Here is a 72,089-nt window from a genome sequence, read left to right as displayed (position 1 = left end):
TTAATCATAAAGGGATACTGAATTTTGTCTAATGCTTTTTCTGCATCTATTGAGATGATCATGTGATTTTTGTTTTTAATTCTGTTTATGCTGTGTATCACATTTATTGACTTCTGTATGTTAAACCATTCCTGTATCCCTGGTATGAAACCCACTTTATCATGGTGGATTATCTTTTTGGTATGTTGTTGGATTCAGTTAGCTAGTATTTTGCTAAGGATTTTAGCATCTATGTTCATCAAGGATATCAGTCTGTAGTTTTCTTTTTTGGTCTGTAGTTTCTTTCCTGGTTTTGGTATTAGGGTGATGCTGGATTCATAGGATGAATTAGGGAGGGTTCCTTCTTTCTCTATCTTGTGGAATAGTGTCAGAAGGTTTGGTACAAATTCTTCTTTGAATGTCTGGTACAATTATATTGTGAATCTGTCTCGTCCTGGACTTCCTTTTGATGGTAATTTTAAATTACCATTTCAATCTTACTGCTTGTTATTGGTCTCTTCAGGGTATTTTATTCTTCCTGATTTAAGCTAGGAGGGTTGTATTGTTTCAGGAGTTTATCCATCTCTTCAAGGTTTTCTAGTTTACGTGCATAAAGGTGTTCATAGTAGCCTTGAATAATCTTTTGTATTTCAGTGGTGTCAGTTGTAATATCTCCTGTTTCATTTCTTAGTGAGGTTATTTGGATTTTTTCTCTTCTTTTCTTGGTTAACCTTGCCAATGGTCCATCGATTTTATCTTTTCAAATAATCAGCTTTTCATTTTGTTTCTCTTTTGTATGTTTTTGGTTTCCATTTCATTTAGTTCTGCTCTGATCTTGGTTATTTCTTTTCCCTCTGCTGGGTTTGGGCTTGATTTTTTTCTTGTTTCTCTAGGTCCTTGAGGTGTGACCTTAGAGGGTCAGTTTGTGCTCTTTCAGTCTTTTTGATGTAGGCATTTAGGGCTATGAACTTTCCTCTTAGCACTGCCTTTGCTGTATCCCAGAAGTTTTGATAGGTTGTGTCATTCAGTTTGAAAAATGTTTAAATTCTCATCCTGATTGTGTTTTTGACCCAATTCTCATTCAGGAGTAGGTTATTTAATTTCCATTTATTTGCATCATTTTGAAGGTTCCTTTTAAGTTGATTTCCAGTTTTATTCCACTGTGATCTGAGAGAATGCTTGATATAATTTCAATTTTCCTAAATTTATTGAGGCTCAGTTTATGGCCTATCATATGGTCTATCTTGGAGAAAGTTCCAGGTGTTGTTGAATAGAATGTGTATTCTGCAGTTGTTGGATGAAATGTTCTGTATATACCTGTTAAGTCCATTTGTTCCCAGGTATAGTCTAATTCCACTGTTTCTTTGTTGACTTTCTGTCTTGATGACCTGTCTAGTACTGTCAGTGGAGTATTGAAGTTGCCCACTATTATTGTGCTGCTATCTATCTTATTGCTTGGTCTGTTAGTAATCATTTTATAAATTTGGGAGCTCCAGTGTTAGGTGCATATATGTTTAAGATTGTGATATTTTCCTGTTGAACAAGGCCTTTTACCATTACATAATGTCCCTCTTTATCTCTTTTAACAGCTATTGCTTTAAAGTTTGTTTTGTCTGATGTAAGAACAGCTACCCCTGTTCACTTTTGGGGTTCATTTGCATGAAATGCCTTTTTTCCACCCCTTTACTTTAAGTTTATGTGAGTCCTTATATGTTAGGTGAGTCTCCTGAAGGCAGCAGATGGTTGGTTGGTGAGTTCTTATCCATTCTGCAGTTCCGTATCTTTTAAGTGGAGCATTTAGGCCATTTGCACTTAATGTTAGTATTTAAATGTGAGGTATTGCCACATTCATCATGCTTTTTGTTGCCTGTGTACTTTGGTTTTTTGTTCTTTGTTTTTGCTTTTTAACTTGTATTTTTGTTTTATAGGTCCTGTGTGATTTATGCTTTAAAGAGGTTCTGTTTTGATGTGTTTCCAGGATTTGTTTCAAGATTTAGAGCTCCATTTAGCAGTTTCTTGTAGTGATGGCTTGGTAATGGAGAATTCTGTCAGCATTTGTTTGTCTGAAAATGACTATCTTTTCTTCATATAAGATGCTTAGTTTCACTGGATACAAAATTCTTGGCTGATGATTGTTTTGTTTGAGGAGACTGAAGATAGGGCCCCAATCCCTTTTAACGTGCAGGGTTTCTGTTGAGAAATCTGCTGTTAATCTGAGAGGTTTTCCTTTATAGGTTACCAGGTGCTTCTGTCTCACAGCTCTTAAGATTCTTTGCTTCCTCTTAACTTTGGGTAACCTGATGACAATGTGGCCAGGCAAAGCTCTTTTTGCAAGATGTTCTTTGTGCTTCTTGTATTTGGATGTCTAGGTCTCTAGCAAGGCCAGGGAAGTTTTCTTTGATTATTCCACCAAATATGTTTTCCAAGCTTTTAGAATTCTCTTCTTCAGGAACACCGATTTTTTTTTTTTTTTCTTTTTGAGATGGAGCTTCCCTCTTGTCACCCAGGCTGAAGTGCAATGGCACAATCTCAGCTCACTGCAACCTCCACCTCCCAGGTTCAAGTGATTCTCCTGCCTCAGTCTCTCTAGTAGCTGGAATTACAGGCATGTGCCACCACATCCAGCTAATTTTGTATTTTTAGTAGAGATGGAGTTTCTCCATGTTGGTCAGGCTGGTCTCAAACTCCTGACCTCGGGTGATTCACCTGCCTTGGCCTCCCAAAGTGCTGGGATTACAGGTGCGACCCACCACGCCTGACTGGAACACCAATTATTCTTAAGTTTGGTTATTTAACGTAATCCCAGACTTCTTGGAGGCTTTATTCATATTTTCTCATTCTTTTTTCTTTGTCTTTGTTGGATTGAATTTGAAGACCTTGTCATCAAGCTCGAATTTCTTTCTTCTATTGTTCAATTCTATTGCTGAGACTTTCCAGAGCATTTCACGTTTCTAAAAGTGTGTCTAATGTTTCCTGAATTTTTTATTACTTTTTCTTTAAGCTATCTATTTCCTTGAATATTTCTCCCTTCACTTCTTGTATCATTTTTTGAGGTTTCCTTGCATTAGACTTGCCTTTCTCTGGTCCCTCTTTGATGAGCTTAAAAACTAACCTCCTGAGTTCTTTTTCAGGTAAATCAGGGATTTCTTCTTGGTCTGGATCCATTGCTGATGAGCTAATGTGATTTTTCTGGGGGTGTTGAAGAACTTTGTTTTGTCGTATTACCAGAGTTGCTTTTGTGGTTTCTTTTCATTTGGGTAGACTCTGTCAGAGGGAAGGTCTAGGGCTGAAGGCTGTTGTTCAGATTATTTTGTCCTAGGTGTCGTTCCTTTGATAAAGTATTCTCCCACTTTTCCTACGGATGTGGCTGCCTGTGAGTCTGAATGCAGTGATTGTTGTCTCTTCTGGGTCTAGCCACCTGGTGAGTCTACCCAGTTCTGGGCTGATACTGGGGTTGTCTGCACAGAGTCCTGTAATGTGAACCATCTATGGGACTCTCAGCCATGGAGACCAGTGCCTGTTCTAGTGGAGGTGTTGGTGGGGGTGGGGTGCAATGGACTCCGTGAGAGAGCTCTTAGCTTTTGCGGTTTAATGCTCTACTTTTGTGCTGGTTGGTCTCCGGCCAGGAGGTGGCACTTTCCGGAGAGCATCAGCTGTGGTAGTATAGAGGGGTCAGTGGTGGGCGGGGCCCTAAAACTCCCAAGATTATATGCCCTTTGTTTTAGACTACCAGGGTGGTAGGGAAGGACCCTTAGGTGGGGGTGGGGCTGGGCATATCTGAGCTCAAACTCTCCTTGCGCAGGTCTTGCTGCGGCTATTGTGGGGGATGGGGATGAGATTCCCAGGTCACTGGAGTTGTGTACTTAGGAGGATTACCGCGGCTTCTGCTGAGTCATTCAGGTTGTCAGAGAAGTGGGGGAAAGCAGCGAGCAGTCAAAGGCCTCACGCAGCTCCCACGCAAACCGAAGGGCCGGTCTCACTCCCACAGTACCACCCCTATAGCCCTGAGTCTGCGGAGAGCAATATGCGTTTGAAAACCTGCCCCAGGGTACCCGCCTCCCAGCTGTGAAAGAAAAGGGCTTGGTTCTTTCCCTGCTGGTGGAGTCTGCACACTGGATTTGCGCCCTCCCCTGAGTTCTGGCCAGGAGGCTTCTTGCCAGGTTCAAACTGTTATAAAGCTCAGCTAGAGATTTCCTTCTCCTTGGGTAGTTTCAACCCCTGCTCCTCTTCCATTGAATCCCTGTGGTGTCAGGCAGGGATGGGCTGCCTGGGGACCCAGCGAGCTCCCAGAGCTTTTCTGCTGCTCCCTCTAACCCTGCATTTCCCTCAGCTCTCCAAATTCACTCAGCTCCAGGTAAAGTCAAAAACTTCTCCCGCAAACAGACCTTCAGCTTCTCCAGTGGGCGTGTGTGTTTGGGAGAGGACGGCCTCCCTTCCCCACTTCCGTGGTTGGGGCACTCACAGTTTTGAGGGGTCTCCCAGGTCCTGCAGGAGCAGTCTGCTTCCGTTAGAGGGTCTATGGGTCCTCTCGGAATTACTGATTTGATCTTGCAGTCAATCTGGAGCTAAAATTTACAATGCAAGCCACCACATGCTGCTCTGTGTAGAGCTGCAATCTAGTCCTGCCTCCCATCCGCCATGATGATCTCAAAGTGACTTTTAACGTAAGACAGAAGGGCAGAGGTAGGGTGCGGTTCATCCTGGAGGGACTTGTGTTGCCAGGACTGGAAATGGTGTGTATTAATTCTATCCCATCTCTTTGACCAGACCGAGTCTTATAGCCCAATTCGCTTTAAAGAAGGCAGAGAAATACAGGAAAGCATGGGTAGTTGGTTAAAATTGACAATCTTTGACACGCTATGATCTCAATTTTTAGAAAATCAATCTGCATATCTATTTAGAAATTTATTTATGACCAATCCAAAAATCTACCTATTCATCCATCTATGTCTCCACTCATCTATTAATTTATCAAGCTGTATTTAAAGAGAATGAAAAACCACATCACTATGCTCACAGTCCTGTTCCGACTTTTCTAAATTTATTACATTGTAGGTGCACTTATATAATAAGAAAAGAAAGATGTTCCATTTAATTTTAAAACGAGCAAGCCAACACACTTCAGTAATCTCCTTGATTGAGGGGGTGGCTAATTTGAATTAGCAACATCCTGAGTTATGGACTGTTTGCAAAGAGATGCAGCTTTATTACTTTTAACTACCATCTTGGACCTGCTTTAATGAATAGGTAGGAAGGATTTATAATTAGCCTCGTAATTGTTTGTATCTAATTGAATACTTCTAATGTGGCTTGAAACTTTCTTATGTGCTTCCTAATGTCAACTCAATTTTTCTTTTAGTATCACAAATTCTTGAATGAGTAGAATTCAAATTCATGAGCCTTCATTGTGAACAAATCAAGTAAATGCACAAACTAATAGCAAAATGAAACTCTAGGTGACTGAGGGAAAGGTGTGAACCAACAGCAGGTATGTTTTAATGTCTAATAAGCATGAGATCCTGAGATAAGCATAAGAATAACATGACTTTAGCCACGTAGGAATTCACAGACATATTGTTTCTTCTAACCCATGTAAAACAAAGGGTTTTCAGACCCTAACACCTGTCCCAAAGCAGAGACTCAAGGACTCCTCTTATTTTCATTGTATCAATCCAGGAGAGCTTCCTGGAGAAAGCTCTGAATGTGTTTGACTATCTCTTCTGCCTCATCTTAGAGCACACCCTCTCTCAATTCTGCACTGCAGCCACAATGGCCTTCCTTGAGCTTTTTCTAATAAATATACTGCCTGCCACCCCAGGGCCTTTGCACATGCTTTTCACTGTGCCATCACTGGGCTTCTTTCGCCTTTTCCTCTACTTAACTCTTGCTTATATTTCAGATTTCAATTCAATTTCCCTGGCAGAACACCCTGTTTAGACCAAATTCCCATAGCATACCCTATATATCTCTCTTTCAAGTACCCATCACAGGAATAACTCTATAAATTTGTTATGATGTGTTTTGATTGATACCTATTTCCCATGATTAAAATGTAAGCTTCATGAAAACGGAGTAACTTAGCATTTTGTTCACCTTTCTTTCTCCAAGGATAAACACTGGGATTGGTGCAGTTCAGGCTCTTAATGAATATGTGGTGAACTCATGTTGACTGAGGATAAACAAAGGATTCAGTGAGAAAATTATAGCACAGAGAGGTTAAGTACCTTGCCTAAGGTTTTGCAGCTCATGACTCCAACCTCCCTGCCTTCTCAGTTTTAGCTCATATGCTAACTTGTTTCAAGCAAAGATAACTGAGATGCCTTATAGGGAATGATAGATCAGGGGAAGATGGGGAAACTGTGAGAGTTTAGAGGATGAAGAGACAAGTCTCAGAAGGAGGAATCAGGGAATGTTGGGTGGATAATTTGACATCTGAGTTGGTCTGTTTGTGGACATTTGTGGAGATAAGTGGTGATGGGCATTGCAAGCACAGGGAGCAACTTGAGCAATAGCAGGGCATAGGGCTGGGGCTGCAAGTATGGCGGGCACGCATGTGTAAGTGCAAATATGAGTGGCTTCTTCTACACTGGGACTGAACAGACTTGGAGGGGGTCAATGACTGCTCAGAAAGTGGAGCAATCCGTCAAATTAGAGGCAAGATTCTCAGACAGGTGTCCAAGAGAATCAATCTAGTAGACTAATGTTCCACTTTTTATATTTTCCCTGGACACCAACAGTGGATGACTTTCGCATGAGCAAAAACACATTCTGTCTATTCTGTTAGAGGGGAGCTCTCGCTGTTGTGCAGGCCACTACATAGATAAGGTGGGTTGCAGGTTCTGTGCAGCACCTGCTGAGATAACCTGATGCCTCTCTCTGCACCTCTCACAATGCACCTCTCTGCCACTTGGCAGCATGAGGGTCAACCATCATTCTAAGGTAAGTCTTGTTTCAAGGCTGGAGATTGGGCACTGAAACTATTTCTTTCTTGGGAGATCCAGGCAAAGCTACAGTCCTAGAAATTCAACAGAGGTAAATCCATGTAGTATTATTAAGGACATGGACTTTGTAATCTGAGAGACCTAGATTCAAATCCTGAGCCCACTGCCTAATGGTTATGTGAATTTTGGGAACTGTCTTAACTTCTGTGAACCTAAAACCCCTCATCTGTAATGTGGTTATAATGTCTAACTTACAGGATTCTGTAGGATCACTAAGATGTATGAAATTCTTAGTACAGTGCCTGGAGTGAATGCTGGTTTGCTGCTACTTGAACTGGCATGCTACATATGTCTCCTGGACATACTTTCAGATCCAGGTAAGAAGGCAAAGAGTAATATATTCAAACTAGGGTACCAAAGGGAGCTTCGGTTTGGCAATATCTCCTGGAATTAAAGGTGTATGTTCCTAGATTACCAAGGAATTCCATTTTTATTGTTAGATCTTGAGAAACACACAAGAAAGCATAGAAAGGGATATTCGTTGCAGCATTGTTCATAACTTTAAAAAAATGGAACAATTGCTGGGTATGGTAGCTCATGCCTGTAATCCCAGCACTTTGGGAGACCAAAGTGGGAGGATCGTTTGAGGCCAGTAGTTTGAGACCAGCCTGGGCAACATAGAAGAACCAATTTCTACTAAAAATAAAAAAAATTAACCAGGAATGGTGGTGCATACCTGTCATCCTAGCTACTTGGGAGACAGGTGGGAGGATTGCTTGAGCCCAGGAGTTCAAGGCTAAAGTGAGCTATGATCACACCACCACACTCCAGCATGAGTGACAGGAGAGATCTTGTCTCAAAAAAATAAAATAAATAATTTATATGTTCATTAATGAGAAATCAGATAAATAAACTGTGATGTTACACTATGAAAAATAAGCTAAGGTTTAAGGAAATGAAGTAGATCTATAATATGTAATTACATGAAAATATATTGATGGTTTGTTGTTGCATAAAAATAAGCAAATTATAGAAATAATATATGCAGTATGATACCATTTATATAAAACACACACGTAGTAATTCCACACTATAATCATGAGGGGTAAGGGAGAGAAAGAGAAAGAGATTGAAGAAATGGTAATGTAGTTATCACCGGGGGAAGGAGATAGGCTGAGATTAAATTAAAAGAGTAGAGATAATTCTAAAGTTTCTTGGTCAAAAGGAACTTTAAAATTATCTCTACTCTTACAAGGAGAAGATATTCATGTAGAATTTGTGCAATGAGATTTTAATTTTAGAAAACATATAGACCAGATGTGTTTCAAGAACCTGTTTGGAAGCCAGAAGCTCTACTCTATAGACTGAGGCTTGTGTTCAGAGCAATCAGATCCCTGGGTGGGGCTGAATCTACAGTGTAGCAGTCCATTGACTATGGGGAGGGGACGGCATAGGCATAGATGAGTCAGCCAGACTTTGGTGGTGAGGGAAGAATGTACAACGTGTGAAAAGGTGCTAAGGAAGAAAAAGAAGGCCATTTGTGAATGCAAGGTAGATGCTCTGGACAAGTCTAACAAAATGCTTTCTGGTTATACCCCCCGTGGTGTTACGATGACTATTAGTTTCCTCCACGCTTCCTGGATCGTAACCCCCATGGCCCTCATTAACAGTCATCTGTTATAATGTTGGATGTGTCAAGCCTTAGAGACAGGACTCTGACTTTCTCCTGACTTCTCTTCATCTGCCGCAAGGCAGGACGCCATGCTTCCCCCACCCCTTTCTCATTGCGGGTCTTACAACCCTCTCCAGAGAGGGTCCCACCCTATACCCAGGGAGAAGGATCATGAAGCCTCCTTAAAAAAACTAAGATAACTGGGTTCAAAGAGCTCCTGGATAGCCCAACATGTGGAAGCTCCTGGAGGGTGATGTGCTGAGCAAGAGAATGGAAGTTCTGCATCCCTTCCCCTGTACGCCATCCTACGTACATCATCATCTGTGTTTTTTGCAGTGTCTTTTATAACAAGCCAGTAAATATAAGTGTTTCCCTGAGTTCTGGGAGCTGCTCCAGAAAATTAATTCAACCCAAAGAGGAGGGCATCGGAGCCCCAACTTAAAGCCAGCGTGTAAGAAGTTCCGGAGGCCTGAACTTGTCACTGGTGTTAAGGGAGGGCAGTCGCGGGCACTGAGCACTCAACCTGTGGGATTTAACACAATCTCTGGGTAGATAGTGTTGGCACCGAATTAGACGACACCCAGCTGGTGTCTGCTACTTGGTGCCTAGTGGAAAAAAAACCCACAGAAGTCACAGAAGTCCTCTGTGTCGATGATTATTGTGGTGTGAGAGCATGACTCCATTATGGCAACTCTCATAATTTCTGTCATCTCACTCTCTTTTCTTTCTCTCTTTTTTTTTTTTTTTTTTTTTTTTATGGAGTCTGGCTCTGCCATCCAGGCTGGAGTGCAGAGGTGCCATCTTGACTCACTGCAACCTCCACCTCTTGGGTTCAAGCAATTCTTCTGCTTCAGCCTCCCGTGTAGCTGAGACTACAGATGCGCACCACCACGAGTGGCTCATTTTTGTCTTTTTGGTAGAGTCAGGATTTCACCATGTGGGCCAGTATGGTCTCTAATTCCTGAGCTCAGGCGATCTGCCCACTTCGGCCTCCCAAAGTGCTGGGATTACAGGTGTGAACTATTGTGCCTGGCCTACAGACTTTTTTTTGAAAAACTTCTTGTATGGACCTCTTGGCCTCTTAGCAGGTGACCCAATCCTCAGGGTAGCTGACTGGAACAGAGATAACCACCTGACCTCCTAATCTGTTCCACAGAGATGAAAATGCCATCTATTTTCCATGCCAGCAGTCTACAAAGTGGCCCAGAATTTTCTGAACCAAAAATACGTTCATTCTTAGGGACATTAAAATGTAAGTTAGAGTGAGTGGGTGGTTTACAGAAGCCACCACCTGAAAAGAAGCAAAGCAATGAGGTAAACAGAGGGTGGAAAGGAAAATCCATGAGTAGAGTGAGGAAGGAGATGCTCTTGGGAGACAGGTGCCAAGGGAAGGCAGGTCCCATGACTAAGCAGAACCACAATATAAAGATGGAAGCGGAGGACAAGCTGGAAACAAAGTCTCTCCTTTACCAAAATGACAGGCCACTGATGTAGATAGCAATGGAGGCCAGTATTCAGAACTGTGCTCACAGCAACCAAGGTTTTACTGCTGGGAGGTTGACTCTATGTTCTGGATCTTTTTACTACTGCGAGGTTGACTAGATGTCCTGGAGCTTACAGCAGTGCTGTGTCTCAATTGCTTCTGGTTGCTGCCCAGTCATTTCTGGGTTTCTTACTTTTCCATGTCTTTTTACAGAGAAAAATAGAATTGCTAAAATTATAGGCTTTGAAACCATATATCTGATGTTTTTAACCATGACTCTACCAATATATCAATTCAATTGTTTATATTATGGGTCAATAATTTAAAACACTACACATTTTAGAGCCTTAAAACAATACAATTGTATTTTTGATGTTTTTAATACACCCATTAGTGGGGAGTTCCATGCTGTCACCCTCACCAGGCTGATGACATCACCATCAGCTGGAGTATCTGCAGAGGGAGACATCTGAGCATAATGAATGGAGCACTGGCCTTTAGAGCTTTCACCGCGTGGTGACATATGCCACCTCTACTCACACTTCTTTGGCCAAAGCACATCATACAGTGCATTGGCTTTCAAAAAAAAAAAAAAAAAAAAAGAGAGAGAGAGAGAGAAGTGCAATATTTATTGTGTCTAGAAAGTGGAAACCCAGGCATATTTGATTGTGAACTGCATAGATGACTAGTATAACCACCATTTGCTATGTGATCTTGAGCTGGTTTCTCAACTTCTCCATGCCTCAATTTTCTCATCTTCAGGACAAAGGTAACTGTCAATACTTCCTAAGTTGTTGTGAGAAATACTTGCAAACCTGTAGAAGTGCTTAGCATCACTCATGACACATTTTGGCTTTATTATAGTTAGAAATTATTGTTATTATTGGCTTTATTATACTTAGAAATTAACCAAACCCTATTAACTGAACTGACTTGGCTCAAGTTGCCTCCCAGCTTAAACCCATACCATGGGACATCCCTCCTGAGTATTTGCATAAGTTAGGTTTTCTCTGATTATATGCCACCTCTACTCACCTCTACTCCATCTTTAGGGTGTCAATAAGTTATCTCCAGGGATCTATGGCATTGTAAAAAGTTTCAAGTGAGTGAATCCAGAAACGCAGTGAGGAATTTTTGATGGGTCATCTGTTGAGCCAAAGAGACAGATGTGTGTCATTTGGAGAGCTGAAAATTAGACAGAGGGCAAGCACAGCAGGAGAAATGGTTCTGAGAAATGTATCTCTAAAGCTTACCCAGAGCCAGAGATAGAAACCAGAGAAGCTCACGACATGGAAACAGAAGAATGAGCAGGAGGCCGATGAGCAGATGGGAGTTATTTTTAAAAAGAGGCAGCAAAAAGTCGTGGGAGGAGAATGCTACAGACAAGAGAACTCTGGAGCTACAGGTTGGAATATGATTTGGGAGCCCTAAAGAGGAAAAGTGTCTATCAGGGTTGAGAAGCTGGACTATTAGACTGGGACAATGCCTTGAGATTTGAGAACCTGGAGTATTAGACCAGGAAGATGCCTTCAGATTACAAGAAAGATGGTTCCAGAAAATAATGCCAAAAAATAATTTTATTTTCTTTTCTCTTCTTCTTCTTCTTTTTTTTTTTTTTTTTTTTTTTTTGAAACAGGGTCTAGCTCTGTTGGCCAGGCTGGAGTGCAGTGGTACAATCACAGCTCACTGCAGCCTTGACCTCTCTGGGCTCAGGTGATCTTCCACCTCAGCCTCCCGAGTAGCTGGGACCACAGGGGCATGCCACCACACCTGGCTAATTTGTTTGTATTTTTTGTGGAGATGGGGTTTCAGCATGTTGGCCAGGCTGTTATTGAACTCCTGGGCTCAAGCAATCTACCAGGCTCAGCCTTCCAAAGTGCTAGGATGACAGGTGTGAGCCACCATGACCAGCCAGAAAATAATTTTCATGGACATAAAACTAACTTTGAGCTGGTTTAAACAAAAAGGGAGCTTTATTGGCTGGCACAATAGGGAAGTCCAAGATTAGATACAGTTTCAGGCAGAGCAGCATCTGGGTGCTGGAACAGTATCATCAGTCTTATTTATTTTTCTAAGTTTTGTTGTCTTGATGTCAGTTTTGTATTTTTAACATTGAACTCACAGGCAGATCCTTACTTACTGGCACCATGATGGCTGCTAGCGCTGTCAGGTTTGCATTCTGTCTTCCTGTCCTTGTCACTAGAAGAGAGTGCCCCTCTCCCAGTCACTCCAAAAAGAGCTCTGGATTTTCTTTCATTGGGATACAAGCACAATCCAGAACTGATCACCATGGCAAGCAGGATATGACTTCCGACTGGCCAGACTGAAGTCACATGAAAAACCCCAGACCATACATGGCTCAGCTGCACATGAACTACAGGAACTGAATGAAAAAAGGAGCATAAGTCCCTAAGGAAAAGTTGCAGTGATAAAGATAGGGAGAAATACAGGGAGCTAGGCAAATAAGAAATTTTGTGAACATTTTTTTGAATAATTGTTGTGTACCCTAGGGATGGCTGCAGTCTTCAGCAGCAATCCCCACTTCCCCTCCCTCCTCAATTTCACTAGCACCACGCTCAGCAGGCAGAGATGACTTTCAGCATGTTAGTTCATCTCCAGCCTGATGGGAGCTTCAACAGTCCTGCTGTCTTGGAGTCACAATCCCCCACAGTCCTACCAATGTGGCTTTTCCCCAAGCTTAGCTCTTTGATTTCCCAGAGGAGTCCAAAACTTTCCTTGAATAGCAGAACAACGGCTGAGAATTGAGAGCATGTTTATTCCTTGTTTGCTCTGTGTGCTCAGATCTGTACACCTTTCCCCAAGATATCGGCTCGAGCTTTGCTCTATATTAGAGAAATGACCCAGGATCAGGACAGTAAATCCAGTGGTGACTGCCGCCACTTTAGAGTGGAACTTAAGAGGCAAAATTTGATCTTATTTGGAAATGAGATTTAGACGTGTCCCTTAGAGAGTAGGGACTTTTCTATTCTGGGTGGATCCAACGTGACACAGACTAAGCTGCGCAGAATGTGGAGTGAAATAATAATCATCTCATTTGTAACTATTTTTTCTCCATTTGGCAAACCTATACTAGTTTTTCCAGGCTTATTTCAAATATCCCTTGTTCTTGGGACCATTGCAACTTCCCTAGAAATAATTTACTTCCCTTCACTTGCTCACATAATTCATGGAGTATATCCATTCTAGCACTTGAGTTTCTTGAAGTCAGTGTTATTCATTTTGGTATCATCAGTTCCTGGGTGGTAGGTAGGTAGGTACTTAATACAAGTGCGATGGACAAATGGATGAATTATTTATACAGATTAAGCTGGAAGAAACATTAAGAATTCATAAAATCCAAACTATTGGTTATAGAGATGAAGAAACTGTTAGCCAGTGAAGGCAAATAACTCACACAAAAACACACAGAACATTTGTGGTTACATGAAAATTGAGGTGTTTCAATCCTCAATCTAGAAGTCCTGTCCTTGCGTTACAGTCCCACAAGGGGCACTCAGTTTTAGCATTTCACATACATCATTTCTTTCACTCACCCTGCTCAGCCTGGTAACAATGAGGAAGCAAAGAGTCAGAAAAATGATTGCTGAAGTGTTTTCCCAGCTCTACAAGTGCTTCCAGACCCAATTGCCCAACTCTGGCTCTGACACTCTTCCTACTTGGTAAGGAAACTCTGGAAAGCATTGCAACCCAACCCGCCTAGTAGAACGTGCATTCCTTTCGGTCTCACTCCTTGCCCTGGGAAGCAGGCCCAGTAACCGGAAATAGAAATGCTTAAAGACAAACCAGTATGATGATGCCCATACCCTTGGAGCCTGCTTCCAGTTGCCAGAAACAATAGGAAAGCTTTGGACATTCACACAGCTGATTCTGTCATGGTGGTAGGGAGGAGACAGTTGCCTATGGCAACCAGACCCTAACATCAGCTTCTGCAACTCCCAACCTAGGCCTATTAGAGAGAGGGAAAAATGAAGGGGATCTACTCCAGAAAATAGATGGCTTTATGCTGAAATTTTCTAACAAGTGTCTTTATTGTCTTCACTAGAAACCTCATAACAAGGACAGGATATATTCATTCTTGATCATATTAACAACATCTTACGTATTACCTGCCATATGTGCTTTATATATATATAATCTCACTTGATCCTGACAACAATCTTACAAGGAAAGTACTATAATTATATCTACTTTATTGACGGGGAAAAAATGAGTCATACTATGATTAAGCAACTTAACTAAGTTCACCCATTTAGAAACTGGCAAAGCACACAGGGGAACCCAAACAGTCTGACACCAGATCCCACATGCTTAGGCACTGAGCAAAGGCAGCTCATGATAAGATCAGAATATTTGAGGTCGCATCCTGATTTGGCATCTCTTGCGCTGTCTGACTCTATGCAAGTCTTGTTTTCCTCATCTGTAAAATGAAGCTAGAAGTGCTTATCTGATAAGATTGTATGATTATCAAATAAGGTTATCTAGGTGGATACATATTATAAAATATAACTTTGTACAGACTGGCATACTAAACTTTGTAATGAAGACCTGCTTTCAAATCTTATCTCCTTGATGTACTACCTCTTGGCCTGTAAGAAAATTATGTAAGCTCTGTGAACCTAAGACTTGAAATTAAAGGTGAAAAATTTTTGTCTGTCAAATAATTGAGTGATAATTGTTACTTATGAAGGATGGTCATGAGTATTGTGAGGAAAACTTCGTGAAAACACTGAGCATAAGACTTGTGTATAGTCAGCTCTCAGAAATGCTGGTTTTTATATTTTCCCCTTTGCCAATAAATGTATTGCCTGCCATTTGTTTAATTATTGAGCCTGAACTTCAGTATGGAAATCCCTAATCCAAGTTTTGAGCTATCAGATGCAGATTTGAAAGTGAGAAGTTGGGTAGAGGATAAGAGCATTTTGCAAATACAGATGAACTCAGAGAAAAATGAGAGACTTCAGGCTTTCAAGAGCACAACTGTGAATGGAATCCATCATACACATTTTAAGTCAAGAGCTATGTAAGACAAGCAAAAGCTCTTGCTGGAGACAATTTATCTAGGTTTTGTTGCTCTTAGACGCTCAGGGGCTGCCTTAACATTAGAAGTACAGAATTCTGTCAGGAATTCTTTCACTTGCAATGGCTAACAGAGCTGAGCTGCAATTTTACTGCTTAACAGCAGATGTCAGTGTTGGCCATTACTCACAATACCATGACCCTATATACCAAGCTATTGGTTCTGGAAAATAAATTAATTGTAAATTCGCGTAAGTCAGTACAAATTTTACTTGATGACAGAAGCCTCTATACTCTTCCCCTAGGACTGTTTCATATGAACATGGAAGAACAGATCCCCAGTCATCTCAGGACTCCTCAGAAATGGTTATTCTGATTGTGGGGTAGGAAAAGCTGCTCTGAATTCTTAAACCTTGTCTATAGCCTGGTTATGGAGAGTTAGTCCACTAATATCTGTCCAAGAGACTGGAGTGGATGGACAGGAAAGGATAATGAGGAAAGGAGAGAAGGAGAAAATTAAGAAATTTTAAAGTGCCAATTTTACTACTTACCAGAATCTAAAGTCAAGAATTGTGAGTGTAAAAGTGTAAACACAACATGGAAAAATTATACACACAGAGAAAATTATTTCATTTTTATAAAAATGTGTACTTATGTTAGGGAATTTAGCTTAGTCATTAAGTGTGACAACCTTGGCTCAGTTGTCTGGGTTTGAATATCAAAGTTAGACATAATAGTTAGAAGATCTCATGAACACTTATTAGTCTCATGAACATAAATTAGAACATTTATGAGTATCAGTTTTCTCATCTGTAAGATGTAGATAGTAATAGCACCTACTTTATAAATTTGTGAGGATGAAATCATCCATATTAATTGCTATACAAAATGTCTAGCATATAGGAAGTGCTTACTAAACATTAGGTATTATGTTTGCATATAAATGTCTTTGCAGGCAGAAAGTCTAGAAGGACAATAGTCACCAGAATTTGCTCCTGTTTTCCTGTTAACTTTTGTGTTATCCAACATTGCATAGCAAGTACTATTTATATTATATTACTTAAAGGGAAATAAATCATTAATCAAAAAAGTTAGTTTTTGAAAAATGGTAACTGAAATTTGAAGAGCTGAGCTCCAAAATGTATCATTTATTTTCTTCTAGACCAGAGTAAATTCTCCAAGGCTGAGGCCTCAGACCCGCCTCTGCAACAGGAGTACCCTTTCCTTCTTTACTCTCTCTTATAGAACTTTGTACAGAAATCAACTATATAACTTATCATTGAGAGGCTCCAAAAAGTAGAGAATAAAAATAAAATTTAGAAACAGAGAATAATGTGTGCAAATCAAACTCTACCATTTAAAGGCATAATTTGATCATGCTAAAACAACCAATAAAATAACAAAGTTATAGATAAGCCAACAAAGGAGATAAAAATGAATAATAAAATCCAATTAGTTATTAATAAAAAGAAGGAAGAAAGAGGTAAAATGAAACAAAGAGGAGAAGGATTAAATAGGAAAATAACAGTACAATAATTTTAAGCATAACAATCTAAATAATATTAAATGTTAATGGTATAAATAACAAAGTTACAAGTCAGAAGGGTGTCAGATTACATTTAAAAAGCAAGACCCAATTATATTCTGCTGATATACTTTGTATACCTGTCCCCACCCAAATCTCATGTTGAGTTGTAATCCCTAGTGTTAGAGGTGGGGCCTCTAGTAGAAGGTGATTGGATCATAGGGATGAATTTCTCATGAATGGTTTAGCACCATCCCCTTGGTGCTATCCTTATGGTAGTGAGTGAGTTCTTCCAAGATCTGGCTGTTTGAAAGTCTGTGGCTCCCCCATCTCTCTTTCTTGTTCCTGCTCTCACCATGTTATATCCAAGCTCCCCTTTGGACTTCCACCAAGATTGTAAGCTTCCAGAGGCCTCCCCAGAAGCAGGTGCTGGTGCCATACTTCCTGATCAGCCTGCAGAACCATGAACGAATTAAACTTCTTTTCTTTATAAATTACCCAGTCTCAGCTATGTCTTTATAGCAATGCAAGAACAGCCTAATACATCTGCCTGCAAGAAATATACTTCAAATAAAAGATACAATATGTTGGCCAGGTATGGTGGCTCACGTCTGTAATCCCAGCACTTTGGGAGGCCAAGGCAGTTGGATCACTTGAGATTAGGTGTCTGAGACCAGCCTGGCCAACATGGCGAAACCCCATCTGTACTAAAATACAAAAATTAGCCAGGCATGGTGGCATATGCTTGTAATCCCAGCTACTCAGAAGGCTGAGGCAGGAGAAAGAATTACTTGAACCCAGGAGGCAGTGAGCTGAGATCACGCCATTGCATTCCAGCTTGGATGACAAAGCGAGATTCCATCTCAAAAGAAAAAAAAAAAAAAGATGTAATAGGTTAAAATAAAAGGGTGGAAAACATATACCATGCAAATGCTAATCAAAAGAAAGTTGGCATGGTTATATTAATGTCAAACAAACTAGATTTTAGAGCAAATAAATAATGTTACCAGTGATAAAAATGGCTACTTTCTAATGATAAAAGTATCAATTTATAAAAAGAATATAAGAATCTCAACCTTTTATAAACCTAATAATAAAGTTTCAAAATGCATGAAGCAAAAACCAATAGCACTGCAAGTATAATTGGAAAAAGCAATGGTTATAATAAAAAAATTAATACCCTTCTTTTAGCAACCAATAGAACAATTGGAGAAAAATTCGGAAGATCATAGAAGATTTGAACAATACTATCAGCAAACTTGACCTAATTGACATTTATGGAATACTCCACCCAACAACAGCAGAGTATGTATTCTTTTTAATGGCACGTGGAACATTCCCATGATAGATCATATTCTAGGTAATGAAATAAATCTCAATAAACTTAAAGGAACTCAAATCACACAAAGTACATACTGTCACTGCAATGGAAATAAATTAGAAATCAATAACTAAAAAGTCCCTGGAAAATCCCAAAATATTTGAAAACTAAATAGCTTACTTGAAAATAACACATGTATCGAAGAGGAAGTTAGATGGTAAATTATAAAGTTTTGAAATGAATAAAAATAAAAATTCAAAATATAAAAATTTATGAAATGCCACTACGACAGAATTTAGTACAAAATTTATGGCAATAAATGCTTATGTTAGAAAAGTAGAACGGTCTCAAATCAATGACTTCAACTTCTATTTGGAGGAATAAGAAAAAGAAGAGCCAATTAAATGCAAAGGAAAAAGGACATAATAAAAAACAGAGCAGAAACAATGCAAAAGAAAGCAGAGCAACAATAGAGTAAATCAATAAAACCAAAAGCTGGTTTTTTGTTTGTTTTGAGACAGTCTCACTCTGTCACCCAGGCTGGTGTGCAGAGGCATGACCATGACTCACGGCATCCTGGCTTCCTGTGCTCAAGCAATCGTCCCACCAAAGCTGCCTGAGTAGCTGGGAACACAGGTACGTTCCACCATGTCTAACATTTTTTTTTTCTTTTGGGAAGATCAATACAGTTGATTTACCTCTAGCTAGGAAAACAATTAGTCAATACCTAAACTGAGAGATGCCATCATCAGAGATTCTACAAATATTAAAGAATACTAATGAAATATTATGAACAACTTAATGCCAGTACATTTGACAACTTAGACAAAATGAATAAATTGCTTGAAAGATACAACCAAATAACGTCAAGGAAGAAATAGTTAACCTGAATTAACATTATGCCTTTCAAGGACATTGAATTTCTGGTTAAAAACAATCCCACACAAAAAAATTCAAGCACAGATGGTTTCACAGGTAAACTTTACCAAACATTTCAAAAAGAAATATTATTAATTCTATACAAACTTTTCTAGAAAATTAAATATGAAGAAATACTTTCTAACTCATTCTATAAAGCAAGCATTGCTCTGACACCAAAACCAAAGACATTACAAAAGTAGAAAATTGCAGGTCAATTTTCCTCATAAACACAGACACAAATATTTTAAACAAAATTTTAGCACATTGAATCCAACATTTAAAAATAATGCATAATAAACATTACATATCCTGGGTGATTATTCCAAGATTGCAAATTTGGTTTAACTTTCAAAGGGCAGTCAGTTGTGATTCACTGTATTAACAAACTAAAGAGAAAAAAATATGTGATCATGTCAATAAATGCAGAAAAGATATTGGACAAAATCCAACATACATTCCTGATAAAAATTCTCAGTCAACTAAGAATAGAATAAAATTTTCTCAACCTGATAAATGGCATCTGTAAAACCCTACACCTAAGGTTGTACCTAATGTTAGAAGGCTGAATGCTTTACTGAGAACAGCATCTCACAAATGTTTATGTTGAATTTTCATTTGAATTAATTTCAAAATAATTTGTCATTCCCTTTTAACTTTCTCATTGACGCATGTGTTATTTAAAGGGCAAAGATATCCACTCATTACTTTTTTTTTTTAACATTGTAGTAGAGCTTATAAGCCAATGCAATTAGGCAAGAAATAGAAATAAAAGGCATCCAGATTGGAAGGAAAGAATAAAATTGTTTTTATTTATAGATGCCTAATGAGCAATGCAAGGTTATAAGTAACCAGATCCACACATGTTTGTGTCCACGCATGTTTGTGTCTTTCTACAATGTCAGAATTTTATCAATGCTATTTCATTCACAAATGCCATGAGCTACATGGAATTCCAAAGAAGGCATTTATCAGTACTACTCGTTCACTTAGTAGTCAGAGCTGGGGGCACACAGGCTTAAGCCACTCCACAAGTCAGTCAATATTGCAAGCCATACATAACAGTATACTTAATATATAAATGTTATAGATTAATCATTCCACAACAAAGTAATAATTAACATCAAGAGGAAAAAGAGTGGGAGAAGGGGTTGACAAACCAGACCGGGGGAGTGAAGACCCTCAAGACTTTGTGTGTGACATATGCATGAATATATGCACATATGTATTTCTTTGTGTATGGGTGTGTATTTGTTGGTTGAGGAAGTAATAAAGAGAGACATGTTAAAAATTACTCTGATTTTCTGGCATAAACAACAGTGGGTGTATGGTGGTACCTTTTACTGAGAAGAGGGATCCTCAGAGAGGACTAGATTTGGATCCTTATCAGCAAATTTAGCTGTTAAAAGCTGGAGATGCAGAACTATGTGTGAAAGGATCAAGAAGGGCAAACCTACATCATCTAAATCTTTTTTACCTTTCCCCAACTCCCCATGTTTCACTATCTCATTTGGCACTGCACTGTTTTGACTTCCAAAAGCCCGAGTCCTTGCCTGCTCCCTCCTATCAGCTGTGGAGCCTTCTTGGGTAGTCATCTACACAAGAGAACCACCTATGTTCTCAGTGGGCACCTACCATCAGTTCTATAAGCCTGCCCTCTAAGGATCTTGGGGAATTCAACTGTAAAAACCACCAGATTAGGCAACTGATCTAAGATGAGGAGCAGCTGCAGTTTCCCTTTAGGGACCATCATCCATGGACCCTGAAGTTTCACTGAGAATCACTGACATGAGGCAGATAGATTAGCAGGAGAAAAGGCATACAAATTTATTAAACATATATACGTGGGGGCCTTCAGAATAAAGACCCAACCCAACAATAAGGCCCGGAAGCATATATACCATCTTGAGATTTTAGAAAAAATGGGAGCTTGGATCCCAGTGAAACAGGTTGTGAGGGAGGGGAGAAGAGGAATTCTATTGAGGGGCAGTAAATGATTACCAGGGAGAATGATTGGATCTTGGGGAACAGCAATTAACTTGTAAATGATTCTTTTTGGAATTCAAATGATCCTTGGAGACAGTCATTATCTTGAAACAGGGTCTGTTCATGTGTGGTTATATTTTTGGTCTTTTATCCTGTAATAGTGAGAAACAGAAAGGGAGAAACCTATTGTTCTCCTTGATGGGTCTTGATCCTAAGCAGATAAAGCAACTTCAGTTTATTTGAGAGAGATGCTGAGTATGGGGTAGGTTCGAAGAACTTGAGGCTTCTTCAGTTCAGCATGTTGAAATGCAGTATTTTGCGGTATGGGCTTCTGAGCCCCAATATCCCAATAATTGTTTCTAATTCCTCAGCTTTGAATCTGGGTCCCTGGCATGAAGCTCTGTGTCCTTGGTCCCATACATTTTCTTCTGAAATGCTATTTATCTGTTCAGGAGCTTCTGTTTACAAAGAGGTTAGTGAGGATGGATGGGCGACTGTATAAATTATGGGCTGATTTTCAAACACGAAGGTGATAAATGAACAGATTTTCCCCCAGATTGCTGAGCGAACATCAGCAGAGCAAACCAATGTAAAGATATAATCATGATTAATCCCTTGATTAAAATAATTAATCTTGGTTAATTCTGCATTTAATCATTTCTTTTTATCAATGTCTAACATGCAGCTTTATAGAAATATTTATTTAGACTAATGGATATTTCATTTCTCCAATTAGTCTGTTTATTCCAGGCTTCTAAATGCCTCAAACTCCAGCTCTTTCATTTGTAGAAAACTTCAGTCATCTGATCATAGCTCTAGGCAGAATGTTCCTTTCATACCCAAGAAGTCTGCACAATGTTTGGCTAAGGACAAAAAGAGAAGTGTGCCTTAGAGGATATATGGGAGACAGGAGAGCTTCAGGGACTGAAGGAGGCTATATGGTAATTCTTATCAAACATTTGCTCAGGGATTCAGAATTTTCCTCTGGCCATTAATTGCCTCTCATGGTAATAATGTCATGCATTTGATAGGAATTTACAACTCATTCTTTCACATCTAACATGTGGCAGTTCCCACTAAGACACAGAATTATCTTTCCCATTTTATTGATGAGAAAACAGATGTTTAGAGAGGTTAGGTGGCTTACTCAAATTTGTGTGGTGAACAGTAAAGGCGATGTTGGATTCTCAGATGCCCAGTGGTCTCTTCTAGTTTGATTACATAATGCAACACAAAACAGTGTGCTGGTATAAGATAAAGGGCTGTGAATTCTTGATGGACGTACTGAGGGAGGCTGGGCAAGCATTTCTCCTATATCTGTGAAGAAGCAGAAGCAGCAGTTAATTTTTGGTGCATACATTCAACAAACATTTTTTGAATATCTACTCTAAACCAAACACTGTCCTAGGAGTAAAAAATATATCAGAGAACAACAAGAAAGTCTAACACTGTAACTTCCAATCCAAGCGAGGACACATGGATATCAAGTTTAATGCCTGAATCACTGAATCAAAGCTTATCCAACACAGGACTACAGGAATATATAACAGGAGAGGGGTTCAGAGAAGAGAGGCGGAGAGGAGAGGAAAGGGTTGGGTTGGGTACAGGGCTAGGAGGAGATGAAGTTGCCCCCTCTCAGCTCCTTGATGTAGCATTACTCTCACCTGATTTATTTCCACTATAGCACTTTAATTTCATCAGAGCACTCGTGCCATCTAAACTTATCTGATTTATTAATTGGTCTTCTTGTTTTTAGCCTCTCTCTTTCCACTAGAAAGTAAACCTTTGGGAGACATAAACTGCATCTTGTTCTTTGCTACATGCTCAGAATATGAAGCAGGACTTGGTTCATCAGAGGCACTGGGTAAATCCTTGTTGAATGAATAACAGGAAATGTGTAGGGTATGAATGACATTAACTAACACTTATCACGTATCGTGCACTTAACATGTGCCAAGCTCTGTTCAAAGTGCTTTACATACATGATTCCATTTTATCCTCACAGTGTTCCTAGTTACCATCCCCATTTTAAAGATGAGAAAATGAAAACACAGAAGAGGTTATACTCATAGAACTACCAGCCAGTCTGACTCCAGGACCTGTCCCCTTGACTACTATGCCCTGATACTCTATGAGATGCTCTGGTAGGATACATCCACCCTACATTGTCCTTGGGTGCTTGATAGACCCTCAGATTTCCTGTTGCCCAGAGCTTCTCCACCCTGGTACATAACCATTGCCTTGGGCTGGGTGTTGCACATTCTATGGATTTTGATATATTTACTCTTCTATAAATTATCACAGATTCAAAGCTATTTTTAGATGATAAATATCTCATTTATTTTTCTTTTGATTTCTTTAGTAAGAACAGAAAGCAATGGAGTGTAGCAAAAAGACAGGCCTTGGCCACGATGACTGTCTTCCACTGTCAATCCGCAGACAGAGCAATCCTAACATGAATAGGCCGATGACCCTGAGAAAGCCTTCGGTGGAAGGAAAACATCACCACAATGTAGGTGCACCCTTGGGACTGTGTCACACACATATATCTCTTCTGCTTTGTGGAAGAAGAAAATGGCTCTGATTTAGTCCAACCCCGCTCATTGTGCTAGTTTGATATCTGAGCCTCAGAGAGGGAGTGTGGCTTATTTAAGGCCACAGAGTAATTTCAGTGGAAGCCTCTTATAGGCCAGTGCCTGTGAGGCCTGCCTCCAACACTGCAATGCAGAATTGTTCAGAATTTTCCCTATATTCTGGCCAAACCAGTGATGCTTTTTCCATTGCTCCATCTGAATTCCAGTCTCATCACAACCTCTCTAAAATCCTCCTCCACCTTCCCTGAATCTGCCCTTACTCAGAGCCCAGCCTTGAGCATTAGATATTGTGGGGATTACCCCTCCCCACCTCTAATTTTAAAACAAGATACAAAGTTTATAATGCAATTATAAAATAGACTTAGAAATACTTTTAAAACCACCCACAATCTTATAACCTTAGTTTATTTTATTGCCACACTCTAACTTCTCTGATTTCCTTTTCTTGCAATGCCAGATATAGTCCTCTAGACCTGCATAGACCTCAGTCATCGGCTTCCTAGCTTGAAGTGTCTGCAGGCTATGCTACTGACAGGGGAATAGGATGATAATCTCTTGGATGTTGCGTGAGAAATCATCTAACTTGACTCCTGACTTCTGTACATAGGGAAACAGAGGCCAAGAAAGGCAAAGGTAATTCCTCAAGTCACACAGCTGAAAAGTGGCATAGTTGGGACTTGTACCCACCTTATCTTTCTAGCTCTATTTTTTTAAGCATCCCCATCTATTCTAAAGAAGACGTTTTCTGGACACCAAAGCCCTCTGTCTTAGTTAATTTCTTGCTGCTATTAATAGCATGTATAGCATGCTTTTTCTTTTTTTTTTTTTTTTTTTTTTGAGACAAAGTCTCGCTCTTGTCCCCCAGGCTGGAGTGTGATGGCACGATCTCAGCTCACTGCAACCTCTGCCTCCCTAGTTCACTCCTGCTTCAGTCCCCTGAGTAGCTGGGATTACAGGCGCCTGCCACCACACCTGGCGAATTTTTGTATTTTTTAGGTAGAGATGGGGTTTTACCATGTTGGCCACGTTAGTCTAGAACTCCTGACCTCAAGTGATCCACCCACCTTGGCCTCCTAAAGTGCTGGAATTACAGGTGTAAGCCACCGCGCCCAGCTCCTAGCATGCTATTAATATTAACAAAATACCTGAGACTTGGTAATTTACAACGAACAGAAATTATTTTCCACAGTTCTGCTGGCTGGGAAGTCCAAGATCAAGTCACTAGCAGGTTTGGTGTCTGGCAAGGGCTGCTCTCTGCTTCCAAGGTGGTGCCTTGTTGGTGCGGAGGGAAGGAACACCGCGTTTTCACATGGCAGAAGGTGGAGGGCAACAGAACTGAATGCTGAGTGAAGCCTCTTTTACAAGGTTTTAATCCCATTCACAAGGGATGGGTCATCATTGCCTAATCACATCTTAAAGGCCCTGCTTCTTAATATCACTACACTGACATCATTTGAATTTTAAAGGGGGTACATTCAAGCCATAGCACCCTCCAGTGTCTCCCAGGGACAACCAAAGCTTAATAAATGTCCAACCCACCAGCAAAAAACCTCCCCTGCACTCAAAGTCTCAAAAGTAAGCCAGAGACATACTCTCTTGACTGCTGCCATTTATAGAGTATCTATTGTGTGCAGTCACTGCAGAAAACTCAGCAAAATCACCCACAATAGCACTGTGGGATACATGCTATTATTCTCAATCTGCAGCTAATGAAACCGAATAGCACAGCTAAGTGATTCACCCAAGGTCATACATCAAGTGGTTGGACCCCACAATCCATTTGTGTCCTTTTGTCTGTATCATTTTCCCTCTCTTATGAGACAGAGGTTGAGAGGTTGAGGTATGAGATTGAGATGCTTCTTGCTTAGGTAGTATCTGAGAGTAACTTGACTCTTCAGATTAACCCTAAACCAGCATAGGGATTTGATGCAATGGGACTGAAGAAAGATATGTTTACTTGCAGGACTCGTATTTATCTATCCAACATGGCTTTCAAGAGAGCTTACTAAGATCCAGCCCTGTGTGAGGATACAACACTGGACAAAGTGTGTGACCTAGAGAGAAGGTGTAAGCTCTGCATTCCCAAGCTGAGGGCACTCTTACGATTTTCTTTCTTCTCTCTTTTGACTCTTTGAAATTTCCCTGTCTTGTGTGGTTAATACAAGAGGGACCTAGTGCTTCCTTCTGCTTGACGGAAGCTATTTTCTCTCTCTAGAAAGAGAAACAGTCCTGTTTGAGCTAGAGAAACAGTCCTTTCCAGTCCTTTGGAGAAACACTCTTCCCTAACCTCACCATTGGAGTGGTAAATCCTGTGGGCTGAGATAATTGATGAATATCAGATAAGGGGCCTGAGTCACTGCCTGACCGCGTTCAAAGCTGAAGGCTTCAGCCTTTTTCCACGTAGGCTTCCAGACTCTTAGAGCTACTTGTAATGTCTAGTTCACTGAAATTTTGCAGTAGCTTTTGGAACAAAATCCTGACACAAACACTTTCCAACTCCAAGTGACCTTCAGAATCATGAGAATGAAACAATAGAAACGTCTGTCCCACTGCCAGATACTGTGTTTTAATGGGTTTGGATAGGAGTACATATCTAGGGCTGAGAGTCATTATGTTCAGAGTAATAAAATGATTTTGCTAGGGGAGTTCCTTTCTCATATCCATTTTTTGATTCGACGGCAGAGTGGGCAACTGGCTAGGCATTTGAGCATTTGGAGGCCCTGGGACCAATCCAAACACCATCTCTTCATTCTATAGGGATTGTGCGAGGTTCTGAGCTGGTCCCTGCCCTTAAGCATTTCATGTGTTAGTAAGCAATATGAGGACTCTAAACGAAAGAAAAATTGGAAAATGATGATGTGATGGCGTTTCCTTCTCTCCTCTGCCTCGCCCCCCAAGAACCCGGATCTGAAAGGAAATCTTAATTCTTTCTGCTTCAGAGCCATCCATGGCCCCAGCTTCTCTTTTAGTGAGGCATAGAAATAACAATCCTTGGCTCAGTTTTTCAAGGTCAGAAAAGGGCTGTGAGACACCTCTTTCTGGAGAAAGAGAAGTGCAAGCTATACCCCTTGGAGGGAGAGGGACAGGCTGCATGGCCTCTTGCCTCACTAGCTGCAGGTGCACTTGGAATTGTTCCACCTAAGCAGAGACAGAAATTCTGCAAATCTGCTTGAGATTGGCATCCTTTAATTAATCTCATAACCCTCCTTATTCAGGAGGTATAATTGCAAATTTGAGAGCTATCAGATAAACTAGATGTGGCATGTCACTGGTGTCCAGACACAGCCAGCTGTGTTGCAGAAGGGAGTACATTTCGAGGCCTGGAGCTGTAGGGCAGAAGGGAGATGGGTTAGAGGACATGTGTGCCACTTACAATATTGAAATTGGATTCTTCCTGGCTGGGGACCCATCGCCCTGTGGAGTCAGATCAATGTTCAGAGCACGATGCAAACTCATGCTAGGTTTCCACACAGGCACCGCCCCCTGGCTTTTGACAGTCAGTTGTTCAATCAATAAACAATTACTGGACACCGTGCTGTGTTGTGGGCACTGGGCTGGAGATTTATTTATTGCTGCTAAGTTCGAACTGTGCATAGGCACTGGACTAGATGTTCCTTTCTTTGCAAATATGCTCTGAACCTTTCTAATGGTACCTATAATTATCAACCAAAGTAATGGTAAATTTTTGCCAGGTGCTGTTCTAAATATTTATGTATATTCAGGAATTTGATCCTTCTGACAACCCTCTGAGGGAGCTGCTATCATTATTTAAATTTCACAGATGAGGATCCTGAAGACCAAAGAGGTCACAGAGCTGGTAAGTGAGAAATCCAGTGACTGAACCCAAGCAGTGTGATGCAAGAGTCAGCACTCTAACACACACTCGATGTGTGTCTGCACAGTGTTAGGTCCATGTCACGATGGGGGATAAGGATATTGTTGTTGCTTAGATTCTGCATTGTAGAGTTCACACTGCCTCAGTCTGAAGCTTGTATCCATTGCTTACTCTCTGCATAGCTTCTTGCAAGCAATTTAAATTCTTTGTGCCTCATTTCCCTTATATGTGAAATAGGAGAAATAATAATTCTAATATTTAGGATTATTGTAAGGATTGCATGACATAATATAGGTTAAGTATATGGTAGTTTATCAAGCATAGGATGTGGCATGTGGTTATAGGTCAGTAAATATTATTGATGATGATGATGATGTTAATAATAATAATAATGGGTTAGCTCTCGGAAAATTCATAGGCTAGTCACAAAGAAAGAATTTCCATCGCTAAATGTTTTACATTCTAGCTAATTTGTGTGCAAGAATTGTGGGGGACGTGAGCAAACATGCAACAGATACATGATTTTCAATAGGTCCTTGAGGGCAGTGAATTTGTCTTTTTTTTCCTCTGTATCCTCAGTTCCTAAGCATGTGTTTCACAAGTAGATGCTCACTAAATATCATACATTTAATCAACCAATCAACTCATTGATCAATGGATGAAAATACCAGATTAGATGAATGTCTGGTGTATAATATCCCAGAAAGTTTATGGATTCTGGTCTATGTTTGGGCTCGTGCTTCTATCACATCAGTGCTAGTGTTCAGAGAAAGGACAGAAAATATTTGAAGCATCTTTAGATCTGGACCTTGAAGGACTAAGGAATGTGGTGGGTGTTGTGGTATCAGTGAATAACAAGATATCAAAAAGTGCAAGGTGCATGTGGAAGACAGGGCCAGGTCAGTCTGGCTGAGACAAAGAATGCTATTTAGGTGAAAAAATGGAATGAGAGTGAAAAGGAAATTTGGAACATGATTGTGAAAGACTGTGGAGTGTGGACTTTAACCAGCTGGCATTAAAACATTTCCACTGGCTGTGACATGCCCGAATAGACCCAGAAACTGGCATGATTGAAGCTTGGAATTTTCAATAAGACACACTTGGAATAGCCCAAGTGAGAGGTGATGAGGTCCAAGAAAATCGGTTAAAAAGGCAGACATGCCTCATATTAGTGACTGACGTGTCCCCACCCAAATCTCATCTTGAATTGTAGCTCCCATAATCTCATGTGTTGTGGGAGGGACCCAGTGGGAGATAATTGAATCATGGGGGCAATTTTCCCCATACTGTTCTCATGGTAAGTCTCACTGAGATCCAATAATTTCATAAAAGGAAACTCTTTTGCTTGGCTCTCATTCTGTCTTGCCTGCCGCCGTGTAAGACATGCCCTTCACCTTCTGCCATGACTGTGAGACCTCCCCAGTCATGTGTAACTGGGAGTCCATTAAACCTCTTTTTCTTTGTAAATTACAGGTGTGTCTCAGGTATGTCTCTATCAGCAGAGTGAAAACAGACTAATACAGTGACTGATGAGACATTGAGATGAGACAGAGGAGGTGTGGAAGATTATAGGGGGCACTGACCTAACTATGGGCATCTCCTATTAAGTCCCCTCGTGTCTCCTCTCATCTCTCAGAACAGTTTTCTGTTGATCATCACTAAACCTACCTGACTTTCCAATGTTGCTTTGGAATCTGGGTCAGTGAGTTATCTGTCTCTCTTATTAGTGAATCCTGACAGTGAGTTATCTGTCTCTCTTATTAGTGAATGTCTCATTAATGAATGACTTAGAGAAGATCCCACTGCATTTTTGCCTCTGTTCCTCAGAGACATCTGCAGATAGAAGGGGAAGCTGGGTAGAGATACAGGCGGTCATTTCACCACCACTCAAGTACTCCTGTAGTCAAGTCACTCTATACTTTCAAGTCAATCTATATTGTCCAATGGTATTAGATCAGTGTCTTTCAAGCTTTGTAGGGGTAGTACACTGACGGATTGGAAGGCTGCAGATCTCCTCTTTGGTTCTAAATGAAACAATATTTTGTGGTCCAGTTCCTCTACAGAGTTCAACACATGTATAAATTAATAAAAATAAATGAAATAATTATTGATACAGAATTGATATACTTAAAGGTAATGAACTTTATTTGTGAGAAGTACCCCAGTGTAGGTACATGTTATGAGTTGAATTTTCTAGTGCCTTCAAATTTGTATGTTGAAGTCCTAACTCCCAGTACCTCAGTATATGATCTTATTTGGAACTAGGGTCTTTACAGAGGTAATCATGTTAAAATGAAGTCATTGAAGTGGAACCTAATCCAATATAATTAGTGTCCTTTATAAAAAGGAGAAATTTTGACACAGACACCCACAGAAGGAAAATGATATGAAGAGACATAATGAAAAGATGGCCACCTATAAGCCAAAGAAAGACACCTGAAACAGATTATTCTCTTCTGACCCTCAGAAGGAATCGACTTTACTGACACCTTAATTTGGGACTCCTACTCACCAGAACTGTGAGACAATAAATTTCTACTGTTTAAACCATTCAGTTTGTCAGACTTTGTTACAGCAGCCCTGGGAAGCTAATACAGTAAAGACACCTAATGATAGTTTAGCATTTTAAAATACAGAAACAACATGTACATATCCTCTTTTGATTGACATAACTTTTGAGGGGAAAAAGCATATTAATATGATTGTTGAGAAAATAAGTGTTTAAAAATGATATTGTTATAATAACAATGGTTCTAATCATCATAATAGTCATCATTTTCTGGGTTAGTATATACCAGGCACTCATCTAACAATTTCATATCATGAGATAATTTAATATTATTTATTCTATTTTCCAGATAAAAAATAAGGCAGTGAGAGAGAGTGTAACTTGCTAATGTTCACGCAGCCAGTAAGTGGCAAAGCAAAGACTTCAATCAGATATTCTTTATTCAGAATACTTTCTGCTACATTCTTTCTATGCAAAGCGTATGGAATTGGGTTGAACGTTCACTTACAGGTACAACAAGTAGCTATTGGTTAGCTATTATGTAACAGAGGTTCCTGAACAAAAAAGAATTAGACTTCCAGTGGAAAGATAAACAATAAATAAATGTATACATTTATAACATTATTTTTGTAGTGATAACTTCAATGAAGAATAAAGGTGGAGTAAGGGGTAGAGTGTAGTAGAGACTATTGAAATAAAATGATCAAGTGATGACTTTCTAAGGTGACATAGAATCAGAACTTAAATGAAGCAAGGGGTGGATCATGAAAACACAGGGAGTAGCTTTGTCAAAAATGGGTTGACTGCAAATGTGTGAATTTATTTCTGGATCCTCTATTCTGTTCCATTGGTCCAGCTGTCTATTTTTATGCCAGTACCATGCTGTTTTGGTTACTATAGTTTTGTAGTACACTTTGAAGTCAATGTGATACCTCTATCTTTGTTCTTTTTACTCAGGATTGCTTTGACTCTTCTGAGTCTTTTGTGGTTCTATAGAAATTATAGTATTGTTTTTCTATTTCTGTGAAGAAAGTTATTGACATTTTAATAGAAATTGCATTGAATCTGTATATTGCTTTGAGTAATATGGACATTTTAGCAACATCAATTTTTTCAATCCATGAACATAGGATATCTTTCCACTTTTTGATGTTCTCTTCAATTTCTTCTGTCAATCTTTTATATTTTTTATTATAGAGATCTTTCACTTCCTTGATTAAGCTTATTCCTAGGTATTTTTTTTCTAGATCTTATAAATGGGATTGCTTTCTTATTTTCTTTTTCAAATTGTTCACAGTTGGCATATAGAAACCCTGCTGATTTTGTATGTTGATTTTTTATCCTGCAATGTTACTGTGTTTGTTCATTAGTTCTAACAGTCTTTAGTGGAGTCTTTAGGTTTTCCTAAATATAAGATTATATTGCCTATCAACAAGGACAATTTGACTTCTTTCTTTCCAAATTAAATGCCCTTTCTTTATCTTGTCTAATTGCTCTGGGTAGGACTTATATTTCTCGAGCAAGATGTTAAAGGTACAGGCACCCAAAGCAAAAATTGGCAAATGTGATTCCATCAACCTAAAACTCTTTAGCATAGCAAAGGAAACAATTAACAAAGCGAAGAGACAACCTACACAATAAGAAAAAAATATTTTCAAACTATTCAGCTGACAAGGTATTAATAACCAAAATATATAAAGAACTCAAAAAACTCAGCAGCAAAAATAATAATAATAAGCTGAATAAAAAATGGGCAAATATCTGAATAGACATTTCTCAAAAGAAGACACATAAGTGGCCAACAAGTGTATGAAAAAATGTGCAGTGCTACTAATCATCAGGAAAATGCAAATCAAAACCACAATGACGTATCCTCTCTCTCCAGTTAAAATGGCTAATATAAAAAAGACAGAGAAAAACAAATGCTGGCAAAGATATGGAAAAACGAGAACACTCATACACTGTTTCTAGGAATACAAATTAGTACAGCCACTATGGAAAATAGCATGGAAGTTCCTCAAAAAACTAAAAATTGAACTACTATATGATCCAGTGTTCACATGGCTAGGAATATATCCAAATGAAAAGGTATCAGTATACTGAGGAGGTATCTGCACCCTTCATGTTTGTTGCAGCACTATTCATAGGAGCCAAGATATGGCATCAAAATGTTCATCAACAGATGAATGGGTAAAGAATATTTGAGACATATATAAAAATATATACACAATGGAATATTATTCAGGCATGAAAAGTAACAAAATTCTGTCATTTGCTACAACATGGATGGAACTAGAGTATATTATGTTACATGAAATAAGCCAGGCACACAAAGACAAGTATTACATGTTCTCACTCAAATGTGGGAACTGAAAAAATTCATCTCATGGATTAGTGAATAGAATGGTGGTTACCAGAGTCCGGGAAGACTAGTGGGGAGAAGGAATAAAGTGAGGTCATTTAATGGGTACAAAAGACAGTTAGATAAAAGATCTAGTGCTCAGTGGCACAATAGGGTGACTATAGCTAACATTCTTGTATATTTCAAAATAGATAGAAGAATAGATTTGAAATGTTCCCAACACAATGAAATAATAAATGTTTGAGGTTACAGATATCCCAGTTGCCCCAATTTGATCATTACACATTGTATGCTTTCATCAAAAGACCACATGTACCCTATAAGTATGTTCAAATATTATATAAGAAAATTTAAGATTAAAAAAAGTGAATGATTCTCAAAATTATTATGCTGAGGGTGAGGGAAAGAAGACTAAAAAAAGACCATATATACTCCATTTTAGAACTTCCTAGAAAATAAAAACTCATTTATAGTGACAGAAAGCAAATCAGGATTTAACTGGGAATGGAGGAGAGGGTGGAAAAGAACAGTGGGAGGGATTGCAAAGGAACATGGGGAATCTTCGGGGAGTTACGGATTGCATGTCCATCATACTTTGATAAAGCTGTTTAAAGAAAAAAATATATATAGGGAGGAGAATATAGTGGCAAGTACTGGGACTGGTGCTGGATTTAGCACGAACAGTGATCGGAAACAAAGCAGCTAAATTGATAAGTAACAGCCACGGTTAGAATCTGGATCATATCCCTATGGTAATACATCACTTAGAAAACTTGACTAATCTAAATTTTCTTCATGTAGCAAGTCTGGAAATCAGCATTATAAAGCTGGTAAAAACGTTCTTGAAGTTATCAAGTACTAGAACTCCTCCTATCTTTCTGCTCCGTGATTCTCAGCCTCTGGCTCCCAACCTCAGAATTGCAAGACAGTTCTTGACCTCCAGGCATCAGGGGAAAAAGGGAAAAGATGAAGGAATAACATTTTCTTTAGTGCGGGGAATCATTAATTTTTATTGGAGAAAGAAGTCCTCAACAGGGATTTTTACCTACACCTTATCGGCAAGAATTCTCAGTTGGGCATTCAAGGTGCTGAGGAGTCTGACAAATTGAACAGAAAGTAACTGGTCCATTGCTGGGGTTCTGTTTGTAAGAAACAATAGGAGAAGACACATTGCATAAACAAATCTCAGAGCCTGACCCTGCTCAGTCACCATCTCTGCAAGGTATGCCTTGGAAAAAACATTGGCACAGGTGATTCTGGAATAGAACTCAGCTCACCTCCTACTGGCTACATGAGCATGGTAGTTTCAGTGTTCTCTGTGAAGTTCTGTGTTCTCATCTTTGAGGAGTGGATTGGGATGGATATGTATCCATTATATTTGTAAGTGTGTGTATGCATGTATATGTATGTGGGGGTGTGCATACCTGTATAGATCACGATGCCTGGACTAGGTAAAGAATTCTATATATGTTGAGTACACCTCAGTCTTCTCTGTCACTTATTGCTATACAACTGAAGAACAAAGTCCACGACATGTTTTGCCTTCAGAGGCCGTGTACTAACTCTGAGGAGAAGTACATTCAGAAAAAGGTAACTCTGGGGGTTGGGCGCAGAGGCCCTGTAATCCCAGCACTATGGGAGGCCGAGGTGGGTGGATCACCTGAGATCGGGAGTTTCAGATCAGTCTGACAAACATGGAGACACCCTGTCTCTACTAAAAAAAAAAAAAAAAATGTATTTTATATATATATATACACATACATACACACACACACACAAAATTAGCCGGGCGTGGTGACGCATGCCTGTAATCCCAGCTACTCAGGAGGCTGAGGCAGAAGAATAGCCTGAACCCGAGAGGCGCAGGTTGCAGTGAGCCAAGATCATGCCATTGCATTCCAGCCTGGGCAACAAGAGTGAAACTCCATCTCAAAAAAAAAAAAAAAAGAAAGAAAAGAAAAGGGTAACTTTGAACAAATCTCGTGAATACCCCTGAGCTTTAGTTTATTTATTATAATGCAAGATGATATCCACATCATAGGGTGACTGCAAATGTAAATGGAAATACTTAGTACATAAAAGACTTAGTATTGTGTCTGGCATACGGTAGTTATTTATGCAAGATAAGCACACATTTAAATGTTCTCTGGCTTGTTGACTCTTTGGACATGAAAACATTGGCAAATGGTCAAAAGAAGACATAACTGGCCAACAGGTATATGAAAAAATATTTAATGTCACTAATGGGAACATACAGCAGTTTTTGAGAAACATCTAGAACACTCAGCAGCTTGGGATACATTTCAGTGCCCAATTCCAGGCCATCCTATAGGCCTATGATCTAAAAACCTACTGACATTAGAATTTTTTCTGCAACAAATCTGAAATACTTGACAAAATATAAAAACAAAAACTAAGTGTACATCAGCTGGTTTCCCACTAGAGTAGAGATTTGCTCTGGATTTTTCACAAAATTGCAGCAGGACAGGCAGCAGCCTATTGTGGTGAAAAAATAGAGTTCCTTTTTTATTGCAGATGTCTGTTTCAAAGGAGCAGTCCACTGCCCACCCCACCACGACCACCTGCTATCTCTTTTCACCAGAATCAATCACAGGTCATTTTGGTACCTTCATTGCTTTATCTTGCAATCACTGCCCCAAATATAGATGCAAATACTGTTTTCTTTGTCAGAAGCACCTCCTATGCTCACATGGTGACTTAGCAGCTCCTAGCTTCTAAGAGGATTTCAGTGTTTGTGCAAACCTCGCATTTTCTTTCAAAGGAGGGATATTTCATGACCTAGTTCTCTAGATAGGACAGGCAGGGCAAGAACATCCCTACCTCTGGTGCTGAAAAGAGATCCCCCTTCTTCCTCCAGTCTCCATGCCAGTACCACTCCTAGGAAATGATACAATGTGTGGAGGAGGAGAAATAGCACTGAGCCACCTGGATATTACTCAATACTCCCTGACAAGCCCTTTCTCTCCTAGGACATTTGGTCTGATGTGCTGAGGAGGCCACTCATCTGTCCTGCAGGTCCAGGCCACAGTCAGTCTTGACCTGAGCTTCAGCTAATGGTCAGGATGAAATGGTGCAGCCAATCACAACAGGATGCTAGAGGAAACCCTTGACAGCCACATAGACGTAGACACAAAGCTTTTCCTAGGAAACCCTCATGCAGGCAACAACTGCAGGAATAAAACTTTTGTTCCAAGTTTTCCCATGTTCCTCTTTTAAATGCTGCCTCCCTCCTTCTCTTCTCCTCTCTCTTCCTTCCTCCCTCCCTCCATTCATTCATTCATTCATTCATTCATTCATTCATTCATTCAACAAACACTGCTTTAGGTCACTATTGGTGTGTGGAGGATAAAGATATTAGCCATAATTTCTTCCTTTGGAGGCTCACACTGTAGCACTGTAGTGTGGAAGACAAATACATATGTTGATAACTGTTTTATAACCACACAACAGAAAAAATATATATATATACACACACGTACATACACACGTATATATGTGTTTTCTGTGTGTGTGTGTGTGTGTGCACAAAATTGTATATGAAATAAGTAAAGTCATGCTCAAGAAAAAGTTGAATATAAGCTGAAGAGGCTAGTGACTTTGTTAGAGGTAGTAATCAAAAAAGTCTTCCCAGAGTTTAACACTGGAGTTGGGCTTTTAAGGATGACTAGAAGTTCAACATGGAGGTCGAGTTGGCAAAGAAAACCTTCTGTGAAAGAAACAGATGTAGAGGCATAAAGGTGAACAGATTGTCAACCCAGGTGGCTAGATTGAGAAGAACTCGTCAAGTTGATGAGGATGGAAAGGAGGTTCTGCTTTGTGAATAAACATTGTAAAGGTGGAGACTGGAGAGAGAAATTGAGTTCAGTATCATGGAGGCCTATTTACACTGGGCTCAGGTATTGGAAATCCATGGGAAAGACTTTGGTCCACGGTCATGTACACAGATAATGTAGGTACAAGGTAATACCTAATGCACGACTTTGTTCCAGTAGTTATGAAGAACCTAGAGGTCAAAGAAGGGTATATGGAAGAGATACTTGCACAAATTTTGGTAGATGAACAAAAAGATTCTGGTTAGAGAAAGAGGAGATTTTTATCAATTGGTAAATATGAGAATTAAGGCTGATTTTTCATTGCACACTGGTTGAGCAGCCACACCAGTTTTTATCATTCTTTCATGCCCATGCCATATTGGTTATTAAATATTTTGAGTTCCACCTTAGTATGCAGAAGTTAGTAAACACTGCATGGTGTATTTGGAAAAAAATACAAGTATCTAGGCTATGAAGTTACATCGAATTAGATTCTTTGTTGAAATTAGGAAATGAGGATTACAAGTGCCAGGAATTAAGGACATGGGACAGAGAGAAGAAGCATTGATGGGAAAGCTCAGATCAACAAAAAGTAGGAAGGAAACCATGAAATTTCACTGCTTAAGACCAGTTGACAAATATCAGCTGATGAGACTCTACCCACTATTCCTAGCCTTTACTTCTTCCCTACGTTGAAAACTCGAGGACAAAATTCTGAAGTCTGAGCTATCAGCCTTTTGTTGAGTTTTAGTCACTACATTAAAAACTTCAATTATTTTGAATTCAGTTCAACCATTGACCAACAGATATGCCTGATGGTTGCGGATTCTACCTACAAAATAAATTTAAAACTTACTTTCTTTCCTTCTTACACAAATGATCTTGGTGCACGCCATGATATCTTTTGCTTAAGCCAGTGTAGTACTCTGCCGATGATTCACCCTGTTTTGAATCTGGCACACTCACAACCATTTTCCAGGAAAAAGCTCTTAGATTCTGGCTGGGTGCAGTGGCTCATGCCTGTAATCCCAGCACTTTGGGAGGCCGAGGCAGGTGGATCACCTGAGGTCGGGAGTTTCAGACCAGCCTGGCCAACATGGCAAAACACCATCTCTACTAAAAATACAAAAATTAGCTGGGCATGGTGGCTGGCGCCTGTAATCCCAGCTATCCAGGAGGCTGAGGCAGGAGAATTGCTGGAACCCTGGGGGCAGAGGTAGCAGTGAGCCAAGATTGCGCCACTGCACTCCAGCCTGGGCAACAGAGCAAGACTCTGTCTCAAACAAACAAAACAAAAAAATAAAAAAACTTAAATTCTACATTATTCATTATTCACATCACAAATCATGTGATTGCTTATGAGTGAACATTTAATGAAGTCCAGACTTTTAGGATGTTAGCCCTGGAAGCTCTTGGAGGGATCTGACCTTTTTTTTTTTTTTTTTCCCCAGTTTATTTATTTATTTATTTATTTTATTTTATTTTTCCATAGGTTATTGGGTACAGGAGGTATTTAGTTACACGAGTAAGTTCTTTAGGGGTGATTTGTGAGATTTTGGTGCACCCATTACCCGAGCAATATACACGGCACCCTATTTGTAGTCTTTTATGTCTCGAGCCCCCACCCTTCCCCCCAAGTCCCCAGAGATCATTGTATCAATCTTACGCTTTTGCATCCCCATAACTTAGCTCCCACAGATCGGTGAGAGCATATGATGTTTGGGTTTCCATTCCTGAGTTACTTCAGTTAGAATAATATTATGCATTCTCATCCAGAGAATGTCACTGCAAATGCTGTTAATTCATTCCTTTTTGTGGCTGAGTAGTTTTCCATCATACAGACATATGACAGTTTCTCTGACTTTTGACTGATACTAAAACCTCCCAGCATGCTGTGCTCACCCTTGATCCCACACCCACATTCTCTGGCCTTGCTTCTGCTCTCAAGTAACCTTTCTTTCAGATATCACCACTGCTTGGAATATTCTTCCCAGAGAGCTTCTTATCATTCAGGGTTCTGTTGAAATGTTACTTCTTCCAGGAAGCTTTTTGTAACTACCGTCTTTAAAATATGTTGATGTTTTGTATTAACCACCTATTGCTGCATCACAAATTGCCAAATCTTAGAAGGTGAAAAAAAAATCCTTTTAAGAAATCTATCCTCAGGCCGGGCGCGGTGGCTCAAGCCTGTAATCCCAGCACTTTGGGAGGTCGAGACGGGCGGATCACGAGGTCAGGAGATCGAGACCATCCTGGCTAACACGGTGAAACCCGGTCTCTACTAAAAAAAATACAAAAAACTAGCCGGGCGAGGTGGTGGGCGCCTGTAGTCCCAGCTACTCGGGAGGCTGAGGCAGGAGAATGGCGTGAACCCGGGAGGCGGAGCTTGCAGTGAGCTGAGATCTGGCCACTGCACTCCAGCCCGGGCAACAGAGTGAGACTCCGTCTCAACAACAACAACAACAACAACAACAACAACAACAACAAAAAGAAATCTATCCTCATTCTGATTTGTTTCTTATCTATTTGATTATTTAAATTTTATATTCAGAGGGTACCTGAATATAAGTGAGCAAGCTAGTTACATAGGTACACATTTCACGATGTTGAAGTTTAGGCTTCTATTGAACCCATCACCCCAATAGTAAGCCTAATACCCAATGAATAGTTTTTCAACACTTGCTTCCTCCCTCCCTCCCCCACCCCCCATTTTGGAGTTCCAGAGTCTATTTTTCCTATCCTTACATCAATGTGTATCCAATGTTTAGTTCCACTTATAAGTGAAAACATGTGGTATTTGGTTTTCTGTTATTGCATTAATTTGATTAGGATAATGGGCTCCAGTTGCATCCAAGTCACTGCAAAGAACATGATCCTTATCTTTTTGATGGCTGTGTAGTATTCCATGATATACATGTACCACATTATCGACTCTACCATTGAGGAGCATCTAGGTTGATTCTGTGTCTTTGCTACTGTGAATAGTGCTGTGATGAACATACGTGTGCATGTGTCTTTTTGGTTGAATAATTTATGTTCCTTTGGGTATACACCCAGTAATGGGATTTCTGGGTCAAATAGTTCTATTTTTGGTTCTTTGAGAACTTACTAAACTGCTTTCCATAGAGGGTAAACTAACTGACATTTCCACCAATAGTTTGTGAGTGTTCCCTTTTCTTTACTCAAGATAGAAAGTGTGAACTTTAAAATTTTTTTGAAATAAAATATACACAGATAATGTACAGTGTTTTTTTTTTTTTTTTTTTTTTTTGAGACGGAGTCTAACTCTTTTGCCCAGGCTGGGGTGCAATGGCATGATCTGGGCTCACTGCAACCTCTGCCTCCCAGGTTCAAGTGATTCTCCTGTGTCTGCCTATTGAGTAGCTGGGATTACAGGCGCCTGCCACCGCGCCTGACTAATTTTTGTATTTTTAGTAGAGAGGGGGTTTCACGATGTTGGCCAGGCTGGTCTCAAACTCCTGACCTTGTGATCCACCCGCGTTGGCCTCCCAAAGTGTTGGGATTACAGGCGTGAGCCACCACATCTGGCTGATAATTTACCCTTTTTAAGTGTACAGTTCAGTGGTAATAAAAACATTTATATTTATTTTTCTCTCGTTATTCCTTCCTCCTCTTTCCTCCATTCCTGGTAACTGCCAATCTACCCTATCTTCATGAGATTCACATTTTTTAGCTCCCACATGTGAGTGAGAACATGCAGTACTTTTCTTTCTGTGCTTGGCTTATCTCACTTAGTGGAATGGCCCCCAGTTTCATCCATGTTGCTGCAAAGGACAGAATTTCATTCTTTGCTGTGGCTGAATAATATCCCATTGTGTATATATACAACATTTCCTTATCCATTTATCTGTTGATGGTCACTTAGGTTGATTCAATATCTATTGAATATTTTTAGGTCTTCTTGAGGAAACTCCATACTGTATTTCATAGTGGCTATAGCAATTCACATTCCCACAAACCATGTACGACATTCCCCTTTCTTTCCATCCTCATCAGTATCTGTTACTGCCTGTCTTTTTTATAAAAGCCGTTTCAACTGGGGTGAGAGGATATAGCATCATGGTTTTGATTTGGTCTTCTCTAATGATTTCATATACCTGTTGGCTATTTAGATATAGATGATGCGATCTTTTTATAACCTAATCTCAAAAGAGATGTCCCATCTCTTCTGCCAAATTTTATTCATTAGAAGTGTTTTGTCACAAATGCATGCATGTCAGGAGGTGAGAATCATCAAAGCCCATCTTACTGGCTGCCTACTAAACTCCCTTACTTTCGTTTTTCTTTTTTTGCCTTTATAACATTTATTATGATTTGTACATATAATACTAATGGTGTCTTTTTTCGCTATTTGATTCACACTAGATTTCGAATGTGTATCTGTTGAATGAATAAATGAACTTGACTTAATGCAACTGAGCACAAATAAACACAGAAAATACTGAGCATTTCAAAAACAACAGAAAAGAGCAAGACACAGTCTCCGTATCTAGAAAACTGATCATTGCATCAATGAGAAAAAGATAGATTTGCAGAATGTACTACAGTGAAAGAAAGAATTTGTAAGAAGAAAGAAATAAGTGTTATGAGACTACAAATAGGAAGACACTCACATCAGGGCAGTTTTTGGAGAAGGTAGCATCTGAGCTGGGCTGTGAAGGATGTCAAGCAATTTGGGACTGCAGAGAAGTAAAGATGAGCATTATGCATAAGAAGGTATACACAAAGATACAGAGATAGAAAGCAGATGCGATATATGGCGACCAAAATTGGGATGCGTGAAGCAGTAAAAATACTTTTTTTCTTTTTTTTTTTAAATGAGACATGATCTGACTCTGTTATCCAGGCTGGAGTACATGGCTGAGATCATAGCTCACAGCAGCCAGAAACTCTCAGCTCAGGTGATCCTCCCAGCTTAGCCTCAAGAATAGTTGGGACCACAGGTGCATGGCACCATGCCCAGCTAGTTCTTATAGTATTGTTGTAAAGATGGGATCTCATTATGTTTCCCAGGCTGGTCTCAAAATCCTGGCCTCAAGAGATCCTTCTGCCTCAGCCTCCCAAAGTGCTGGGGTTACAGGCATGAAGCACTGTACATGACCAAAAATACTGATTTAAAAGATAGATTTATTCAGATCATGGAGGGCCTTAACTGACAACATCAGCAGTTGGATTTTATAAATAACAATGTTACCACTTTAAAAAAGTTATAACATTCCCAGTATTGTGTGCCATCATTATATTAATATATCTACGTGTGTGTGTGTATATATATACACATTCCCATATTTATACACATACACATATATATATATGATTTGAGCACAGATGCACATATACATGATTAAACCACAAACATTAATATTTGAAAATTTTGACATTCATACATGAAAGTTGTTTCTAAGTCAACCAACATTATTTCAAAGTAATTCCAATGAGAGATTATTCTGAATAAACAAGTAATAAAATGGAGGCTTAGAGAAGTCAAATAACTTTCCAAAAGAGAGAGTACAGGAAAGTGGAGAGACTGGGCTTTGAAGTCAGGTACTTCTTATATCAAAGCTTACACTCATAACTGTTATGACGTACTGTTTTCCACAGTTTAATCTGTGGGCAAAGAGCAGTCATTGACTATTTGAATCAGAAGCATGCCATAATCTAAAATGTTTTAAAAACCACCATATTGAGTGAAAAGACTAATGGCAAATCTAGAAAATAACAGAAATTCAGCAGATAACAGAAAAAAAGTGCTAAATATATCAAGCACTCCTACATATGGATAAGAAAAAAGCTCTACATTCTCGTAGGAAAAAAATAGGCAAAACATATAGAGAGAGCCAACAGTAGAGAAATTTCAAAAGGTTATAAAAAGAATAGAAAGAATGCTAAATCTCATTCATTAGGAAAACGTTATTTATTTTAAAAATCAACTTAATTGAGAGATACTTTATATACAATAAAATGCATGCATTTCAAATGCACAGATGGATGACTTTGGGCAAACATCATCTCTGAAACAATAACAACTACAATAAAATATTGAACATTTTTGTCCCCATAAAAAGTTTGCTTGTGCCATTTCTCCATTAATTTTACATCCACTCTCGCCAACCACTAAGTTGCTTTCGGTCGCTAGGATACAACTGTTTCCTCCAGCCTCATGTGGATGGAATCAAATAGTATGTATTATTTTGTATCTGGTTCTGGCTCTTTTTTTTTAGTGTGTGTTTTGAGATTCACCCACGTGCACATATAAGATATTTGTTCCCTTTTATTTCCAAGAAGTATCCATTGTATGCCACAAATTTTTAATGCTGGCACTTGGTAATGAAATTTTGGTTTTAGTTTTGGACTATTATGAATAAAACTTCCGTGAACATTTGTTTATAAGTCTTTGTGTGGACATGTGTTTTAATATTTTTTTTGATCAATATCTAGGAGTATAGTTGCAGGGCAACATAGTAAATGGATGCTTAGCTTCACGGAACAACTACCAGTTTCCTCAAAGTGGTTGTAATATTTTACATCCCCACCGGTAAAGTGTCATTGTTGCAGCTGTTCCACGTCCATGCTAAAACTTGATATGGTCAGCTTTGTAAATTTTTAGCCATTTAAGTGTGTGTGTAGTTGCCATTTATGGTGTTAATTTCATTTTTTTGAAATCTATGACTTTCAAAGTATTTGACCATTTCATCTAGATTTTCAAGATATTGGCACAAAGTAGCTCATCTATTTCCTTATTTTTCTGTAAAGTCTGTATGAGCTATAGTGATACCCCTTTTCCATTTCTAATACTGTTAAATTGCTTCTTCTCTTATTTTTTTAAAGTAAACTGGCTAGTGATTTATCAACTGTGTCAACCTGTTCAAAGAACCAGCTTCTGTATCACCGATTTTTTCTACTGCTTTTCTGTTTGTTTTTTCTTTTTCAATAATTTTCTCTCTTATCATTATTCATTTCTTTACTAACTTTGGGTATAATTTAACTTTCTTTGGGTGCAATCAGATGTCTGATTTTACATCTTTGTTCTTTTTCTAATATAGTAATTTAATGCTATACATTTCCTTTGATGCACTGCTTTGTTTTCATCCTATATATTTTGGTATTTTATTTTATTTTATCTTTATTATACTTTAAGTTCTAGGGTACATGTGCACAACATGCAGGTTTGTTGTATATGTATACATGTGCCACGATGGTGTGCTGCACCCATTAACTCGTCATTTACATTAGGTATATCTCCTAATGCTATCCCTCTCCCAGCCCCCCACCCCATGACAGGCCCCATTGTGTGATGTTCCCCACCCTGTGTCCAAGTGTTTTCATTGTTCAGTTCCCACCTATGAGTGAGAGCATGCAGTGTTTGGTTTTGTCCTTGTGATAGGATGCCAAGAGTGATGGTGTTCAGCTTCATCCATGTCCCTACAGAGGACATGAATTCGTCCTTTTTTATGGCTGCATAGTATTCCATGGTGTATATGTGCCACATTTTCTTAATCCAGTCTATCACTGATGGACATTTGGGTTGGTTCCAAGTCTTTGCTAATATGAACAGTGCCACAAAAAACATGTGTGTACATGTATCTTTATAGTAGCATGTTTTATAATCCTTAGGGTGTATTCCCAGTAATGGGATTGCTGGGTCAAATGGTATTTCTAGTTCTAGATCTTTGAGGAATCGCCACACTGTTGTCCACAATGGTTGAACTAATTTACACTCCCACCAACAGTGTAAAAGCATTCCTGTTTCTCCACATCCTCTCCAGCATCTGTTATTTCCTGACTTTTTAATGACCACCATTCTAACTGGCATGAGATGGAATCTCGTTGTGGTTTTGATTAGCATTTCTCTGATGATCAGTGATGATGAGCATTTTTTCATGTGTCTATTGGCAGCAAAAATGTCTTCTTTTGAAAAGTATCTGTTCATATCTTTTGCCCACTTTTTAATGGGATTGTTTATTTTTTTCTTGTAAATTTGTTTAAGTTCTTTGTGGATTCTGGATATTAGCCCTTTGTCAGATGGGTAGATTGCAAACATTTTCTCTCATTCTGTAGGCTGCCTGTTCACTCTGGTGGTAGTTCCTTTTGCTGTGCAGAAGCTCTTTAGTTTAATTAGATCCTATTTGTCAATTTTAGCTTTTGTTGCCATTGCTTTTGGTGTTTTAGTCACGAAGTCCTTGCCCATGCTTATGTTCTGAATGGTATTGCCTAGGTTTTCTTCTAGGGTCTTTATGGTTTTAGGCCTAACATTTAAGTCTTTAATCCATCTTGAATTAATTTTTATATACGGTGTAAGGAAGGGATCCAGTTTCAGCTTTCTACATATGGCTAGCCAGTTTTCCCAGCACCATTTATGAAATAGGGAATCCTTTCACATTTTTTGTTTTTGTCAGGTTTGTCGAAGATCAGATAGTTGTCAATATGTGGTGTTATTTCTGAGGCCTCTGTTTTGTTCCATTGTTCTATATATCTGTTTCGGTACCAGTGCCATGCTGTTTTGGTTACTATGGCCTTGTAGTATTGTTTGACATCAGGTAGCATGATGCCCCCAGCTTTGTTCTTTTTGCTTAGGATTGTCTTGGCAATGCAATCTCTTTTTTGGTTCCATCTGAACTTTAAAGTAGTTTTTCCAATTCTGTGAAGAAAGTCATTGGTAGTTTGATGGGGATGGCATTGAATCTATAAATTACCTTAGGCAGTATGGCAATTTTCACAACATTGGTTCTTCTTATCCATCAGCATGGAATGTTCTTCCATTTGTTTGTGCTCTCCTTTATTTCCTTGAGCAGTGATTTGTAGTTCTCCTTGAAGAGTTCCTTCACATTCCTTGTAAGTTGGATTCCTAGGTATTTTCTTCTCCTTGTAGCAATTGTGAATGGGAGTTCACTCATGGTTTGGCTCTCTGTTTGTCTGTTGTTGGTGTACAGGAATGCTTGTGATTTTTGCACACTGACTTTGTATCCCGAGACTTTGCTGAAGTTGCTTATCAGTTTAAGGATATTTGGGGCTGAGACGATGGGGTTTTCTAAATAGACAATCATGTCATCTGCAAACAGGAACAATTTGACTTACTCTTTTCCTAATTGAATACCCTTTATTTCCTTCTCTTGCCTGATTGCCCTGGCCAGAACTTCCAACTCTATGTTGAATAGGAGTGGTGAGAGAGGACATCCTTGTCTTGTGCCAGTTTTCAAAGGAAATGCTTCCAGTTTTTGCCCATTCAGTATGATATTGGCTGTGGGTTTGTCATAAATAGCTCTTATTATTTTGAGATACGTTTTATCAATACCTAGTTTATTGAATGTTTTTATCATGAAGGGCTGTTGAATTTTGTCAAAGGTGTTTTCTGCATCTATTGAGATAATCATGTGGTTTTTGTCTTTGGATTAGTTTATGTGATGGATTACGTTTATTGATTTGCATATGTTGAACCAGCCTTGCATCCCAGGGATGAAGCCAACTTGATCGTGGTGGATAAGCTTTTTCATATGCTGCTGGATTTGGTTGGCAGTATTTTACTGAGGATTTTCACATCACTGTTCATCAGGGATATTGATCTAAAATTCTTTTTGTGTGTGTGTGTGTGTGTCTCTGCCAGGCTTTGGTATCAGGATGATGCTGACCTCATAAAATGAGTTAGAGAGGATTCCCTCTTTTTCTATTGATTGGAGTATTTTCAGAAGGAATGGTATCAGCTCCTCTTTGTACCTCTGGTAGAATTTGGCTGTGAATCCATCTGGTCCTGGACTTCTTTTGGTTGGTAGGCTGTTAATTATTGTCCTAATTTCAGATCCTGTTATTGGTCTATTCAGAGATTCAACTCCTTCCTGGTTTAGTCTTGGGAGGGTGTATGTGTCCAGGAATTTATCCATTTCTTCTAGATTTTCTAATTTCTTATTTGCATAGAGGTGTTTATAGTATTCTCTGATGGTAGCTTGTATTTCTGTGGGATCAGTGGTGATATCCCCTTTATCATTTTTTATTGTGTCTATTTGATTCTTCTCTCTTTTCTTCTTTATTAGTCTTGCTAGTGGTCTATCAATTTTGTTGATCTTTTAAAAAAAAAAAAACCATCTCTTGGATTCATTGATTATTTGAAGGGTTTTTTGTGTCTCTATCTCCTTCAGTTTTGCTCTGATCTTAGTTATTTCTTCCCTTCCACTGGCTTTTGAATTTGTTTGCTTTTGCTTCTCTAGTTCTTTTAATTGTGATGCTAGAGTGTCAATTTTAGATCTTTCCTGCTTTCTCTTGTGGTCATTTAGTGCTATAAATTTCCCTCTACACACTGCTTTAAATGTGTCCCAGAGATTCTGGTACATTGTGTCTTTTTTCACATTGGTTTCAAAGAACATCTTTATTACTGCCTTCATTTTGTTGTTTACGAAGTAGTCATTCAGGAGCAGGTTGTTCAATTTCCATGTAGTTGTGTGGTTTTGAGTGAGTTTCTTAATCCTGAGTTCTAATTTGATTCCACTGTGGTCTGAGAGACACTTTGTTGTGATTTCTGTTTTTTTACATTTGCTGAGGAGTGCCTTACTTCCAATTATGTGGCTAATTTTATAATAAGTGTGATGCGGTGCTGAGAAGAATGTATATTCTGTTGATTTGCGGTGGAGAGCTCTGTAGATGTCTATTAGGTCCACTTGATGCAGAGTTGAGTTCATGTCCTGGATATCTTTGTTAACCTGTCTCATTGATCTGTCTACTATTGACAGTGGAGTGTTAAAATCTCCCATTATTATTGTGTGGGAGTCTAAGCCTCTTTGTAGGTCTCTAAGGACTTGATTTATGAATCTGGGTGCTCCTATATTAGGTGCATATATATTTAGGATTGTTAGCTTTTCTTGTTGAATTGATCCCTTTACCATTATGTAATGCCTTTCTTTGTCTCTTTTGATCTGTTTTGAGTTAAAGTCTGTTTTATCAGAGACTTGGATTGCAACCCCTGCTTTTTTTGCTTTGCATTTGCTTGGTAGATCTTCCTCCATTCTTTTTATTTTGAGCTTATGTGTGTCTCTGCATGTGAGATGTGTCTCCTGAATACAGCACACTGATGGGTCTTGACTCTATCCAATTTGCAAGTCTGTGTCTTTTAATTGGGGCATTTAGCCCATTTACATTTAAGGTTAATATTGTTGTGTGAATTTGACCCTGTCATTATGATGTTAGCCGGTTATTTTGCCCATGAATTGATGCAGTTTCTTCATAGAATCAATGGTTTTTACCATTTGGCGTGTTTTTGCAGTGGCTGGTACCTATTGTTCCTTTTCATGTTTAGTGCTTCCTTCAGGAGCTCTTGTAAGGCAGGCCTAGTGGTAACAAAATCTGTCGGCATTGGCTTGTATGTAAAGGATTTTATTTCTCCCTCACTTATGAAGCTTAGTTTGGCTGGATAGGAGATTCCGGGTTGAAAATTCTTTTCTTTAAGAATGTTGAATATTGGCCCCCACTCTCTTCTGGCTTGGAGGGTTTCTGCCAAGAGATCCACTGTCAGTCTGATGGGCTTCCCATTGTGGGTAACCCGACCTTTCTCTCTGGCTGCCCTTAACACTTTTTCCTTCATTTCAACCTTGGTGAATCTGACAATTATGTTTCTTGGGGTTGCTTTTCTTGAGGAGTATCTTTGTGGTGTTCTCTGTATTTCCTGAATTTGAATGTTGGCCTGCCTTGCTAGGTTGAGGAAGTTCTCCTGGATAATATCCTGAAGAGTGTTTTCCAACTTGGTTCCATTCTCCCAGTCACTTTCAGGTGCACCAATCAAATGTAGATTTGGTCTTTGCATGCAGTCCCATATTTCTTGTAGGATTTGTTCGTTTCTTTTTACTCTTTTTTCTCAAAACTTGTCTTCTCTCTTTATTTCATTAATTTGATCTTCAGTCACTGGTATCCTTTCTTCCACTTGATTGAATCAGCTATTGAAGCTTGTGCATGTGTCACGAAGTTCTCGTGCCATGTTTTTCAGCTCCATCAGGTCATTTAAGGTCTTCTCTACACTGTTTATTCTATTTAGCCATTCATCTAACCTTTTTTCAAGGTTTTTAGCTTCCTTGTGATGGGTTAGAACATGCTCCTTTATCTTGGAGAAGTTTGTTATTACCAACCTTCTGAAGCCTACTTCTGTCAACTTGTCAAAGTCATTCTCCATTCAGCTTTGTTCTGTTGCTGGCGAGGAGCTGCAATACCTTGGAGGAGAAGAGGCACTCTGGTTTTTAGAATTTTCAGCTTTTCTGCTCTGGTTTCTCCCCATCTTTGTGGTTTTATCTACCTTTGGTATTTGATGTTGGTGACCTATGGACGGGGTTTTGGTGTGGATGCCCTTTTTGTTGATGTTGATGCTATTCCTTTCTGTTTGTTAGTTTTCCTTCTAACAGTCAGATCCCTCAGCTGCAGGTCTGTTGGAGTTTGCTGGAGGTCCACTCCAGACCCTGTTTGCCTGGGTATCACCAGTGGAGGCTGCATAACAGCAAATATCACAGAACAGCAAATATTGCTGCCTGATACTTCCTCTGGAAGCTTCATCCCACAGGGGCACCCACCTGAATGAGGTGTCTTTTGGCCCCTGCTGAGAGGTGTCTCCCAGTTAGGCTATGTGGGGGTCAGGGACCCACCTGAGGATGTAGTCTGTCTGTTCTTAGAGCTCAAATGCCATGCTGGGAGAACCACTGCTCTCTTCAGAGCTGTCAGACAGGGACGTTTAAGTCTGCAGAAGTTTCTGCTGCCTTTTGTTCAGCTATGCCCTGCCCACAGAGGTGGAGTCTATAGAGGCAGTAGACCTTGCTGAGCTGCAGTTGGCTCTGCCCAGTTCAAGCTTTCTGGCCACTTTGTTTACCTACTCAATCCTCAGCAATGGCAGATGACCCTTCCCCCTGCCAGGATGCAGCCTTGCAGGTTGATCTCAGACTGCTGCGCTAGTAGTGAGCAAGGCTCCATGGATGTGGGACCCACAGAGTTAGGGACAGGAGAGAATCTCCTGGTCTGCTGGTTGCTAAGACCATGGGAAGAGCACAGTATTTGGGCGGAAGTGTCCCATTTTTCCAGATACGGTCTGTCCTGGCTTCCCTTGGTTAGGAAAGGGATATCCCCCAACTCTTTGCACTTCCCGGGTGAAGCGACACCCTGCCCTGCTTCAGCTCACCCTCTGTGGGCTGCACCCACTGTCCAACCAGTCCCAGTGAGATGAGCCAGGTACCTCAGTTGGAAATGGAGAAATCCCGTGTCTTCTGCATTGATCACATTGGGAGCTGCAGACTGGAGCTGTTCCTGTTCAGCCATCTTCTGGTATTTTTATTTTAAATTCAGTTTATATTTTCTAATTTCCCTTTTTCTTTCTTTTTATGTCTAAGGAATATTTTTAGAAGTGCATTGTTTAATTTCCGAAATTTAAAGATTTCCAAGATCTATTTCTGTAATTGATTTATAATTTAGTTTGTAGTGTTTGGAAAATATACCATGAATGATTTAAATTTTTAAAATTTTATTGAGTCTAGTTTTATGGTCCAGAAAATTGTCTAAGTTTGTGAATATTCCATATATACCTTTAAATGGTCTCACTTTGTGAATGTTCCATATATATTTTAAAAGAGTCCATTTTATTTGATGTTATTCTCTTATCATTGGGTAGAGGGTTCTATAATTGTTAATAAAGTTAATTGATTAATATTGTTTTTCTCATATTTTATACTTACTGATTATCTGTATAGTTGTTCTCTCAAATATTGAGAAGAGTATTAATACCTCCATCTATCAGTGTTGATATGTCTATTTCTCCTTTTAATTTCATAATTTTTTGCTTCATGTATTTTGTGGCCCTCCTATTATGTGAATATATATTTGTAATTATTACTCATACTGGCTTGCCCCTTTTATCATTATGACATATCCCTCTATGGCTTCAGTAAACTCCTTCTCCTGAAGTTCATTTTATCTGATATTATTATATTATAGTAAGTCTAGCTCTTTTATGTACACCATTTATGTAGTATATCACTTTTCATCTTTTTATCACAACTACCTTTTAATTTAAAATGCATTTCTTGTTGGAATCTGTCAGTTGTATCTTACTTTTTAAAGTTGACTCTTGCAACTTTTGCCATTTGATTGGAATGTTTAATCTGTTTACATTTAACGTAACTAGTGATACATTCTGACTTGTCTGTCATTTTGTTCTTTGTTTTCTGTTTGCCTTATTCCTTTTTTGTAGTTCTTTTGCCATTTTTCTCCCTTCTTTGTGGAAAAAAAACATTGTTAACGGAATATTTTCATCCCTTATTTCACATTTTATCTTTATTCCTTCACATTATTTTTAGTCCATTGTTCTATAGATTTTATTATGCATTTTTAATTATCACAGTCCACTTAAAGGTCATGCTAAATTACTTACAGTGAAATAGAAGAAGCTTGCATTGGTGTAATTCCATTTCTTCCTGCTTTGTGCTATCGTTTTTAATCTATATGATGTATATATACATGTAAACCAATCAATATAGTGTTAACCTTAATCTAGTTATTAACTTTGTGCTAACAATCTGAAAACACCTTTCTTTTTTTTCTTGAGCCATAGTTTTGTTACATATAGAATTCTTGGTTTACAATGTTCATTTCTTTGGTTTTCTTTTTTAAAGCACTTTGAATATTTTATTTCAATTACTTTTAATTCTTTGCTGTTTTATTTGAGAAGTCAGTCATCAATCATGTTATTCTTCACCTGAAAGTTATTTGTCATTTTTTTCTCTTGCTTTTTCAGGATTTCTTCTTTATTTTTGGCTTTCAGCGGTTTGCTCCAGGTCTAATGTGGTTTCCTCTGTGTTTATGTGTTTTAGGATTTATTGTGCCTCTCAGATTTGTGAGTTAATGTTTGATTTTTTTTTTTTTTTTTTTTTTTTTTGCCATTTTTTCTCTCTCTTTTTTTCTTTTGGAAGTTCAATGGCACTTGTGCTAGCATACTTGATCTTGTTGGATAGATACCAATGGCTCTGATAACTTTTCTGCAATCTCTCTTTGTCTCTCTGTCCCCCTTACAAATGAACTCTTATTTCTATCACACATACTGAGGTTCACTGATTCTTTCTTCTGACACCCCAAAATTCTACTATGCCCCTCTAGAGAATTTCTTATATTAGTTATTACAATCTTCACCTTTAAAATTCCTAACATTCATTTTTATGGTTTGTATTTATCTGTTGAAATATTCTCTTCTTGCCATTGACTATTAACATGCTATTCTTTAATTCTTTGAATATCTTTTCTTTAATTCATTGCCTATATTTGTAATAGCTGCTTTAAAGTCTTCGTCTGCTAAATAAAAAATTATGGCCCACCCAGAATCAGTTTTAATTCATTGATATTTTTCCTGAGTATGGGTCACATTTTCCTATTTCTTTGCATATCTAGTAATTTTCTTCACTGAAGAAATATTGGAATAACTCTGGATTCTGTTTTCTTCCTTGCACAATTGCTATTGGTGTTTTTATTATGATTATCATTATTATTTTATTGCTATTGGCAATTAACTTGCCTGGATTCAAACTGTGAGATCTGTCTTCCCCACATATGCAGCCACTGATTTCTTGGGTCAATTTTACTTTTCTAAAAAACATTTTTATAACAGCTGTTACTTGTTAGCTTGGCCCTCTAGGACTCTCACTTTACATGCATAGTTTAATAGTCAGACAATTATTTTCACAGAAAGTTTGCTCAGCCCAAACTACGTGAAAGTCGGAGAACAACTTTTAGTTAAAAAGACCAGCAATGAGCAAGTCTCATGAGTATTTCTACCTTCAAAGACAGATCTCCTTTCTCATGCATTGTCTGTCATTTTCCTATTTGTTTTCTGTTTGTCTTATGCCTAGCTGAGCAGTCAGTTAGTGATTTGTGTAGAGCTTGTTATTAGATTCTGGCTCTAGGTCCTACTATGTGTAACTTACTTCCCTAAATTCCTCCTTATATTTCCTACTGTTTTGCCATTCTAAGCCCTAAATTCTGCTTTCTGTCGCCCCAAATTCTGCTTTCTGTCATTTCCAACCCACACAGTTGTATTTTCCAACACCTTCAGGCAAGAAACCCATTAATCCATTGTTATTACCTAAAGCAGTAGCATTCTTTCATGAGTCATCTCTTTTTAAAAGCTTTGTTTGAATTTATACTTAAAGTAGATCAATTGTACTGAGCCTATAATTGTGTTTTATGACTTTCTGCTTTTTGTTGAAGTGTTTATTCCATTTGCATATATATAGACTGATATTTCTTTTAGTCAAGGATCACATTTTCCTGATTTTTGTGATGTCTGGTAATTTTTTGTTGGATGCAGGACTTTGTGGATATTACATTATTGAAAATCCAAAACTTTTTGTTTGCTTGTTTATTTGCTTTGCTTTACTTTAAGTAGAGCTGGTTACCATTCTAGTGGGCAATTGAGTTGCCTGTGTAGCCCAGCATAGTTCCAAACACATAGTATTTGTTTAAAAACTTGCTGAAAGAATGAATGTAATATTGAGATAAGGAGGGTGCTTTGAGTTTGTTTGGATAACCTATCATGGCACAAATGTGAGTAATATTTTAGAAAATATCTGGGTGCCCCAGAAGGATTCTTCCATTAAATAGAAGTCAAGGACAAGAAGGTTCATTGAAGAAGATAATATTGTGTGAAATTTTATATACCTTATGATACTCATGGGAAATTTGGCCAAAAATGGGTAGAAAATAAGAAGTCTGGATATGGAGCTCAGGAAAGAAGCTGGGAATAAAAATTCCCAATTATACAGCTAAATGAATACAATAGTATTTGAAACCAAAAACATTGAAGAATATCCCAGAAACAGTATCTGGCTTAAGTCTAGTAGAATATTAAATACAACTCTGGTACCAATAATGTTTGAATAGAAGGACACAAAACACACACGTACTAGTTTCAAGAACAAATCATACATTTTGGAAAAGAACCAAGTAAATGTGGGTGTGTCATAGAAATTATTAGTATTTGCCGGCCAGGCGTGGTGGCTCACGCTTGTAATCCCAGCACTTTGGGAGGCCAAGGCGGGCAGATCACAGGGTCAGGAGATCAAGACCATCCTGGCTAACATGGTGAAACCCCATCTCTACTAAAAATACAAAAAATTGGCCAGGCACGGTGGCGGGCACCTGTAGTCCCAGCTGAGGCAGGAGAATGGCATCAACCTGGGAGTCGGAGCTTGCAGTGAGCTGAGATAGGGCCACTGCATTCCAGTCTGGGCAAAAGAGCGAGACTCCATCTCAAAAAAAAAAAAAAAAGACATTATTAGTATTTGCCATACCTGTTTTTTTATCTTCTTCCAGTTCGGACAAAATGACTAGTTCTGACCAATTGACTATGAACAGAAATAAATGTGTTAATACTGACCGGAAGCATTTATTTAGCAGTGAGAAACTCACTGCTTTTACCCTACTGCAATGATCATAGAGGAGGCTATATGTTTTTCAGAAATAAAGTAGCCTGGAGACTGATACACTAATTGGAGAACAGTTATTCCTGAGAGTCACCCGTACCCTGCAAAGAATCTTGTGACTGATACATAAACCTTCATTATATAAATAAAGTCCTTGAGATTTTGGGTTTTCCTTTTCTTTTCTTTTCTTTTCTTTTTCTGAAATGAAATCACTCTGTTGCCCAGGCTGGAGTGGAGTGTCCTGATCTCGGCCCACTGCAACCTCCACCTCCAGGGTTCAAGCGATTCTCCGATTCTCCGGCCTCAGCATTCCGAGTAGCTGGAATTACAGCCGCCCTCCACCAAGGCCGACAAATTTTTGTATTTTTAGAAGAGACGGGGTTTCACCATAATGGCCAGGCTGGTCTCAAACTCCTGACCTCAGGTGATCCTCCTGTCTTGGCCTCCCAAAGTCCTGGGATTACCAGCGTGAGCCACCGCGTTCTGCCAGGTTTATTTCTTACTGTGATGCAATCTTACCCATCCAGACTGACACACATATCAACCTTCCCCTTCTCCAGCCATCCTCTCCTTCTTGTAACAACTGCAAGCTTTGCAAGTCAGTGAATCTACTTCCGCTCATTCAAGTAGTAAAGTAATTTATCCAAGGATATCAGTAATATCACAGAATCTTCTGCAATGCCTGCAAGTTAGGCATGTGAGCTATGCACCTGCAGGAGCATTCAAATCGCAACCCGGTGGTTGCTCTGGCGAAGAAAGCACGGCCACCTTTGCTGCTTAGCATAGACGTTGACTGTCACACTAATTGATGTTTCCATGTGAGCTGTCTGCTTGTGTCTTTATTTCTTGGTTGTATTGCTGGCATTTTTCTTATTGATTCATGGTAATGTTAGGTTTTAAAAATAGTTGCTCTGTAAAGAGCTATATACTGTAAATCTTTCCCAAGGTTTTTGTGTGTCTTTATACACTGCCATGGTTTGCTTTCATTTTTGCTTTTTGTTTTGCACAGAAGATTTTTATTATTGATTTACAAATTTTCTATGCTTTTCATAGACTTAAAGAAAGCTCCACCGCTTTTAGTGAGATGTTTTAAAAATTATCCTATCTCTGTTTTTCCTTTTTTTTTTTTTTTTTTGAGACAGAGTCTCACTCCGTCCCCCAAGCTGGAGTGCGGTGGCGCTATCTCAGCTCACTGCAAGCTCCGCCTCCCGGGTTCGCGCAGTTCTCCTGCCTCAGCCTCCCGAGTAGCTGGGACTACAGGCGCCCGCCACCTCGCCCGGCTAATTTTTTTGTATTTTTCAGTAGAGATGGGGTTTCACTGTGTTAACCAGGATGGTCTCAATCTCCTGACCTCGTGATCCGCCTGCCTCGGCCTCTCAAAGTGCTGGGATTACAGGCGTGAGCCACCGCGCCTGGCCCTCTGTTTTTCCTTTTAATGATTTTAAAAAATTATTAGACTTTTTTTTAGAACAGTTTTTGATTTAAAGAAAAATCGGAAGGATAGTACAGAAAGTTCCCATTTACCTTCTACAAATATTACTATTTGTTACAATCAATGAACCAATATTGATATGTTAATATTAACGAATATCCATAGTTTATTCAGATGCCCTTAGATTTTGCCTAGCATCCTCTTTTTTTTTGTTTGATTCAGGGTCCAACTTAGGATATCACATTGCATTTAGTTGTCATGACTCCCTGGCCTCCTTTGGTTTGTGATGGTTTCTCAATCTTCGCTTATTTTTCAAGATCTTAATAGTTTTGAAGAGTATTGGTCAGATATTTTGTTAGCCACCACTCCCCCTCTTTTTTAGTGTGTTTGATGCTATTGTCATGATTAGACTGGGTTTATAGGTTTGGGGGAGAAAGATTACAGAGGGAAAGTGCCATTTTCATCTTATCATATCAATGGTTTACCATGTTTTATGGCTGATGTTGACCTTAATTATCTGACTGAAGTAACGTTAGTCAGGTGTCTCCACTGTAAATTGCTATTTTGACCCCTTCTTTATACTGTACTTAGGCTTTGAAAGGAAGTTTCTGTGAAGGGTCTGCACATAAGGAGTTATGCTCCCTCTCCTTTGGGATGGACTACCTCCATAATTCATTTGAAATTCTTTGGCATGGGAGATTTCTCTCTTTTCTCCCTTTATTAATTCATTCAACCATTTATATATATTGGCATAGACTTATGGATATTTATTTTATACTTTGGATTAAAATCCAATACTACTTAATTTATTTGCTGCTTAAATTGTTCCATTCTGGCCATTAGGAGCTCTTTCAGTTGGTTCTTGTGCCCTTTTGATATACCCCATTGATTTTTTTTTAGAACTTTCTTCTTTCCTGGCAATACAAGATGTCCCAGGCTCATCTTGTGTTTTCTGTACCCCTGTCCTAGAACAATTCATTTCTCTGAGGAGCCCGGTTTCTTCTAATGGCAAATGGCATTAGAAACTAAGAGCTGAGCACTAGGTCTTCTTGCTATTTGGGTGCTGTTTCTTTTAGAACTTTTCAGCAGAAGAGCAAAATATATGTGTGTACAACAGCCTGTGTATGTATACATATCTACACATACTTTTATGTGTAACCATTTGTATCTATATTGTTAAAACTGACCTTGTGATTATGTTTTTAACTCTCATCTATTGCCACATGATTTATTCTAGCTTCCTCCCCTTTGTTGGTCTGTAAATTCCCATTCCAACAGTGAAAAATCTGGTTTCTACTATCGATCCTCCATCTATTTAATTGTTCAATTCCAGTATACCTACATACTACTAACCGAATTGTGAACCCTTCTGTGCATGTGAAACAACTATATCAACTAGAGTATATAATACTATGTGCAGTTCCTTTTGTCTTGCAGGCGCCATTAATTCAAAGTTAATTAGGTCAACATATTTTCTTTTTTAAATAAATTTTTGTTTATGTTTATGTATCTGTAAGTTTGAAATTATTCGTCTTTTATTGTATATATTTAGGGTATAAAGCATGATGTTTTGATATAGATGTAGGTATATAGTGACATTATTATTACTGTGGTCAAGCAAATTAACATATACATCATCTCACATAGTTATTTGTGCGGGTGGTGGGATCACCTAAAATCTACTCTTGTAGCAAATTTTCAGTACACAGTACAATATTATTAGCTGTAGTTCTCATCCTAAACATTACATCCCTAGACATATTCATCCTACATAACTGAAACTCTGTATCCTTTGACCTACATCTCCCCATTCCCACCCCTACACCTACCACAGCCCCTAGTAACTACCATTTTCCTCTGTTTCTAGATACAGGTTTTTGGGGATTTCACACATGAGTGAGATCATGCAGTATTTTTCTTTCTGTGTCTGGTTTACTAGTTGGCACATTCTTTTCTCATCATGTTCAGTGAGGTTGTTTCATACATTTCTAATATAATTAGATTGTTCTGTCACAGTCTCCATTCTTTCTGGGATCCCCTAACCTCTTAAAACAAACTACCATCAGAGAATATTATAAACACCTCTATGCAAATAAACTAGAAAATCTAGAAGAAATGAATATATTCCTGGACACATACACCCTCCCAAGACTAAACCAGGAAGAAGTTGAATCCCTGAATAGATGAATAACAGGCTCTGAAATTGAGGCAATAATTTTTTTTTAGTACCCCACATCCAAAATGCTTACGACCTGAAGTGTTTTGGATATGGGGTGCTTTTTTTAAATTACGATTATACTTTAAGTTCTAGGGTACATGTGCGCAATGTGCAGGTTTGTTACATATGTAAATATGTGCCATGTTGGTGTGCGGCACCCATTAACTCATCATTTACATTAGGTGTATCTCCTAATGCTGTCCCTCCCCCAGTCCCCCACCACATGACAGGTCCCTGTGTGTGATGTTCCTCTTCCTGTGTCCAAGTGTTCTCATTGTTCAATTTCCACCTATGAGTGAGAACATATGGTGTTTGGTTTTCAGGGTTCATTTATGTTGTAGCATACATCAGTATTTCATTCCTTTTTATAGCTAAATAATATTCCACTTCATGCATATATCACAATTTATTTATTCGTTCATTGGTTGATGGGTGTTTGGATTAATACTACCTTTGGCTATTGTGAATATGATGCTATACCATTTGTGCACAAGTGTTTGTTTTAGTATCTGCTTTTCATTGTTTGAGTATATACCTAGTAGTGGAATTGCTGGGTCACATGATAATTTTATATTTCACTCTTTGAGAAACCATCAAGCTGTTTTCCATAGTGACTGCTCCATTTACAGTTCCATCAGCAATGTATAAATGTTCCAATTTCTCTACTTCCTTGCCAATATTTGATATTTCTCCATTTTTACTTATTATAGCTATCCTAGTGGGTGTGAAGTGATAACATATTGTAGTTTTTATTTGCATTTCATTAATGACTAATTATGTTGAGAATCTTCTCATGTACTTATTGTCCATTTGTATATCGTTTTTGGAGAAATGTCTCTTCAAGTCTTTTGCCATTTTTTGGATTGGATTATTTGTCTTTGGTTAATTTTTGTAAGAGTTTTTAAAAACATATTCTAGACACTGGACCACTATCCAATATATGATTTGTAAATATCATCTCCTTTTCTACAGGTATTTTTTTCACTTTATTGATGACGTCCTTTGATATACAAGTTTTTAATTTTGATGAAGCTCAGTTATCTATCTTTTCTTTTGTTGCCCATGCTTTCGGTGTCATATCTAGCAATTGCCAAATCCAAGAACATGAGGTCTTACCCATATGTTTTCTTATAAAATTTTATAGTTTTAGCCCCTATATTTAGGTTACTAGTCCATTTTGAATTAATTTTTTGTGTATTATGAGATAGAAGTATAACTTTAACAAATTTTTTTATTATACTTTATCTTCTGGGGTACATGTGCAGAAAGTGCAGGTTTGTTACACAGGTATACACGTGCAACGTTATAGTGTTTTTGTTTAAATGTGGATATCAAGTTGCCTCAGCACCATTTGTTGAAGAGGATATTCTTTCCCAACTGAATGGATTTGATACCCTTGTGCTTGTACCATAACGTTTTGGTTACTTCATGTTTTTAAGTAAGTTTGAAGTTTCTGAGAACTGAGAGTCCTCCTACTTTGTTATTTTTCAATATCATTTTAGATATTCATGGTCCCTTGCAATTCTCTATAAATTTGAAAATTAGCTTTTTTATTTCTACCAAAAAGATTGTTGGACTGTTAGAGTTCTGATAGGGATTGCATTGATTCTGTAGGTATCGTTGGTTAGTATTGCCATCTTAAAACTGTTAAGTCTTCAAAATCCAAGAAATGAGATGTCTTGTCATTTATTTATATCTTCTTTAATTTATTTCAGCAATGCTTTATAGTTTTCCATATATAAGTTTTTCACCTGCTTGGTTAAATTTATTCTTAGAATTTTATTATTCTGGATACTATTGTAATTGAGATTGTTTTATTATTTTCTTTTATGAATTGTTCATTGCTGGTGTATAGAAACACAACTAACTTCTTTTTATGTGTTGGCATATACCCTGAAACTACTGAATTCATTTATTAGCTGTATTAGTTTTGTGGATTTGTGGATTTGGGGGTATTTTCTCTATATAGGATCTTGTCATTTGCAAACTGGGATAGTTTTACTTCTTCCTTTACAATTTAATTCTTTTTCTTGCCTAATCTCTTTAGCTATAACTTCTAGTATAATTTTTAACAGCAATGGTGAAAGCAGATGTCCTTTTCATGTTCCTGATCTTAGGTAAAAAGTTTATTGTCTTTTACCATTGAGTATGGTGTAGTTTATTTTCTTTTGTCATCAAATAATATTCTCTTGTCTGATTTAATTATTTTTGTGTAAAAATATTTGCTTTATCTGTAATGTGTTTATTATAAGGCGTGAAGTAGGGACCCAGGTTATTTCCATATGACTTTCAATTTTTTTACCAAAATTTGTTAATTTACCTTTCTTCCCACTAATATGTACTTTCTTTATAATGTGTTAAATTTACCTGCTTTTGCTTCAAATTTTAGCTTCTCTATTTTCTTCTATTTATCTCTCTTTATTCATTTGCTATAACCACACTATTTTAGTTATTTTAACCTTATAATATTTCTTTATATCTGATGGCATTAATCTTCAAAACTCTTTTTCATAAATTTTACTTGGTTTTGATTTTTTAATGTGGACTCTGATATCACCTTATTTCTTTCAAAAACAAGCCTGTTGGTACATTTTAATAAAATCATACTGAATATATAAATTAATTGAGGAAGAGTTCATAATTTATAATATTTGTCTTATAATCCAAAACAAGAATATGGTTTTCCATTTGTTCATGCCATATTTTTGTCCTCTACTATCTTTAAGCATTTCCTTCATGTATAGCATGCAAATAATTTTTTAAATAATTGTTTCTAGGCCAGTGGAATCATTTCCCATAGAAAAGCTTTCATCTTTCTTGAGTTTCATATTTAGAAGATCCTCATAAGTGCCCTGGAAATCGGGTGTTATTATCTTTCTTTTTTGGGCGGGGTGGGGCAGAGTCTCGCTCTGTCACCCTGGCTGGAGTGCAGTGGGCTGATCTTGGCTCATTGTAACCTCTGCCTTCCAGGTTCAAGTGATTCTCCTGCCTCAGCCTCCCAAGTAGCTGGGATTACAGGCAAATGCCTCCATGCCCAGCTAATTACTGTATTTTTGGTATAGACAGGGTTTCACCATCCTTGCCAGGCTGGTCTCAAACTAATGACTTCATGTGATCTGCCTGCCTCAGCCTCCCAAATTGTTGAGATTACAGGTGTAAGCCACTGCGCCCAGTCTAGGTGTTACTATTCTTGCACTACATCATTGGAAAGTATCAGAGTCTGTATTCATACCCATGTCTGTCTGACACAAACATCTACATTCCGAATCACAACGCTGTAGCATGTGGTTAAGAGAGATGGATTGAATCGGACTTAACAGGTCAGTCTTTCCCAGAGAAGGTTGGAACATGCACCCACTGTCTATGCATGGATATTTCCAGGTCTATACCTGGACCTTTGAGTCTTAAGTAATAAAAGTCAAAGTACAAGTAGTCACTCCTCCTCCATTTGTTTAGGTACTGGCTTCAAAACCAGCCAGTCAAGTTACTTCCCTTTCTAAATCCCTCCTGGTGGTGCCACATACATCCAATGACTCCTATCTATTTCAGTACAGAAAGCCTAGGAGAAGAAATACGTCCTACTTGTGTCGATGAAGGCAGAGTGGATGGAGGAGATGCTCTCTGAGTTGAGGCTTCAGGCAAGCAGAAGATAGAAATTGATTGGGACGTATTACATTATAAGATGCTTGGTAAAGTTAGATTTTTGTCCCTTAAATTATAGTATTTGTACCACTAGGGGTATGAGTCAGTCTGAAGGAGGTGGGAAGCTTTAAAATAAAATGGTAAAATTTCCTGGATAGTCAATTTTACTAGAAATATGTGAAAGGATTTTATTTTCAAATTCATATCCGTATATTTATGAGGCCTGAGCTCTGAAATCTTTGCAAAAACAACACATAAAAGAAAATGCAACTACATATGGAATACGATATGTGGAGTTACTGCTGTTGCAGGCAGCTCAGTTATTCCAGCACTAATGGATTAATTCTTATGATATGTCACTACCTAAGAATAGATAGAAAACTAGCTTTCTTTGGCTTCCACTTTTTGTCTGATCAATAATTTTAAAAATAATTTTATATTTATAAAATGGCATACTGTTGAGCAGAAAATAAAATTCACATAAATTTTCAAGTTAAAATATAGAACTTCAAAGACATTTCTTCACTTGGTGGGGCACTTCAGGCTATGCTTCCTTACTGCTTGAGGATGTGGGTTCAGCCTTTCGGCATTTAGGGAATCTTCAGTGTACAAAGTTCTTAGAGAGAAGTAACTACTGTTAATAGTTCAGTACGTTTTTCCTCCTGCCTATTATCGATATCTGTATGTGTTTTTGTATTGATATTATTCTGCAGCGCATTTTAATTTTGAGATAATAATGTACTTCATATTATCAAAAAATGTTTCAAGCTATTCCTTCTATAGGTGTGTAGCATACTACCTTAATATATCATATATTTTACTCATTTTCTTATGTGGGATAATTTTATTATTAAAAATGAGGCTATGAACAAATATATTTACATGCAGTCAACTCTTCCGCCAAAATCTAGCCAATATGAAGTTATTGTTCTTACCTCAAAATCTAAGCTATGGACAAGGGCATGAATCAAGGGTCCATGAGACAACTACCCCCACCCCCAACCTCCCAGGTGCCAGCAACTTCGCTCTGTACCCTGTGATGAACTGCTTGACAAGTACCTCTCTGTTGGTAACTGACTTCCAACAAGATGAACTACAGAAGCAGAGAAAATAGAATCATCATCACCATAACACAATAGCAATAACAATACTATGGACACTCATAAAGCACATACCATATGCCAGGCATTATCCTAAACACTTTATATTTTGACTGATTTAATCATCCCAACCCTGTGAGACACATTCTCTTGTTGTCACCACTTGATGGGAAAACAGAAATACAAAGAGGTTAAGTGACTTTCTCAAGATTGCATAGTGAGTAAAATGGTAGAACCAGGCTTCAAACCCATGTGGTCTGGCTCCAGACATTGTGCTCTAACGCTGACACCAAACTTTTTGATGAGACCCTAACACCAGATAAAAATGGCAGCTAAAGAGGACAGAAAAAAAAAAGAGAATGAAGGTGAAGTGACAGGAGGAATGGAGGAGGCCACAAAGATGTTCTGGCGCTCTGCCGGTCACTTTATATATCTTATTTAAGTTTCCAAAGAATACTGAACGGTAGAAATATTTGTCCCAACTTATAGATGAGAAAATTGAGTCTCAAAATACGGATTTACTTGCTTAAAGAGACAGAGCTCATGTTGGATGGCGACTGCATTTTCTCCAGGAGAGCCTCCCAGGAGAGTTCCCAGAAGAGTAATTTAAGAAGCTTTTATGGTCCAGATTTGACTTTCATTTGGGCATACCTTTAAGTCACTTGGAGCCTTTTTCATGCACAGCCACAGAGCATTTCCCAGGTTTGCACTCCTGACAAGGAGACAGTTGTCAGTAAAAAATGGCTCTCTGGCCACCCAGCCCACCTTCTGAGGACCAAACATACTGAAGAATGGCTTACCACCTGATTTTATTGACTCTAACCCCAAATCATCTTTCTTTAAATAGGCTGTTTTCAAAGGGTGAGTGGAAAGAAGTGACATACCATTGCACAGCAGCCAAGACAAATCGTCAAAGAACTTGGCAGCCTGGAAGAAAACCTTTCCTGAAGTTACAGATGTGGAATTAACCTTTACATCCATCCTGCAAAGTGGGAAGACACAGGCAAGTGAGATGTAACTGGGGAAATGAAAAAAAGATTCTTATCCTATGTTAGATAGAAAGCAGAAAATGCCAGAGGAATCTATTACGGTCCTGGGTGGGCATCTTGAAATGTAAGAATAGCCATAGGTTTGCTTTCTCTAGCGCCTTTCATCTCTGAGCTTTTTACAACACATAAATACACCAAGCTCCTTTCACTTAGTACTGCAAAGTTGCCACCTCTGAGACAGAATGTAACAGTCATTTAGCACCCGCGCCACTACCTCCAGCATCTAAAATTTCCCCTTTTAAAATCCTCTCTTCTTCAAGAATTCACTCGCCTGCCTGACAGTCGGTCAAGCCCTTTGCCATGGTAGGTTGGTCTTACTGGATCTGTCTGTCTTCCACTGCTATGACATCATCTGTTACCATCTGCCCGATTTTTTGTCTCTGCATTTCAACCACCTTGGCTTGTGTTTACATCTTCTGCTTCTCCAAAGCCTTTTCCAACTCAGGACTTCAAAAATGCTGCTGCTTCTTCCTGGATCATTCCTCCCTTCCACTTTCCCAAGATGGACCCTCTCTCATCTGCCAGATCTCAAAATGTCACCAGTCCCCCTAAAGACCTTCCCTGTCTACATCATGTAAAGTAACATCCTTGTTCCCTGTCAACTTCAGACTCCATCACATCACTTGCTTGCTGTCTTCGTAGAATGTACAGTCATTGAAGTGTGCTCTTTTTATGTGTTACCTTTTATCAACTGTCTTCCCTGTTAGACCAGAATTCCTATAAGAACGAGGGCCTCATTTCTCTTTCTCCCTTTTCCACTTATGTCCTAACATACAACAGCATGTTTAGTTTGTAGTAGACCTCAATTTAACAACGTATTTTTGAATGAATGGATGCTTAAATGCATTGTTAAGTCACTTCGTCAGTTATTCAGACTGTCTTCTTTATGCTGTGACTTAAACCCATTTTCTCAGTTTCTCGTAGAAGTGGAAAATATTCACTGGAAGAGTGTAGGCAAGAGGAGAAGCTTGTTAGAACCGGAATTAAAATAACTCATTCCATCTTATCTTTGCTACCTGATTACTGGATATTTTAGAGAAATACAAGCTCTCAGAACATCAGTTTTCTTTTTGATAAGGGAGTTAATGGTGTTTCTGGGTAAAGGTAACATGCTCAAGTTGAATCACAGATCTACATTTGCCCACGACTCATGAAATTAACAAGGAATTGTAAACACCATTGCTAGCAACAACTGTATAATGAAAGAGATTCAACTTAGTGGTCTAAACTTTAAGATGAGAGTAAAGAAAAGGAACAGAATACTCTATCAAAGTGCCGCAGAGCTTCGAACCCTGTCTGTATTCACTGGCACAGTGCTGGGCCTGGGGGCAGGGTAAGGAGGCAAAACAGTAAAATACTTATCAGTACTTCCCACTTTGAGATGTGGCCCAAGGTGTTGCCCATTGGAAGTCATAGAACAGCCTTCAATCTTGGCTACTTGTGAAAAAAATTATTTTTATTGAGGCAGGGTGGAGCCACCAAGTTCTACCTGCCTTTTTGAAGCCCCTAGACCTAATTAGGCATAAAACATTATTATCAACATGTAAATTAACTTTCTCAAGTCATTAAAACACACCTTCACATAAAGGGAGAAAATTAAAACACACCTTCAAATACATAAAGATCAAATAAATTAGATCTTGGGAATTTAACTTGAGAGGGGAGGGGAGGGGAAGAGATAAAGACAAAACCTAGATAAACCAAGAACTTCCACAACTAGATTTTCTCCCTGTCCTATCTCACATCTCCCATTCTGTATATGGAAAAGGATATGTAAGCAACCTAGACTCAAGCTCTCACTCATCAGAAAGATGAACAGTTTCCAAATAAAGACCAAATAAGAACCAAACAAATGCACCCACACATATATATTTTTGACTTCAAATAAAAGGTGTGAAAAGAGTTAGTATTAATAAGAAGCTTATAGAAGCCTTGCAACCTGAAAATCTACTAATGCAACGAAAAGGCCAGATATAGAGAACCATGTCACATAGCTCACAAGATAATGAAGAAACCTGTTGGAAAGAAAACATAGCTTACAGAAATGCATGAAGAGTACCTCAAGCTATAGAAAACAATACTAATTAGAATAAAAGTTCAGTAGTATTAGACACAAAGTTGAGTCAATAGAACAATGGAATGGGTTGAAAGGGGTGTTGTAGATTTTGGAGAAGAAATTAAGAACCAAAACAATATTATTATAAAATTAATGAATTTAATAGATATCATAAGAATAAAATGTGCTCACCTGCAAGTAAAATAACTGCATAGAAAAACATCTCTGCAAAACCTTCTAAATGAAGACGAAAATACATCAGATTATAAAAACTTAAAAAGGACGATCATAAGCGTGGGTTGTCTTATTTTGCCATCATATGGTGAGAGCCTGTTTTTGTACAAGACCAAAAGAGAATGACAGAAGGCCAATAGATAGAAACAGAGTCCATGCAGTACCACTTAATCACTTGCTTCAACTGTGCCTGAAGCTAGAAGTTCCCCCTTTGGGCTTTCCAGTTAGCTGAGGAAGAAATTCTCCACTTCTTTGCATAAAACAATTTTAGTTAGATTTTTTCACTTGCACCTAAAATCAACCTTCTGAATACAGTATTTAGAGCTTAAAACAGTCAAGAATCGGGACCAGGTATGGTGGCTCACGTCTGTAATCCCAGCACTTTGGGAGGCTGAGGTGGTCGAATCACCTGAGGTTGGGAGTTCGAGACCAACCTGACCAACATGGAGAAACCCCATCTCTACTTAAAATACAAAATCAGCCAGGTGTGGTGGCGCATGCCTGTAATCAGGAGGCTGAGGCAGGAGAATCACTTGAAGCTGGGAGGTGGAGGTTGCAGTGAGCCAAGATCGTGCCACTGCACTCCAGCCTGGGTGACAGAACAAGACCCCGTCTCAAAAAAAAACAAAAACAAAAACAAAAACAAAAACAAACATTTTTTTTTTTTTTTTTTTTTTTTGAGACGGAGTCTTGCTCTGTCGCCCGGGCTGGAGTGCAGTGGCCGGATCTCAGCTCACTGCAAGCTCCGCCTCCTGGGTTTACGCCATTCTCCTGCCTCAGCCTCCGGAGTAGCTGGGACTACAGGCGCCCGCCACCTCGCCCGGCTAGTTTTTTTTGTATTTTTAGTAGAGACGGGGTTTCACCGTGTTAGCCAGGATGGTCTCGATCTCCTGACCTCGTGATCCGCCCGTCTTGGCCTCCCAAAGTGCTGGGATTACAGGCTTGAGCCACAGTGCCCGGCCAAAAAAAAACATTTTAAGCTTTCAGTGTCTTATTTCCTCACCTGAAACATGAGGATAATAATTATACTTGCCTCATAAAGAGGTTGTGTGGGATATATCGCTATCTATATTTGTATCTGTATCTGTATTACTCTCTCTCTCTCTCTCTCTCTCTCTCTCTCTCTCTCTATATATATATATATATATATATATATATATATATATATATCTTACATATCTACTACAATATAGTACAGTGTCTGGCACATAGTGAGGGTGTTCATGGAAGCTATTATTATTGAGTTCAGAATTAATTCCACTATGCTATCTTATCTAAAGTGAAGATATAAGTTGGTTCCATATGATTTGTTCTCAAAAGGTTTCACTGATTAACTCTTTTTTTTTTTTTTTTTTGAGACAGAGTCTCGCTCTGTCGCCCAGGCTGGAGTGCAGTGGCGCGATCTTGGCTCACGGCAAGCTTCGCCTCCCGGGTTTATGCCATTCTCCTGCCTCAGCCTCCTGAGTAGGTGGGACTACAGGCGCCCGCCACCACGCCTGGCTAGTTTTTTGTGTTTTTAGTAGAGACAGGGTTTCACCGTGGTCTCGATCTCCTGACCTTGTGATCCGCCGCCTTGGCCTCCCAAAGTGCTGGGATTACAGGCGTCAGCCACTGCGCCCGGCTCACTGATTAACTCTTACATAGCACTTAATATATGACAGACCTTTTTCTAAATATTTTACATACGTTAGTTCATTTAACCCTTACAAAACCCTTACAAATAGCACTTTACATACATTAATTTGTTTAACCCTTATAAAACCTATGGAGTAGGCATGTTATTATTCTCATTTCTTCTCATTTTTCAGAGACATACAGAGGTTAAGTAATTTTTCCAAGGTCACACAGCCAGTTAGTCATGGGGAGAGGATGATCCCAGAAGCCATGCTCTTTGCCAGAACTTTAAGCTGTTACAAGAACAGAGCTGTAAGAGCTAGATGCACTGGAAAATAATCACGAAAGGTTTCTAAGCCAGGAAATGACATTATAGGAGTGAAGTATAAAATTGAAGTAACATAATTCAGAAATTTCAAAGCAAGATGCTGTTGTAACACTGTCTATCAAGCATGTCTGAAAGAGTCTCTCCTGTCCACGCTATCAAAGGGAATTAAGTGAAGACACCTGGTGGCCTCAAGTTTCAGCACCTTGGAGAGAACTTTAAGTATAAGCCAAATTCTATCTGGTGGCTTCCAAGCAGTTCTGCTTCTGGCATCTAAAATAATCCTCTGACAAAGATAATTAAAATGTACATAGAGCAAATATGTCTTTATTGAGGAATCTTCTGAAATTCATGAAATGTGACTCTTTTCTCTTGTGATATATAGTGAATCATCTTAACAAGTTACCATTGTGCCTATCAAATGAAGGAACTATACAGAGCTGAGCAGAGGCTGGTATTGGTGTGAATGAAGGGCGCTGCCTCCCTGAGCTGTGGGGATGAAGAAGGTGCTGATGCTAACCTGACAGCAAAAGATGGGGGTGGAAAGCAGAACGAGATGCCAAGGATCTAAGTAAGGAAATGAGCGAGAAAAGAAGAAGGCAGATTCAGAGAAGGAGGACAAGCAAGAACATCTTGTACTTATTAAGAGCCTACAGCATCTGAACTTTAGAAGTCTTAAATATGTTTCTTTAAGCCTTCAAACAGTCAAGATAATATAGTTATAGTTTTTGTCATTTTACAGATGTAGGAATGGCAAGAAAGAAAGGGTGAGTTGTGAAAGAAGGAACGTGGAAAGCAAAGTGGGAGGGGGAAGGAGAGAAGAGAAAGGAGAAGCAAAGGACCACCATAAAAACTGAGAGGTCAAAAAAAGAGAAGGGAGAGGAAATAGTGTTCTTACCAAGATACAAAAGAAAAACAAAGAGAGGAAGGGGAAAAGCAACACAATCTAAACCCCAGTGACCCTAAACACAGGACAAGTTCAGCTCTTTTTTTTTTTTTCCAGGAAAGGTTCCATGGGAAGAGACTAATTGTTCCAATTCTTGCCCATACAGAGGACACAGGAGGAAGAACACACACTGTGTTCTGGCTGGAAAGGGAGCCAGAGATTTGAAATCTGCTCCAGGAAAAGTATAACAATGGATCTGCAGCATTGGCCTGGATGCTGGATGCAGATGCCGGATGCTGGATGTGGATGCTGGATGCTGGATGCGGATGCTGGATGCTGGATGCGTATGCTGGATGCATATGCAGGGTGCTGGATGCGGATGCTGGATGCAGATGCTGGATGTGGATGCTGGATGCTGGATGCAGATGCTGGATGCTGGATGCTGGATGTGAATGCTGGATGTGGATGGTGGTTGCAGATGCTGGTTACCGATGGTGGATGCAGATGCTGGATGGCTTCTTTCTGTAGTAGTGAAGGAGACTACTGTGTGTGTGTTTGGGGGGGGGGGGTCCTTAGGGCCAAGCATCTCACCTAAACTTCTTAAGAAACGTCCCTGAGAAGTAGAGGCAATTATTATCACCATTATACAGCTTTAGTAAGCAGCTGAGAGAGGATTCAAATCCGATTTGAAGTTGTAAACACTGCTGTTTTTCTTGTTGAATGAGCGGAAAGAAAATCATCATCCTATTAGGATGCACCTGTTGGTTAGCAGTGTTCAGTAGCAGAGGCTATCTCATTCACTCTTAGAGGGTAAACCATGAGAAGGACATGGATGCAGACTGGGGGAGATGCTTCAACCTTTGAGGATGGATGGATCCAAATGTTTGGCAGTTCTCTCTGTATGTCCCACTCAGACAACTATGGATGAAGACTTCAGGTGAGGGCTAATCTAGAAGCATCCCTGCTTCACCCCTCTGACCCCACTTGTTTGTAAACACCATCTAGTGTTGTTTTTAAAGACTGAAGTGACTGCAAATGTTAAAAATATTGAGAGATTTTTGCATAAAACCCCAGATAACTTTCTCTTCACAGGGTAGACCCTGGAAACTCCAGGACATTCTAATTAAGATAATCCTTCTATTTGATAATAAGAGCATTGAAAGTCAAGAAGTTAAAGTCTATTCAGTCACAAACTATCAGTACTTCCCCGTAGATCTAACGCTCTGGCTTGCCAGGTCTCAGTTCACCAGCCCCGTGGCTGGGGTTGCAGTCGTCCCCACCAAAACCACAGGATGGAAGAATGGGAAGTGGCTTCCCAAAATTAGACCAAGGTGCTGTCACAATAAGAGGGAAAATGGTCACTATGAAATCAGACTTTCACTACAGTTCTTAGTAAATTACTTCAGGGTTCTGCCATTAATTTTTTATAATGAATAAATCAAAGTGAACACTAAACAAGAGACATCACAGGCTTGATCTTGGAGATCTTTAGATTCAGCTGTTAATGACCTGCTGAGACCTCACTCATGGTAAATGCTGTCCAGGCACCTTACCACCACTCAGCGTTTTCCAAGTCCCAGACACAAAGGCTTTCTGCATCCCTGAGAGCACAGAGCCCATTAGGAAGCACCTATCAGTTAGTACGTTTCAGTAGCTGATGGAATCTTATTTATTCTCAGTGAGTAAAGCATGAGAAGAAAATGGTTGCATACTTGGGAAAACGCTTCTCTTCTAGCCATTCCAGCCTGACTCACATTGGAGTGAGGACACGGGATACTAATTGAAGGGGAGAAAGTCAAAAGTAAGGAGGATTTTACCAATAAGCTATTTTCCAGCACTGTGATGGTCAATTTATATTGACCATAAAATAAAATATATTTTATTCAGTTCTTATAACATCCCTGTAAGTTAGGGATCATTAGTTAAAGATGGAAGAATTAAGACAAGAAGTGGCTATGCACCTTGGACAAGCCCATATATCTAGGTACTGATTGTGAACATAGATGTTGATTCCCCCATTTCTGCTCCTCTTCTCTAATTTTCCCACTAAAGCATTTACATTTGCCTATTTACCCACACCTAAGATCACATTGGACAGACTGCAAGCTCTCTGAAACACAAATTGTATCTGTCCGGGTCACTACTCTATCACCAGGGCCCAGGTAGGTATTTTTTTCAATAAATAACAAGAGTTAATACATGGATGAATGATTTGCTTCATGCTTAGAAAAGTCATGATATTTATTTTATCCTACAATCATTACGTTTGTTTGTTTGCAGCACCTTTGTCACCTCCACCCCTAGAGCCCATTGTTCACAATCCATACTCTGCCAATCACATATAAATCCATACACAAATAATGTATTTTTGTGAAAAATCATTAAGAAACATACTTCACTTAATTCTTACCACAACCATAGGTGACTTACATATGTTAAGAGCCAGGATTTGAGTCCAATCCAAATCTGTCTGACCCCGGAATTCTTAGCATTTTCGTTTTTTCATTTTATTGATTTATTTTTAAGTTTTAGTTTATTTTCTGGGTACATGTGCAGGTTTGTTTTATAGGTAAATTGTGTGTTGTGGGGATTTGGTTGTTCTACAAATTATTTTGTCACCCAGGTAATAGGCATAGTACCTGATAGCAATTTTTCAATTCTTACCCTCCTTCTATCCTGGTGTCTATTGTTTCTTTCTTTGTGTACACATTCATGTGTACTCAATGTTTACCTCCCACTTAAGGATATAAAGGAAAGGGATACTCTCTTAAGTGACAACATGTGTTATTTGGTTTTTAGTTCCTGCATTAGTTTGCTTAGGATAATGGACTTCAACTCCATTCACGTTGCTGCAAAGGATATGATCTCTTTCTTTTTTACGGCTGTGTAGTATTCCATGGCATATGTGTACTGCATTTCCTTTATCTGGTCTGTCATTGACTGGCATTTAGGTTGATTCCACATCTTTGCTATGGTGAATAATGCTGCAATGAACATACATTGTTCACACATGAACAAAGTGCATATGGCTTTATGGCAGAGTGATTTATATTTCTTTGGTTATATACCCAATAGTAGGATTGCTGGAGCTAATGGAGTTCTGTTTTAAGTTCTCTGAGTAATCACCACAAATGCTTTCCACATTGGCTGAACTAATTTACATTTCCACTAGCAGTGTAGAAGCATTCCCTTTTCTCCACAGCCTTGCCAGCATCTACTATTGTTTGACTTTTTAATAACCATCATGACTGGTATGAGATGATATCTCATTGTGGTTTTGATTTGCATTTCTCTAATGATTAATAATGTTGATCATTTTTTATATGCTTGTTGGCAGCCTGTATGTCTTCGTTTCAAAAGTGCCTGTTCATATCCTTTGCCCACTTTTAATGGGGTTGTTTTTCTCTTGTAAATTTCTTCAAGTTCCTTATAGATGCTGAATATTAGACCCTTGTCAAGTGAATACATTGCAAAAATTTTCTCCCATTCTGTAGGTTGTCTGTTTACTCTGTTGATGGTTATTTTTTGCTGTGCAGAAGCTCTCTAGTTTAATTCCATCCCATTTGTCAATACACAATAGCATCTTATCGTAACTGTTTATTTTATAAAATTAGGCCATACCCAAATTAGTTCTTGTACCTTGCTTTTCTCACTTAACAATACATTGTAAGCATATCTCTATGATAACATGTGTAAATCTAATTCAGTCTTTTGTTACAACTGCATAGTATTTCGGGGAATGAATGTACTGTGATTTGTTCAACTCCTCCTTTATTGATGAGCATTCGGGAGGTTTCTGGCTTTTGTTTTTTGTCATTTTAAACATGCTGCAATGATGTCTTTGCCTACATATTTTTATTTACTTGTGCATTTGTTTTTATGGGTAGATACTTGAAGTAGGATTTCTGAGTTTGAAGATATATATGTGATTTAAAAAAATGTAATCGATATTATCAGACAGTTTTCCTAAAAGGCTATAGCATTTCTTATTTCTACTAGAAATACATAAAGTATCCCTTTCTTGTATATCCTTGCCAAATTTGTGTTACCACTTTTAATTTTTTTCCAGTTTGCTGAATAAGAGGTGATGTTTT

This window comes from Rhinopithecus roxellana, chromosome 20 (assembly GCF_007565055.1).
Source record: "Rhinopithecus roxellana isolate Shanxi Qingling chromosome 20, ASM756505v1, whole genome shotgun sequence".
Taxonomy (NCBI): Eukaryota; Metazoa; Chordata; class Mammalia; order Primates; family Cercopithecidae; genus Rhinopithecus; species Rhinopithecus roxellana.
Note: the sequence above shows the minus strand (reverse complement) of the source record.